We start from the raw sequence: 72089 nt of genomic DNA, 5'->3' as shown, positions 1-72089 counted from the left end.
ATTTTGTATATTAGAGTATATGATTCTATAAGCTAAAATATGAACAGCAAAATTATTTTTTCCATAAAAATTGTCCTGATAAATCTATTTCATAACTTGTATATACAGGGTGTCCCAGACCAACATTACTTTTTTTTAATGGTAGGTAGAACTCGTCGAAATAAGACGAAAAGTCTTATATCATTTTTCAAAATTTGCAACCGTTAACGAGATATCAATTAAAATGTAAACGTGTGCGAGCGACAAGGAACCGCAGACTGAGCGAGCGCGCGATAGACGGCGGCGAGTATCGCTTAAAGAGAATGGGCGGAACTAGCGCGTAGCGAGCGAGACAAGGAGACAACGCGCAAGCGAGACGATGCGACGACACGCGAGCAAAATAAAGCGACGTTGGTCTGGGACACCCTGTATATACAGGGTGTCCGGTTTGTTTTGTCACTCCCGAAATTTTGGGGTAGACAATAATAATTTAAGACGAAAGGTCCTGTACAATTTAGCCAAATTCGTCACCGTTGATTTTATAAAAATTAAAATGTCTCGGCGAATGAACGCTAAGAAATCTATGAGCTGGGCGCGGCGATGACATTGTTTAGCTTTCTGCAGACAGTAGCCGAATCGAATAATAATGATTGGCAAGCGGGTTCGGCGAATGAGCTCTAAGCAACTTAGAGGCCGGCCGCGGCGGCGACGGTGTTTATAAAGATGTAATCTGAGTCAACTCAGAAGGAGATAATCGCGAACGCATTCGTTTCATGTTTGCCGTAAAGATTTCGATACGTATTGAAATCTTTGTGGCAAAAATGAAACAAATGCGCTCGCGATTACCTCCTTCTGAGTTGACTCAGATAACATCTTTATAAACACCGTCGCCGCCGCGGCCGGCCTCTAAGTTGCTTAGAGCTCATTCGCCGAACCCGCTTGCCAATCATTATTATTCGATTCGGCTACTGTCTGCAGAAAGCTAAACAATGTCATCGCCGCGCCCAGCTCATAGATTTCTTAGCGTTCATTCGCCGAGACATTTTAATTTTTATAAAATCAACGGTGACCAATTTTGCTAAATTGTACAAGACTTTTCGTCTTGAATTATTATTGTTTACCCCAAAATTTCGAGAGTGACAAAACAAACCGGACACCCTGTATACAGGGTGTCTCAGCCCATATGTAAAGTCCTATACAGATAGGTGGGTCTTAGGGAGATAAATAAAAAAGTTCTTTAACATTTTGAAAAATTTTCAACCGTTATTGAGAAAAAAATTAATTTGTCTAGCGCAAGAGTGACAAGGAAGCTGCGGGCGAGTGAGCGCGACAGGCGAATGGCTAGGAATGGCGCCGTCGCCTATCGCGCTCACTCACGTGTAGCTTCCTTGTCGCTCTTGCGCTAGACAAATTAATTTTTTTCTCAATAAGTATTGAGAATTTTTCAAAACGTTAAAGAACTTTTTTACTTATTTCCCCAAGACCTACCTATCTGTATAGGATTTTACACATGGGCTGAGACACCCTGTATATATGTATATTGTATTATACGACTGTAAATCTTTAAAGAAATTTGCTCTAATTCCATAATGTGAAACCATAATGCATCCTAAACGAAAACGCATTATTATCTTGTATTTTTGTCATTTTACATTATTTTACTCTGAAAATGTGCCATGATTAATAATTATGTATTTATTTTATGAAAAACTTTAAAATAATGTGTAATATAAAAAATATATAATATAATCCAACTATTAACTTTAATTTTTCTATAAAACTTTGTAAAAGTTTTATTTAATAATGATAATTATTGTTATTAATAAATAAAATATTATGAATACTTTTATACACGATGTCCAGTTGTTCAATATTAACCTTTTTGTCGAGTGCAATGTTACATATTTTAAATTATTCATTAAACGTTGTAAATATTTACGCAGAATTTAGTTATAATTTAAGGTATGCTTTTTAATTTTTAAGTAAAATGCACTAAATTGTTTATTAAATTTAACAATAAACAAAGTTTTATGAAAAATAACATAACAATAAAAAATTTTTATTTTAATAATTTGTAAGTGTTTGAGATTGCAGTTATAATTTAAATAAACTGCCTAATTAAATGGTAGCACTTATCGATCGCACAGTCTGATTAATACGGCATATCGCTTAAATTTTGGCGTATTTGTCACAACTTCTTCCTGCCAATCCCTTCTTACTTCATTACATTTTTCTGTGTACTCAAGATGATTCAATAATTCACCACGTGCACTAGCGCCGTGGGTACATGGATTTTACGGTTCATGGGCATTACGGTTCTGTACGGATCAAAATAATGAAATATTCCGACAATCGACTTAATATACGACTACCAGCTCATTTACATTTCAAATTAAAAAAATTTTTCTCAAATTTTTATAATTATATTTTCACTAACACTAAAACTTTTTTTTTTTTTCTTTTAGTAAATAATGCCAATAATAAATTATAAATAAATAAATTAGTTTAAAACTTCGATAAAATTATTTGAAAAAAAAACTAACGCGACGGGGCGTGAACGCATAATTTTTACAGTGTGAGTCTAACGCGCTCACTGTATAATCAACCGATCGCTGTTCACCAACACTTTAAGTTTAGGGTAGATAACGCGCTCGTTTAATTTTAATCCTCGATTTCTCAAAAACTACTGCTTATCTATGGCTAATGTTGTACGCCTAATCTTATATTATCCTTATCTGATACCAAAATTCATTAAAAAACTTGATTGACAGTTGACAATATCTTCTTATGAGTTACAACCGTCATTAAGAACATTAACTCAACGTGCTTTTTTTCTTCCGCCTAAATTTTATAAAATATGATATTCCAGAATTTTTTAAGACACTGATTATAAATATAAGATTTAAGCATAGACGTTTAGAAAGTTTAAAAAGGTTGGACTTCACACAAATGTGAGTATTCTCGGTATCAGATTCGTATTTTTCTTTTTCTCCTCTCTTTTTTCCTCCTTTTGACCCTATCATTATACCCCTTTTTTGTTATGCGCTTGTGCAAACCGCGCATAACGTAATATTATACAACCTACAAGTATAATAATGAAACTTGTAAAACGGTATTCTTTTGCCCATTGTTTTCCCACGACTTGAACCCGCACAATAAAAAATATTTGCAAAGCTATTAAGAAAAAATAAGTTTAAAATATCTAGTTTTAATCTTAACATTAAAAAAGGTTAACAAATCGTTACGGAAAATAATTTGTCTATTTCTGATAAAGAATATCATGTTATAAATAAAATACAACATATTTACTATAATACAGGATGTCCACGGCACAATAGCAATAATTTTGCGGATAGGTAGGGCTTACCGAGACAAGTGAAAAAGTCCTATACCATTTTGTAAAATTCTGAATTGCTATTGAGTAAAAAAAATGTCTGGCATAAAAGAGACAAGGATGCTGCGGGTGAGTGAGTGCGATAAGCAAATGGCTACCAATAATCCGTTGCGTGTTGCGCTCATTCTCCGGAACTTTCTTGTCACTCTTACGCTAGACATTTTAATTTTTTTCTCAATAACGGTTGAGAATTTTACAAAATGGTATAAGACTTTTCTCTGTCTCGACAAGCCCTACTGTATAAAAATGAGATCTTTTACCAAATTTAACTGAGTTTTACTAACGCCGCGGGGATGTTACACGGTCGTGGCCGGTTTTAGATCGTACGAAAAGGCGGATGGAAGTCCTTCGATTTAGAGCCACGCGGCGACACGCGGTGAGCACGTGTTCGCCTGTTGAGATCCGCCACTGATGTTAATATGAGTTTCACTGAGTTTACTATGGAGTCAAGAGTTTGTAAGAGTTCGCACTGAGTGGTAACTGCAATCAAAATTATATTAATTCTAACGCTGAGACGCTGCGAAGTCTTTTGAGTAACTGAGCACGAGGTTCAACACGCCTCGTGCTGCAGGATGATGTTTGCCAGTCAATTCGTCGAATCTGCACACGGCGAAGATGCACTGGCTGAGTTGCACTTTAGACAATAGCTTGAGTCTTCCGGATGAGTCGTTCAATGAGTAATCTTCAGAGTTTCGAGAACTTCGTTGCACACGAGACAATGCTAGGCACGGCTGAGTGAACACTGAGATACTCGAGCCGGCAACGCCTTCGAGAATCGGAGGCAAAATATCGAACGACAGATCGATATCGATCTGTCGCCGGTGATCGGCCACGAGGTGCTGCCCCCGCCGCGGTGACAATTCTAATTATCATATTCAAATCTTTTAACACCTACCTATCTCCAAAATTATTTCTATTGTGTCGCGGACACCCTATACATATACAGGGTGTCTCAGCCCATGTGTAAAATCCTATACGGATAGGTAGGTCTTAAGGAAATAAGTAAAAAGTCCTTTACCGCTTTGAAAAATTCTCAATAGTTATTGAGAAAAATAATTAATTTGTCTAGCCTAAGCGCGACAAGGAAAAGACGAGCAAGCAAGGCAAGGCGACAACGCGTGAGGCGGAGTTAACAACGACACGCGAGCGAGACGAGACGAAGTAAAGAATGCCTCGTCTCGCTCGCGTGTCGTTGTTAACTCTGCCTCACGCGTTGTCGCCTCGCCTTGCTCGCTCGCCTCTGCCTTGTCGCGCTTAGGCTAGGCAAATTAATTATTTTTCTCTATAACTATTAAGAATTTTTTAAAACGGTAAGGGACTTTTTTACTTATCTCCCCAAGACTTACCTATCCGTATAGGATTTTACACATGAGCTGAGACACCCTGTATAAAAGAATTAAACTTACTTGTTGCTTTAGCCGTAATTTTTTTACAGGCGATAAATTGCTGTCGACGAAAGCGAATCGTTTCCTGTGGGTGCACTAATTTATACGTTTGTTTCTAACGTATCCGTACTCGTTATCTATGAGATTTTTGGGAATAAAATGGAGGGTTCTATTGAATACTAAATTCTTTTCGCGTTCACACGCGCCACGTATGTGGTTATTGTAATATAAATCCAAATTAGGACAGTTATTTTTTTAGTGCGTGTCACACCGCACACCACCCACATTAAACAAGGTTTGATACCCCAACTCAGGGCGCACTATATCAACAGGGTGCTCTGTATCAACGACGAGCTCTTTTCCATCACTTTTTCAGTTGCACATTTTACGATAAAGATACACATACGACTGGCAGGCTGTATCTACAAGCTCGCAGCAGACAATCAAAAGAAAAACAAAAGCACTTTTTATCAGCCGCAGTCCGAAGGTGCAATATATACTTGTGCAAATTTTTCTTTACAATGTCACATTATAAAGAAATGAGATCACCGGTTAAGCGTTTAAACATTAAAAGATGTTAACTTACAATGAGATCATCAGCCATACGTTTAAATAATTTTGTCAATTGTTATATAACTACAAAATTAAAAAAGTCTTGTAAGATCAACTGGCACGTGTTAAAACACGAAGTATGCAAAAATGCTGGTATATAAAGAGAAAGATTGTGAGATGTAAATTTATCAGTGGAATTTAGTCGAGAACGTTTAGAGTTTGATTTGAAACGACACATTTTTAACGCAAAAATGACTTTTTACGATATTTACGCCGATCACCACATAAAGAATTATATTATTGCACCGTAGCCGGGTGCACGGGATCCGTCTTCCAGGACCGTCCAAGATTATGGGTAATGGCGAAGTAAGAACGTCGTTAAATTGTATAAAATGTGTTTGTTTATTTTACCTAAGTTCCACTTCCGTCGCGTTACAAAAGTTTGTCGCGATTTGAGTTACGTATCGCTTGTTTTGTTGTGAACTGACTCACCCGAGCTATCAGCTCGTTCATTATAATGGCGGCTGTTGTTAGGAAAATCCTAACAGTTAGCCAAATTCGTGGAAGGCGATGATCGAAGATCAAACGCCTTTCGCTGACCGTGCAATGTTGCGAAAGCGCTGTTGCGGCTTCCACGTGGTCTGAGCAGATTCCTTGAGATTTGTCAATCTGCTGAGCTTCGGGCTTCTTATGTGGCACATAAGCTGTGCCAATACTTAGCCTAGAGGCTCGGGTTACAACAGTTGTAACCCGAATCCCATTAATAGCATTAAGCAATATAAACCAGCGTAAGATCTCGCAACAAAGATAAGGTGAGGCTGCATCAGCAACCCACTTAAAATAATAAGAAAGAAATATCGATAAAAAAAAAATAAGAACAGTTGTGAGACCTTACTGCCGAAACCGCTCAGGTTGCAGTGGCCGAGTAACCGAGCTACGGCCACGCAACCTGCTGACGCTGAAAAATCAGTGTCTCATTAAATACCGACGGGTTATCACTCAAACGAGTCGTTCTATTATCGCCCGTGACGCTTGTCCGAAAACCTTACGCGAACCGTGAGAGCAGTCGCGTGCGAAGTATAGGTTTCCTCGCTGAGACGAGGAACCACCGCGACGGCAATCTTAGCAAACACAATTACGCGAATGAAAAAGTGGTAGTGACACACTATATGTAAAATTGAATAAATAATTTATTGCTATCAACTTATAAAGACGAATAGTATTATTTGACTTCGACCCACACTCCATGGTCCGCGAAGGACGGACCTTGTGCACCGGCATCGGTGCAATACAACAGTTTTTAGGTAGTCTCATACGCGGCGTTTTATTTAAAACAAGCATCTTCCATTAAAATCGTCTCTGCACGTGTAGTTTCACAGTAATTTTTTTGCCGTGAAAATCAAGCAATCATCCGTTCTGATTTACATTTCTAATCGTCAAATCTGTAACGCGTCGTACGACGACTGAAAAGTCAATAATATGTGTCAGGGTTTCAGATATCTTATATCCAGGTGGAACGTTAGGTGAAAACTCATGTATTGTATGCACACGTTTGTCATTGCTGTATGCACCTCCAGTCATATTGCATTCAATGCGAATAACATTAATATTGATAATTTGTATCGGTGCGTTCGATTCATGCCAATGCAGCGGCTCGAGTATGCGATCTCGGTCTTCATCGTATTGTTATTAACTCAAATCGTCAAAGGGTAATCATTTTCATCATTACCATGCTGGATCACTTTTTTGCGTTTTAGTTACGCGGCGATGTCACTCAACTCATACGTCCCATCGGGAATGATAATATCTTTGTCATCATCGTCAAAATATAATTTATTATTTGAAGAGTTTACATTGGTAATCGTATAATACATTTTAAAATCAGTCAGTCAGAGTTCATAGTCACCATCGCTTAAATCTACAGCTAGAAAGTAGCTCACCGCGAGAATGGTACTCTTGCCCAATTACGTAAACGTTAGCAATATGTTTGATACTGATTTTACATGGTGTGATGTTTGTTCTTAAATTGCATATTGATCGTTTGTAGAAACTGTAGACACAAGTGTTTACAGTTGTTTTGTTTATAGCGTTGATATGGTAAGTGGTTATATTGAATTTGTGTTGCATTATTTTTTAGATATCGTGCGAGTTTCAGCGGTGGTTGAAAATAACCAAAGCTATCGAAATTTATGGCAAAATCTTCTTTTTTTGCATATGCTACCCAGAAAGTACCTAGTCTTTTAACTTTATCTAAAGTTTACAATGTTACTTTTGTTTCGATATACTCCCTCAATTTGTAAATGTGTTACGCATAAAAACGTCTGTTGTAACCTGAGCCTTCAGATCCGATATTGGCACATTTTACATGTGCCAGGCGAATGACCGGGGCACAACAAATTGCCAAATTCTTGGAATCTGCTACAGCCACGCGGAAGACGCGTTCGCTCGTTTTGCAAATCGCGTAGAGTCAGCACAAACCGTCCGGTCACCGATTATTGCCTCCCGTAAATTCGGCTGACTGTTAGATTAGTAACAACAACCGTTAATATAATGTACGAGCTAATAGTTCGTGCTGGTCAGTTTTAACGTTAGGCACACGGTACGTACTGACGTAACGTATACTGTGTAGTAAGTCCATGTTAACGTTTAAGCCGTGTAACAAGTGGGGATAAAACCCACGAAATACGTACAGGTAGTGGCTGGTGTCGTACAAATAAATTTCTTCTTTTTATATTTTATATATTTTATAAATCTCAGGATACTCGGAACTGCACAAATAAACGGGCATGCGGTCGTACCAAACTTTATCTTAAAACAACCTGACTATCTTGCGCAATCGAATATTGGACTGGCAAGCCTATACCCGGGGCGCTCATCGGGATAACAGGATTCGATTAGTGTAGGTCTGAGAAAGCACCGAGACTAGATTATAATTAGACGAATAAATATTTGTTTATTAACTTAATAAAATAACAACTGACGAACGTACGTAAAAGACGCAATCGAGACGAAGATAAAACAAAGATAATAAATTGATATAGAACGTGTGCGCGGTAACAACGTGAATGTATGGTAACAATAATTGACGTGGGGATAGTCGTGATTTACAGACACCACGTACTAGTAACGATGGGCGCGGTAATTGGTGAAAACGAGGCGTCGCTTACCTCTTCCTGTAATTGGCACAAAAGAGGCCACGGCTTTCGGGAACGCAGGTAAGTAACGGCGGGCGTGGCGATCGGTGAATTAGACGTCGCGGTAATTCGGTCGACGCGCGAGGAATTGGTACACGGTTCGATGAGCGCGGCGCGGATGATAAATCTCGGCGGTTGCGGCAGGTGAAGATAAAAGCACCGACAAGTTGTCATTTAACCGAGAGTGCTCGGCCGAGGCGGAGAACACTCAACCCTGTAGATTACAACGGTGCGATAAAAAATTCGGTAAATCGGTCGTGCTTGCCGCAGACGCAGGATCGAGAGCCCTCGAAGAAGACGGAGTGCACTCCACCCCACAAGCTGATTTTGCAATAGACACAACCTGGTATGGTTTGGAGCGAGCGTCAGGAGTTCGTGACCGAGGCGGAGTGCACTCCACTCGTTTGTATGCTCAATCGAAAAAGAAGCAGAAAAGCTCGGACGTTCGCGCTTAGACGAACGGAATGAGAACGGTCTCGTTTAAATCCGGCATTGCTTTTTATATCTACGAAGAGGTGATACCGGGGGTTCGCGGCTTAGCGGGGTTGATGACGTTTCCTGATCGTGGCGCCGAGACTCTCGGTACGGTGTCATCGGGAACGAGGAGCCTCGACGTCGTCGGCGCGTTCGGCGGCGTTCTGAGCGGCTCGGCTAAGTCCGCGCTTCGGACATAGCCGCGGAATGACGTTCGACGTACTGCTGTTATTGCTCGCGCTACTTTACGCTTGTTTAAAATATGTCGGGACGCCTCGCACCCCAAGTTTTTTACCGGACGGGTGTTTGGTTCGACGGCATCGGCTGGTGTTCGGTCGGAATGATGTACCACCGGGTGCATCGTTACAACCTCAAAACTCGCGATAAGACTAGTCACTGCACCGAGGGCACATAATAGTTATACAGGGTGTCCGTGTTGATGTAAAAAAGTTTTTACTAGTAGGTTGGGCTTCCGAAAATAAGTAGAAAAGTTCTATACTGATTTGTAAATTAGGTGTTAAGAACCGAAAAAACAATATTTAAAGATTTGACGCTTCCCGTGCGAGAAAGAACGCGTTGTTCAAAGCTATCGAAATTAGAGGTGTGGCTTATCTTACTCCATTTACAAAAATTTGGGTAATCTATGAATCTCTGTAAATAGAGTGATGGTGTAGCCCGTTCCACTCTATTTACAGAGATTCATAGATTATCTAAATCTTTGTAAATAAAGTAAGATAAACCACACCTCTAGGTCCACCAACGTCTCGGTAGCTTCGAACGGCGCGTTTTTATTTGCACAGGGGGCGTCAAATCTTTAAATATTGTTTTCTCGGTTATTAACGCTTTAATTTACAAATCCGTATAGAACTTTTCTACTTATTTTCGAAAGCCCAACTTACCATTAAAAACTTTTTTACATCAACACGGACACCCTGTATATATACTGGGTGTCCCAGATATAACAAAGGATACTGGGAGGATAGATAGAATTGATTGAGACAAGTAGAAAAGTCCCGTACCATTTTGTAAAATTCTCAACCGTTATTGAGAAAAAAATTAAAATGTATAAATTATATAGGCGTAAGAGCGACAAGGATGCTACGCGTGAGTGAGCGCGACAGGCGAATGGCTAGAAATGGCGCTGTCGCCTGTCACGCTCACTCACGTGCAGCATCCTTGTCGCTCTTGCGCCTATACAATTTATACATTTTAATTTTTTTCTCCATAACGGTTGAGAATTTTGCAAAATGGTACGGGACTTTTCTACTTGTCTCTATCAATTCTATCTATCCTTCCAGTATTTTTTGTTATGTCTAGGACACCCTGTATAACTACACGCAAAGCGATTTTGAACCACACGCAAAAGATACACGATCGAACGTAAAACAATGTTTGACCGCACGCAAAATAATATATGATCGCACGCAATTGAATATAACTGCACGCAGAGGTATACACGCACATGCAAAGGATACGATCGCACGTAAGTAGGGAATAAACACGGGTTCTAACCCAGGAGCGTTGAGGGAGGCGAGGGGACGGGGGAAAAATCCACGATGAGAGGAACGCGGGGAGAGGTAGCCGTAGGTGGGAAGAGACCTGGGGGGTATGAATGAATGATGACAGATAGCCCCTCCCCCCAAATCTCTTCCCATTTACGGCTACCTCTCCCCGCGCTCTTCTCATCGTGGATTTTTTCCCCCGTCCTCTCGCCTCCCTCAACACTCCTGAGTTAAAACCCGTGTTTATTCCTCCTCACAACACCCCGCGCTAGCAACCACCGTCAATATATATTATAAATAAATAAATAAATAAAACTTACGTTTTAATTTGAACGGAATTTTTTGACTGCCGGCAATTCGCTGTCCACGAAAGCGAATCGTTTCCCGTGAGTGCACAAGTTTATTCGCTTATTAATTACATATCCGCACTTGTCACCCACGGGATTTTCGGGAACTGAACGAGGAGTTCTGTCAAATGTTAATGTTTCGCCACGTTCGCACTCACCACGAATGCGATTGTCAAAATATAAGCTCAATTGAGCTGTACTGTTTTTTCGGTGTGTGCCACACCACACACCGCCTGCACTAAATGGGGTACGATCCCCCACTCGCGACGCGCAAGAATATGCAGTAGTGATGAACACTTTTCCATTTGAGAGAAATTAGACGTTGCACTTGAAAAAATCAACATACAACTGACAGGCGACAGCTACGAGTTCACTGCAGACAGTCAGAGAGAAAAACGAAAGCATTTTTTTATCAACAGCAGTCCCGAAGGTGTGATATATACTCGTGCGAATCTTTTTAAAGCGTTTAACACGTTTGAAACTTAAGATGCATTCTATCACGCAATGAGAGATTAAGAAATTATTTCATTTAAAAGACGTATCTCGAAAAATGTGACATATAATCACGCAAATCTTTCTTACATTTAATTCAGAGTTTTTAAAAAAATATGAATGAGATCAATCAGTAGTTCATGAAAATTGGGTAATAATGCAACAATAAAAAAAAATTTTTTTTAATGTAAACATTTAAAATATACAGGGTGTCCCAAAGTCATGTAGACTGGAACTAGGTAGATCTCGTTATTTTAAGACGAAAAGTCCTTTACCATTTTTTATTTTGAGTAATATTAAGCGAGATAAAAATTTTTGAAAATTATGTCTTTTGGGCGGAACTTACTGCCCCCCACACCGCACGGAGACGCTCTATCCGTTGGTAGTCCCCAATCCTTGCGTTCTCGATCATCGATAATTTTCTTTGTATTGTTACGCGTTGTCGCCTTTCTTTGATTCTTGGTTTAAACCAGTTTATCTAGGCAGGCCGATCGTAACCGCCTGTCTCGCCCCGCGCGCCTTCACTTTTTTCATCAATGATAGAGAACGCAAGGATTGGGGACTACCGATGGATAGAGCGTCTCCGCGCGGTGTGGGGGGCAGTAAGTTCCGCCCAAAAGACAGAATTTTCAATAATTATTATCTCGCTTAATATTACTCAGAATAAAAAATGATAAAGGACTTTTCGTCTTAAATTGACAAGATCTACCTAGTTCCAAAGTTTGTCTACATGACTTTGGGACACCCTGTATATTTATTATAAAGTATAACATTATTTGTATATTTGTGATGGCAATAAAATTTTTTTAATATAAGCATTAAAAATATAATAATATAATATAATATAATATAATATAATATAATATAATATAATATAATATAATATAATATAATATAATATGATATAATATAATATAATATGACATTGCACTACTGGCAGAAAATGAGGCAGGGATGAAAGGAATGATTAAAAACATGGAAGAATATGTAAAGGAAAAGGAATTGGAAGTGAATGTAAAGAAAACAAAGATAATGAGGTGTAGAAAGGGGGGAGGGAGATGGAAAAAAACTAAATGGGTATGGAAAGGGGAAGAAATAGAGAAAGTAAAAAGTTTCAAGTATTTGGAATACATAATCATGAGAAATAGAGAGCAGAAGGAGCATGTAAAGGACATAGTAAAAAAAAACGGCAAGAATAATGGGGCAGGTGTGGAGCATAGGTAAAAGAAAATTCGGAAAAGATTGGAGTAAAAGAATATGGCTATTTGATAAACTGGTATGATCGGTTATTAATTATGGCGTGGAAATATGGGGATGGAAGGAAAGAGAAGAGGTGGAGATATTACAGGAAAAATACTTGAGATGGGTGCTGGGAGTAAGAAGATATGTACCAGGATATATGGTGAGAGAAGAGCTACAGAGGGATAAATTGAAAGGTAGAGCAGGGATGAGAGCATGGAAATATGAAAAACGGCTAGAAGAAGGGAAAGGAGGAGATTTAGCAAAATGGTGCTGGCAAGAAATGAAGGGAAGAGCAAGGGAGGGAAGAAGCAAAGGAAAATGGGAAAAAGAAAGAGAGGAATTTTTTGAAAAATTTGGGTGGTCTGGAAAAGAGGTGGAAGATCTAAGAGAAAGAGGGGAAATAAGGGGGGAATATTTGGTGAAAAAGGATAAAGAATGGCAAAGAGAGGAAAGATGGAAAAAAATAAGAGAGTCAAGATTCAATAGGTATTATAAAAAAGTGAAAGAGGAAGGGATACCAGCATATTTGAAATTGGGGTGGAAAGAAGAAAAATGGCAAAGAGTGGCAAAATTTAGATTAGGGGAAGAAATGAGAGGAAATAAATATTGGGAGAGGGAGGAGAAAAGAAAATGTAGAATTTGTTTGAAGAAGGAAGAAACGTGGGAACATATATGGGAGGAATGTATAGACTGGGGAAACGAGAATAGTTGGGAGGAGATGGTGGAGGAAATTCTGGGAGGGGAAGGAAGGGGGGTTGATTGGTTAGAAACTTTGGAAAGAATAAGGGAGGGAAGTGGGAGTGAATGAAAGTATGAAAGAGGTTAAAAAAAAATAAAGAAATAAAATAAAGAGCGTCGGAAGCGGGGGTCCAAAGGTAGAATTTAAGGTAAAATAAGGCGGAATATAGTAAGGTATGAATGAAAGTGTGATCTCTGTCTCTCTCGACGCGCAAGCAATAGAATAGAAGCGTAAAAAGGCGTAGGATGTATGTTTTATTTTCAGGAATTGTTGCAGGAAGAAAGAAGATTATAAAAGTAAAAATAAGTTAGAGAAAAGACAAGTTGTAACACGTAGATATGTAAGGGGGTAATGATGATGGGAAGGAAAAGTGTAAAAGAAAAAGAGGAATTTGTTAAGAAAAGGAAAAGGATATAGAAAGGAACGAAAAAGTGGCGGAAAGTATTTTATTTTTGTTATATAAAAGTATGAAGTTTTAAGATATAGTTTATGGGAAAATGTAAAACAAATCTGTGGGATGCGAAAGTCCCGGTGTACCTCTAAGGAGATGAATAAACACCTTTATATATAATATAATATAATATAATATAATATAATATAATATAATATAATATAATATAATATAATATAATATAATATAATATAATATAATATAATATAATATAATATAATATAATATAATATAATATAATATAATATAATATAATATAATATAATATAATATAATATAATATAATATAATATAATATAATATAATATAATATAATATAATATAATATAATATAATATAATATAATATAATATAATATAATATAATATAATATAATATAATATAATATAATATAATATAATATAATATAATATAATATTGTTACGTATTAAAATTTTTTTTTAATTAATTTTTATTACCTCTTTTTTTCTTCCTCATTAAATAAAATAATAAAAAGGAGCAATGACGAGCTATGGAGCAGCGGCTCCGATTACGACAACTATTAGAGCGACAAAGACAGAAGTTCCCGCGGCGTCACAGAGATGGCCCTTTAATCGGCCGCGCAACCCCCGCGAAGTGACACCTGCGAGGGCTCGCGACCGACTGACCCCGCGCTTTCTCCCTCCATGCCCTCAAGAACCAATAGGAAAATTAGAATTAAATACCCCTTGTCCCGCCTACATCCCTTGCCTACACTTTTAGGATATAAAAAGGGCCCAAAAATTAGCAACAAACACTTCCGTTCCTCTTGCCGGAGTGAGACCTACATTGAAGCGCTTACCAAGGCGATCATGGAGAGTTCACAAAGGTGAGAAATTTCAAAACCTTATTATTTCATCTACTCATTATTTTTCTGCGCGCTATCCAGGGCGTCTCGCGGAAAAATCCCTTCTCTCGAAAGCGCGCTAACCACGGCAAAGCATCGGGTCTCTCTTCCTATTCCGCTCCCCTGCCAACGGAGCAAACCTATCCTAAGTTCTTGCGCGCTTACTCCAAGCGTTGCGGAACAATCCTACCCTGAGCTCTGCGCGCTCCGTAGAGCGAAACGCGGGCACTCTTCCTTAAAAAACCCCCAAACCGCGATTACGATTATACGAATACGATTATAATTCCGATGCGATTCTTAAATTGTTAAAAACCAAGCGAATACAATTATAATTCCGACGCGATTCTTTTCGAGCGAATACAATTATAAACGCGATTCTTTCCGAGCGAATACGATTATAATTCTAACGCGATTCTTACCCGAGCGAATATAATTATAATTCTAACGCGATTCTTTAATTGTTAAAACCGAGCGAAATACGATTATAATTCCGACGCAATTCTTTCTGAGCGAATACGATTATAATTCCGACGCGATTCTTTGATTGTTAAAAACCCGAGCGAAATTTAACGCAATTATTAAATACCGATAATTAAATTATTATTGTAATTAATCAGTAACAAAAAGCAAAAGCGTGCTAGAAGAAGTAAAAGAGGCGGACGACAGGCTTTCTTCAGAAAGCTACGGAAAAACTTCGAAGAAACGGGGATATTCGACCCTCGGGCGGCCGGAATAGAGGACCTTCCAAGACCTAAGCCGGTTCCAAAAATCCTCTGCATTAAACCTCTCCCGCAAAAGATCATTATAAAAAAGGAGAAGCCACCAACACGGACCCTACAGAGGCCACCTCCTTCTCCACAACCAAAACCACCAAAGCCTTCATTACCACCCAAAAAACCAAATATTGAGATTACAAAACTCCCTTCATCACCCAAAAATTTGGTAGGGGTAACAAAACAAAGGTCCGATTTATATTATCACAATAAAGCTCAATGGCTATTGAATTTGTAAATTAAATTATTAAATAAATTTTAAAATGTTCTATTATTATTTTTAAAAAACTTAAAACTTTCTTTTCTTATTTTATTTCCCTATCCATAAAAGAAAAATACTCGGACGTAACAATATAATATTACTTTCGCGCTCCGAATACTAGTGAGCTAGCAGCTCACAATCAACAGTTTGATTCCCATCATAGCAATCGCTAGCATGTATTGCGCTTACAACCTCGTCACGATTTTTAGCAGTGGAAGCGATGCTAGCAAATCGTACAAATTTTGAATCAATTAGTTTAAGAAAAGATGTTAACTTATTAAATGCCAATGTAATACACTTGTCAAGATCAATCATTTTAAGAAATGTTGATTCCATCATCATTAAGTATTTACCAGCTGATTCAAATCGCAAGACATCCATGCCATTAAAGTTGCAAAGTCTGGTTGTCAACGCACCGAGGTACACAAAGTCTTGAGGATTTTTCAAATCGTTGTGGAGCAAACTTAAAATGTTTGCACGATACTCGCAGAGTGATTTCCAAGCCTCGAGAGATAGCGGCATTTCCAATCCTCGATTATCGCCAATAATAATTTCCACATAACTTGGTGTTCCAACATTACCCGAGTAGAAAAATGATAGGGCCAACTTCATTAAGCATAAGGCCTCGATAAGGATTATATTAGGATGCCATAAAAAGGGATACCTTACTATTACCACATTAGGGCCTTACAAGGAAATTGTAAAAACGCTTTAACTATACGAATAAGTTTTTGATGAGGAAAAGCTGATGAGGGCCTTACAAAGAACTCGTAAGGACGCCTTAACTATGCAAAATAAGTTGTTGATAAGGAAAAGCTGATGAGGGCCTTACAAAGAACTCGTAAGGACGCCTTAACTATGCAAAATAAGTTGTTGATAAGGAAAAGCTGATGAGGGCCTTACAAGAAACTCGTAAAGACGCCTTAGATCTATGAAATATCGTATATCTAAGGCATCCTTACTAGTTCCTTGTAAGGTCTTAATTAGTTTTTCCATATCAATAGCTTATTTCGTATATCTAAGGCATTTTTACAAGTTCCTTGTAAGGTCCTCTTCAGCTTTTCCACAACAACAGCATATTTCGTATATCTGAGTCATATCCTTGCGAGTTCCTTGTAAGAATGTCTTAGATATGCGAAATAAATTGTTGATGTGGAAAAACTAATGAAGATTTGAGATTTAATAAAAGTTGTATGTAGTAGGCGAAAATTTATATATATATATATATGACTTTGGTATATTTCGAGAACAATTTTTCAAATAGATGATACATTTTGAGGACATTTGTCACTTTTGGGGTCCGACCTCAATATTTTTTTTGGAAATGGTACATTTTGAGGACCGTTCTCAAAATAACAAATTTTGCCGTTGGTAACTTTCAAAGACATAAAATGTCTCAGATTAATATGTTCCCAAAATAGACCAAAGACATATACATAATATTATGTCTTTGGTACATTTTGAGAACAGTTAATAAATAAATTAATTTCTTAACACATATTTAAAAAAAATGACTGTAAATTGTATTTGTTATATCCTGAGCCCTTAGCAACAGAGGCTCGGGAATAACGCCGGAATGTCGCACGCGCGCGACCATTTAGCTTGATCGGCAGAATACCGCCGATCAAGGTAACCCGGCATTTCCGGCCGGGACGCAAAGTCCGAGGACAGTCGCGGTTGCCACCCGCGATTCCGCTGATTGCTATGAATTTTGGCATAGCAACAGTAGGAGATATATAGGGGCAGCCGCGGCCCGGACAGGCAGTCGCTAACAAGTATCTCGCGTGGAATATATAATACCGAATATTTAGTGCAAGTGTAAGTCTGTAAAAAGAAGAAGGAAATAAAAGAAATTAATCAATATAACGAGAAGACGACTTTATTTCAAAAAAGACTACAATTCTCTCCGGAGAACGAACCCCACGGCACCCTCGCGGTGTAACATATTTTACCACTTTTAAATTATTACGACACAAAGAAATTAAAACAGTTTTCCGGCTTTTAATATTAATTTTACAATTAAAACTAATGTATTCAGTCCTCAAAATGTACCAAAGACATTTTAGTAGATATACGTTTTTGGTACATTTTGAGGACCAAAAACAATAAATCTAATAACTTAATATTTATAATAAAAAAAGCTAAGAAATAAAACTTTCAAATTTATAATTGTAATGGCACAGAAAATTAACATCAAAAAAATTATTCTGCAATTAAAACAATCGAGTCAGATAGACGTCATAATAATACAATATACGTAAATTTGTCAGATTATGTCATACATTCAACATGTGAATTTGAATTGTTTCTTAACTACATTTTCATCCCGTACATTGACAGATGTGCAAATTATGTTTTTCGTTAGGAATAATCGAAAACGTCAATTTTAGCAAAATGTCCCCAAAATATACCATTAGTGAAATCGTACGATTATTTTGTCTCCTCTGTTTGAAAAATTACAACGTTTTCGGATTATAATCTCTTCCCGTACACTGACGAATGTGCATATGTAGTTCGTAGATAAGAATCACCGATAACGTTTCATACTGCAAAATATCCCCATAATATATTATTCGTGAAATTGTAAAGTTACTTTAACCTCTCTGCTTATAAAATCCCATAGTTTTCGGATTATATTTTTTTCTCATACACTGACGGATGTACAAATGTTGCTTGTCTATAGAAATAAGTAGTAACGTTTATTTTGCAAAATGTCCTTAAAATATACCATTCGTGAAATCGTACAATTAATTAATGTTCAACTGCTTATAAGTCCTCGTAGGTTTTGGACAATATATTATCTCCGTACACTAAAAAAAATGTAAATGTGGCTCGTTGATAGAAATAACCGACAACGTTTATTTTAGCAAAATGTCCCCAAAATATACTATTCATAAAATCGTACAATTAATTATTCTTAAATACTTATAAATTCTTGTAGTTTTCGGAAAATATCTTATCTCCGTACACTAAAAAATATGTAAATGTGGCTCGTCGATAAAAATAACCAATAACGTTTATTTTAGCAAAATGTCCCGAAAATATACCATTCGTAAAATCGTACGTTTAATTAATCTCTAACTACTTATAAATTCTTGTTGTTTTCGGAAAATATTTTTTCTTCTTACACTGACGGATGTGCACATGTTGCTCGTCTATAGAAATAACCGATAACGTTTATTTTACAAAATGTCCCCAAAATATACCATACGTATTTTTTCACAACTATTTTGTTGTATTTTTTGTTTATTTATTCTTATTATCTTCTTATTACATTTATTTGCGTTATTCAAATTTTTTGAGTTGTAGAAAACAATCAATTAAAATTATTTTTTATAATTTATTAGTAATGCGCTATTTAAACATATATTATACGTATAATGTTTACATCATAATTTGGGCTTGAGAGAAGATATTGTCCGAAAAAGACCAGAATTTATTATAAGTTGTGGATTAATTAATTGTACGATTTCACGAATGGTATATTTTGGGGACATTTTACTAAAATAAACGTTATCAGTTATTTCTATTGACGAGCCACATTTACACATCTTTCAGTGTACGGAGAGAAGATATTATCCGAAAAAGACCAGAATTTATTAGTAGTTGTAAATTAATTAATTGTACGTTTTTACGAATGGTATATTTTGGGGACATTTTGCTAAAATAAACGTTATTGGTTATTTCTATCAACGAGCCACATTTAAACATCCTTCAGTGTACAAAGAGAAGATATTGTCCGGAAACAACAAGACTTTATAAGTATTTGGAGATTAATTAATTGTACGATTTCACGAATGGTATATTTTGGAGTCATTTTTATATAATATACGGTGTCCTCAAAATTCCCATCAAAAACAGTTATTTCTATGCAAAATGTTGTATATTTAGCAAATGTGTCTGTCAAGTGATGTTCCTGGATGTGAACTATACTGAAATATGCAAAAAAAATTTTTTATATATATCTGTCTCCAATATAACTATAAAAAATTATATATACAAGTTCTCAAAAGAACCCATTAACATATAGATATACCCATGTCCTCGAAATATACCATATATAGAAAATCGTTTATATCTTGTAGGAAAACGATGTAGATAGCTGTTCAACTATGCTATATGGATTCAGCAAAGTTCGCTGCATGTAACTATATCATTATATGTTCATATTTTTTAATGTCCCCAAAATGTATCAAAGACATATATATATATATATGTAACACGGTAATTTCGGGTCCAGAAAGCTCGTCGGAAGCCAGGGTGCGAGTGTAAAGAACCGAGACGTGGTTATCGTAAAATAAAAGATTTATTAAGAAAAGAAATAATGTAGAGACAAATAATACACTAGTCTAAGAATGAATGAAAGCAAGAGAACAAATAATATAATAGTCTAAGAATAAATGAAATAAAGGAACAAACAATATAATAATCTAAGAATGAATTGAACAAAAGCGAACATCCGCCGGGAATTGGATTTAATGTGGACGCTAGTTCGGGTCGCTTTGGGACGTATCCCACGTAACAAGTCCGCGGTCACGGGGTGGCCGTCCGGGCCGTATCGGTCGTACAGGCTCCGCGGTCGCGAGTCGGCGGCGTGGGTTACAGGATGGGCCGCTCGGGCCGTATTGGTCGGACAGTCTTCGCGTTCGCGAGTCGGCGGCGCGGATTACAAGCTAGGCCGTTCGGGCCGTATCGGTCGTACAGGTTCCGCGGTCGCGAGTCGGCAGCGCGGGTTACAGGATGGGCCGCTCGGGCCGTATCGGTCGTACAGGTTCCGCGGTCGCGAGTCGGCAGCGCGGGTTACAGGATGGGCCGCTCGGGCCGTACCGGTCGGACAGTCTTCGCGTTCGCGAGTCGGCGGCGCGGATTACAAGCTAGGCCGTTCGGGCCGTATCGGTCGTACAGGTTCCGCGGTCGCGAGTCGGCAGCGCGGGTTACAGGATGGGCCGCTCGGGCCGTATCGGTCGTACAGGTTCCACGGTCGCGAGTCGGCAGCGCGGGTTACAGGATGGGCCGCTCGGGCCGTATCGGTCGGACAGTCTTCGCGTTCGCGAGTCGGCGGCGCGGATTACAAGCTAGGCCGTTCGGGCCGTATCGGTCGTACGGGCTCCGTAGTCGCGAGTCAGCGGTGCCGCAACGTAATCCGCCTACGAGGCTGAATGCTAGGACCGTGTCGGTGCGAGAGAGAGAGCCGGGAGCGCCCGGTCGAAGGAAGGCTCGGGAGCGCCCGAGTCTCGGAGATGTCGGTGTCGAGGATGGCCGGGAGCGCCCGGTCAAAGGAAGGCTCGGGAGCGCCCGAGTCTCGGAGATGTCGGTGTCGAGGACGGCCGGGAGCGCCCGGACGAAGAAAGGCTCGGGAACGCCCGAGTCTCGGAGATGTCGGTGTCGAGGACGGCCGGGAGCGCCCGGACGAAGGAAGACTCGGGAGCGCCCGAGTCTCGTAGAGCGAAGTCGGTTTCGAAGGCCGGGTAAGCCCGGTCGAGGAAAACTTGGGAGCGCCCAAGTCCTGGAGGATCGGATGCTGGGGTGCTTCCCAGCGCGGAAAAGGTGCCTCGTCTGCGCTCAAGGCGGCTTATATACCCGTGGGCCCGGGAGTGGGGGCCCCCACTCCCGAGCGGTCGGGTGGCGGTGCGCGATGTGGGCGGTTGGGCGGCCCATGTTTCCTGTTGCGTAGATCCACGCTACTCGCCGCGGGCGGCTGGTCGGCCCGCGCGTAACTTAAAATATGATCGGGGCCGCGCGATTGTTTCGGGCGAACGGGGGTGGTCGCGGCGCGGGGTCTGAAGTTCGTGGCCTCAGGCCACATATATATATATATATATATATATATATATATATATATATATATATATATTTGGGAATCTCACTAACTCGCGGGATAGGGAACGCGCAGGATAGCGAAATAACCCAAGAATAAAAGTACCATTAATAAAGTATATTTCAACCAATATAAAACCAATGTAAAAAGGAAATAGACGATGACAAAGGAAATAAGAAATACGAAGACTCGATATAAAGTTAAATGAAAATCGTCGCGTGCGCGCGGAACGACTTCGAGTGCTGGACTGACGCTCCGAAGCGTCGCCAGCAAGGAAGCGCAAGAGGAAGTCTCTTTGTGGCTTATCAGCCCTTTGTTAAAGACGGGACTTCCCGATGCATCATGCGAGCTGATGCAATGCTGCGTCAGCGGAAGCTGACGAAAAAGCTTCCAGAAGGTATGAGGTCCAGGGTCCAGGGTCCCGTTGCCAAGCCGGGCTGTTGCTAGGCAAGGGAGAAGATAGTGCGCGGCACTATCAATTGCTTGCGCCGACGGCCGGCCGCAGGTGATACCGGTACCGTCATCTGTTGAGGTGCGGGCAAATCCGCACCCACATCCACTCCGCCCCTAGAGAGCTGCTCCGAGGGAGAAGCGAAAGTCACAGTCCTTGAAGGTGGTGAAGGAGCTGATGATGTCCTGTCCGGATCCGCGGAGGTTGATTCGTTTTCAGCGTCGCCGACATCAGAGAAGGCGGGCTTCAGGCAATCCGTTGAGACTGTTTTCTCAACGCCGTCCACAAGGATGACAAAAACCTTGGGGTTGAGGCGAGAGACGATCGGATGGGGTCCGGTGTAAGGAGGCTCGAGAGGTCGCCGGATGGTGTCCACTCTCTTGAAGACGTGAGAGCAGGTTTCCAAGTCTCGAAATTGGAATGGGCGTCTCGAAGAGTGGTCTGAGGCCGGAACCGGGCGAATGTTCTGCATGAGGTTCTGAAACTTATTGAGAAAGACACGGGGATTAGCAGAAAGAGAACGAGAGGTGAAAAATTCTCCTGGTAATCGCAGGGTTGTCCCAAAAAGCATCTCCGATGGAGAAGCCTGTAGGTCCCTCTTGATGGCAGTCCGCAAGCCAAGAAGTACGGTTGGGAGAACTTCTGGCCAAGGCCGCTGGTTGTTGCACATCAGGGCCGCCTTCAAGGTCCGATGAAAGCGTTCGATCATCCCGTTGGATTGCGGATGATAGGGCGTTGTCCTGATCCGTTTGGAGCCAGTGATCCGAGCGAGAGAGCTGAAGAGGGATGACTCGAACTGCGTCCCTTGATCCGAGGTAATGGTCAGCGGAGTTCCAAACTGGCAGATCCAATGGTTGAAGAAGGCATCCGCGACAGTATCAGCTGTCATATTCCTGAGCGGAATGGCCATGGGCCATCTCGTGAATCTGTCTATAATAGTAAGACAGTATTGAAAATCCTGGCACAGAGGAAGCTTGATGAGATCGACGTGCACGTGCTCGAATCGATTATCCGGGCAATCGAACTCTTCAAGAGCGGTACGGTTATGTTTTCCTATCTTCGAGCGTTGACAAGCCTCGCAGGAGCGCGCCCAGAGAGAGGCATCTCTCTTGATGTTGGGCCAGCAAAACTTGGAAACGAGCAATTTTGTGGTAGCTCGTATGCTCGGATGTGCCGGGTTGTGTAGCACTTCAAATGCCGTTCTTCGTAGAGGCTCAGGTAAGTAAGGGCGAACGATGCCGTTGAACACGTCACAAGCTATCTTGTGACCGTCGATGGTGAGATCTTGAAGCTTCAGTGAAGTAGTCTCTTCAATGGTGGGCAGCTCGTCGTCGCAGAATTGAGCTCGTTCAATGGTGCCAGCATCAATTCGAGTAGGCATAGAGATGGTACAAGTCCGTGACAGAGCGTCAGCGACAGGGTTGAGCTCTCCTTTGATGTGCGAAATTTCCGCATTGAACTGGAGAATGAAGTCCAGCTGTCTGACTTGCCGAGGCGAAGCCTTGTCCGAACGTTGCGCTGCTGCGTACACCAGAGGCTTGTGATCAGTCCTGATCGAGAATTTCCGTCCTTCCAGGAAGCGTTGGAAAAACTTGATCGAAGCAAAGATCGATAGGAGCTCACGATCGTAGGTGCTGTAATTGCGTTCTGTCGGGCTAAGCTTTCTGGAGAAGAATCCCAGCGGAGTCCAGGCGCCGTTGGAAAATTGTTCCAGAGAAGATCCAATCGCAGTTGTCGAAGCGTTTGTTGTTAGGCGAAGAGGTGCTTCGGGGTTGAAAAACGAAGGCCTGCACGCACGAGAAATGCTTTCCTTGCATTTCTGAAAAGCCTCGTCCAGAGCCGTAGACCAGACGATAGGCTTCTTGCACTTTTTAGGGGCTCCTTTGAGAAGCTCGGTGAGAGGTGCCTGATGATCCGCCGCATGCGGAATGCATTTCCTGTAGAAATTTAGAATTCCCAGGAATCTCCGGAGTTGCTCAAGTGACTCTGGCCGTGGAAAGTCTTTGATTGCCTGAACCTTGGCCTCTGGAGGCTCGTATCCGTTGCTGGATATGGTGAAACCGAGAAAATCGATTTTATTCCTCCCGAAGAGATACTTTTCCAAGTTAATTGCAAGCTTGGCAGAGCGGAGAATAGTGAACAGTTCCTTGAGGTGAACGAGATGCTGTTCATGAGTCTTGGAGAAAACCAAGACGTCGTCTAAGTAGCACTTGACGAAAGGCAGATGATCCAGCAGCCGGTTCATAAGGCGTTGAAAGGTTTGCGAAGAATTCCGCAGACCGAGTGGCATGCCCAGGAATTCAAACAGTCCGAAAGGCGTTGTCACCGCTGTTTTCGGGACGTCCTCCGGAGCCACAGGCACATGGTAGTAGGCCCGCTGCAAATCTACCTTGGAGAAGACAGTGCTGTTGTGACACTCCTGCAACAGGTCTTCTATGATGGGCAGCGGGTAGCTGTCTGGTATTGTGACGGAGTTAATCTTGCGATAGTCCCCGGTAGCTCTCCAATCTCCAGTCTTCTTGGGCACAAGGTGCAGCGGGCTCGCCCACGGGCTAGCCGAGGGACGGATAATGCCCCTGGCAAGGAGGGTGTTAAACTCCTTGCGAGCTGCGGCCAATTTCTCACCGATCAGACGGCGAGGTCGCTCTGAAATCGGGGGCCCCTGGGTGCAGATGTGATGCTGCACCGCTTCCTTGATGTCCACGAAGACGACGGAGGTAGGCGCCGTGAGATCAGTAAAACTGGAGATAAGCTTCTCGTAATCTCGCGCAATGGAACCGGTCGGCAGTTGTTCCCGAGAAATCGGCGAAATGTTGAAGAAGGAGGCCGGAAGCTGAGATCCCCTGACAGTCAGCGATGTCAGCGGATCCTGCAGAAGTTCCTTCCTCAAATCCACGATGAGTCCGTAATGGGAGAGAAAGTCTGCTCCCAGGATAGCCGTAGAGATGTCAGCTATCGTAAAATCCCACTCGAAATCGCGGCGAAGTCCGAGATTGAGATTCAAATGTCTCTGTCCGAAGGTGTCGATGCGCGACGCGTTTGCCGCAAAGAGTTTGAGTCCGCACGGGCGCGAGTCTTCACAAGACGAGCGCGGCAGAAGAGAAATGGCGGAACCGGAATCCACCAGAAAGAATAAACGCGAACGACGATCGCGCACATGAAGGCGGTTTTCAGAGTTCAGCTTGCCAACGTGGACCGCCTGCGACGTTGGAAAGCTTAGTTTCCCGAGGGTGCCGGAGACGAGGCAGCCTGAAAATCGCAAGGCTGCTGACAGTTTTTCGCGGCCTTTCCCCAGCGCCGATGATAATAGCACACTTTGTCCACACGCGTGCTGGGAGGCGTCGACAAAGATGATAATGATCGCGATCGCGGACGTTCGCGCGAGCGAGAGCGGCGCTCGGCAGGAGGATCGGCCTTCATTAGGTCGAACATATTTCGGTTCAAGGTGATTAGCTTCGCGAGCGAAACGCGACAGGCGTGAATCGCGTCGGCCAGATCGGCGGCAGAGGAGGGCGAATCCTCGGATCGCTCGCGGTTGCGTTCGGACGAGGGAGACGGAGTTTCGGAGAACGTAGAAACAGGCGTCGCTGACGCTTCGGTTTTAATCTTCTTCGGAGGCTGGGAGATGGCCATGACTTGAGAGCCATTGTCCATCATCTCGTCGGCCGCGGTCGCGAGTTCGTCGAGCGTAGACGCGTGAAAGATACGCAAAAGTCTCTGCGAGCTAGCCGGAAGTAAATCGAGCCACTTGACGCGTAGAACGGCCTCGGTGGCCCTGTCGCCAGCCAGAGTTCGCATATGGCGAAGCAATTGGGACGGCTTTCTGTCACCCAGCTCTAGCTGAGTGAGAAGCTTTCGTAACTGGCGATCCGCGGAATCGCTTAAGCGTTCAAGAATTGATGCCTTAAGGCGATTGTACTTGCCGGAGGCAGGAGGCTTCTTGATGATGTCGGCCACCTCCTGGAGGCTGTCGACGTCGAGCTTGGCAACCACCATGTTGAATTTGCTGCTATCGGCGGTTATGCGGTGGATTTGAAAGGTGGCTTCCACCTGGAAGAACCACAACTCCGGGTTGTCCTTCCAAAAGGCCGGAAGTCGGCAGCTGGCTGCCAGCTCCGAAGTTTCCTCCGGATGAGTGCCAGGCACGCGCGGCGGCGGAGGCGCCGCGTGAGGCGTTGATTGAGCCGCACGAGGGGAAGCCGTTGGCCCGTCGTTGCGAGTCAGGTCGACGTAATCGGCTGAGGCCGCCTCGCCTGTCGCAGGCTGGTCCGATTCAGCGGAGGACATCTCCTTCGACGGGGTGAGCATGTTGGCCATGTTCACAATAACTCGCGCACAAATAACTTGAAGTCAAGTCAAGAAACAAGTAGTCACTTGGGCGACGGAACACTCAGATCACGTCGGGGTCACCAATTTGGGAATCTCACTAACTCGCGGGATAGGGAACGCGCAGGATAGCGAAATAACCCAAGAATAAAAGTACCATTAATAAAGTATATTTCAACCAATATAAAACCAATGTAAAAAGGAAATAAACAATGACAAAGGAAATAAGAAATACGAAGACTCGATATAAAGTTAAATGAAAATCGTCGCGTGCGCGCGGAACGACTTCGAGTGCTGGACTGACGCTCCGAAGCGTCGCCAGCAAGGAAGCGCAAGAGGAAGTCTCTTTGTGGCTTATCAGCCCTTTGTTAAAGACGGGACTTCCCGATGCATCATGCGAGCTGATGCAATGCTGCGTCAGCGGAAGCTGACGAAAAAGCTTCCAGAAGGTATGAGGTCCAGGGTCCAGGGTCCCGTTGCCAAGCCTGTTGCTAGGCAAGGGAGAAGATAGTGCGCGGCACTATCAATTGCTTGCGCCGACGGCCGGCCGCAGGTGATACCGGTACCGTCATCTGTTGAGGTGCAGGCAAATCCGCACCCACATATATATATATATATATATATATATATAAAAACTTAGAAGCTACGCCATACATGTGGCACTCGTGCGTGCAAACTTACTCAATACGTTAGTAAAAGTATATTTTAATCTCTACATATAAGTATTTCGGCGGGAAAAACCGGATTACCACCATGCGGCCCGCAGCGCCGAAACCGTCAAGCCCCACTTAAGGAACTTCCATCATCATGCGGCCCGCAGCGCCGAATGCCGCTACTCCCACCACCTACCCAGGCGCAAGGTGGGAGGCAGCACCAGTGAAGCCCATGCCTCAGTCGCACCGAGGCGTCAGTTCCGTACTCGCTTCCAACTCATACACATCTCTCTTAGGAGAGTCCATCCCGCGTTCGGGTCTAACTAAAAAACTTGTAGCTTAGAATAAATTAGCATAACTAAATTTTGTATCAACTTATTATGTAACTTACTTAGAATATATAGATATTTACTTAAACTTAATTTGTAGAATCAGTGAACCTTTTCTCCACACTTAATCCTCAGTGGTTCCGATTCTGATAATTACTAAAGCCTGTGTGATCGAAGATAGATTCCGGTGCAGTCGCCCTGCACGTTGTCCAGGTTCGATTTAACAGGACGCTCTTGAGTGAGAAGTGGTGCAGCCGCACTGCACGCTCCTTGCCTTGGGCATTTTTTCTTTAAAGTCACGTTCTACTCTAAAAGGAACCTTCTATGTCCAAAAGTAAAGTACGACGCGGCGGACGCAAATTCTAAATTCGCAAAATTACGGCTTATTACCACGCGTTAAATCGACGATCGCGCGGCAATCCCAGAATCATCAATTACCGGCAATACCGCCTGACACCGATCACCATGGTCCTGAGGAAGCCCAGCTTAGACGACATCCTTAACAACGATCCCCGCAGGCAGGCGTACGGAAGCCGTCCACGAGAGAACGCTATATCCTGCGACGCCGACTTCATCAAAGAACAAAAGAGACAACACCGCGAAGCACAGTCGAGATGCCAGCAGTGGGTGAGCCAAATCAATAGTCGTATTTAATTCCTTTCGCATCTGCCCCGCAAGTCACATCCAACTAGACCAGCTCATTCCTGTTCAGACTTGTTCAACTTTCCCTAACTTTCACTCTACCCTATTGTTCTGTTATTTTTCCTAACTTTCACTTTTCTACCCTTTTGGTCCCTTTGTCAACACCCGGATCCTGCACCCCGCAGTGAGGGTTATCTCCAACTTTCTCTCCTGGCTTGTAGGAATTCAGTTAAGACCTTGTGCATGAATATTCTGTATATTATTTGCATCAGAGAAACCTCGACCTTCGTCATTATGTATAATGTGCCCGTCCTGTCGATCTATACCACAGCACACTTGTTCGGAAAGCAAATTAATTAACGTCGCGGTCACCGCTTAGCGAGTTGTTGTCGCGTGGACCACGCTGCGTCCGCGTGCCGAACAGCTGGCTTCAATGCCAGCCTCGGCAACAATACGTTTGACACGCCGTGGTGAGCACCGTGTTACCTCACCTTTAAGTTGTTTATGCCGTAGTCACGCCGGTAAACTCACCTGAAGCGATCGAGATCACTTCATAATAGCGTGTTATCGGCGCCGGCACTTTCCCGAAATTTCTGGGCCTTTTCCGAGTATAAAAGGTGAGGCTTCGCTCGTCGCCGCACAGTCGTTTAGAAACAAAGTGCGGAATCCCCGTTTTTATACGAGTTGTCATTTCTCGACGCGTCGAGTATTGTAAGACCAGGGTCTGAATTTAATCGCGTGCTGCACGTGCAGAGTTTTTGCGACGCCGTCGCGCATACCAAACTTTTTGTAAAGAACTAAATATAAGCAAATTTAAAGCCGAATTTGTTTGAACCCGTTATTTCACACATTTTATGGTCCTTCGAGCCGGATTTTAAAGAACAACGGTACGGTACGGTAATAAGTGCATCGACAGCAGACAATTGCAAGGATGGAGGCGCTTATTGAGGATCAACGGGAGCTTCAGGGTCGCATGAGTCGCACCGTGGCTAACGTTAAAAAGGTCGGCGCCGCCAGAAGAACCGGCCCAATGCTGGCCTCTGCAATTGTGGCCTTGGACAAGAAGTGGGACCGTTTCGAGGAGCGTCACGACCAGCTTCGACGATCGCATTGGGAAGCGTTGAAGGTACACGATTATCATCTTTCAAGCGTTATAGACGTCGCGGAAGGCGTGTATCTTGACCAGCGCGCAGAGTTGCTCAAGATGCAAGAAGATTTGACTGCGGATCGAGTGGTCGATCGACCGCCGAGAACGGTGGTCCCCGCGCCTCCGCGAACGACTCTTCCCAAGATCGAGATACCGAAATTCTCGGGGCGATTCGAAGAATGGCCGTCCTTTCGCGATCTATTTCAAACGCTGATCGTTGAGGATATTGCCTTAGCAAACGTGACAAAATTGCACTATCTTAAGGTCGGTGTCAAGGGGGAAGCCGCGTCGCTCATTAACGAATTTTCCACCACGGAAGACAATTTTGCCAGGGCGTGGGACGCGTTGTCCGGCTTCTACGATAATCAGCGCTTGCTGGTGCGGTCGGCGTATGCGGCGTATACCTCGCTGCCAAAGTTGAGGACGGAATCGGCGGAGGGACTGAGGAAACTTTTCCTCTCGATGACGAGCACGGTCGGGTCATTAGCCAGCATCGGACGGCCCATTCATTCGAGCGAGGATCTTTTCGTTTTTACTACCGTAGAGATGCTCGACCCGATCTCAAGGCGGGAGTGGGAAGCGAGTATTGGCGACTCGTCCGACACTCCGTCGTACGCTACGCTCAAGAAGTTTCTGGAGAAGCAGCTGCATACGCTGGAGGCGGTCAAGGTGGAAAGAGCGCGGCCTGAGACCAAGAGCGGAGACCGCTCTTCCAAGCCCGTGCGATCTCACCTCGCGAGGACGGCGCAGACGAAGGCCGAGCGTGACAGATGCGCGCTGTGTCACCGGGACCATTTCGTCATGCTGTGCGAGGCTTTCAAGAAGAAGACGCCGAAAGAGAGGAGGACTTTCGTCGTGCAGGCTGGCCTCTGCTGGAATTGCCTGGGGCGTCACAGGGTGGCCGACTGCCTCTCTACCCGCACGTGTACGGTGTGCAGCGGCAAGCACCACACGGCTCTCCATGAGTCGACGGAGCCGGGGACGGGCGCGAGTGCGGTTGTCGCGGAAAGAACTGATGCGACCGCTTCGTGTCATTTTGCGGAGGGGAGGAGAACCGTTCTCCTTGCCACGGCGCGGATCGCCTTGCGCGATCATTTCGGTAACGAGCACCACGTTAGAGCGCTCATTGACCAAGGCTCGGACGCGTCGATGGTCACCGAGGCGCTGGTGCAACGATTGCGTTTGCCGCGCGAACGATCAAGTACCGCGATCTTCGGAGTTGGCGGGCGGCAGTGCGACACGGCGAGGGGCGTGGTGACGTTACGGATGGCACCCCGGTGCGGGGGATCCGAGATTTCGTGTCGGGCGATCGTTCTTCCACGAATTACAGTTTACGCTGGACTGGCCAGCACGGTGGCGCGCGACTGGCCGCATCTTCGGGGGATACCGTTGGCGGACCCGGACTTCATGTCCGCCGATCCCACGGACATTCTGCTTGGTGCGGACGCGTACGCTACGATCCTGCGCTCGGGAGTGCGACGCGGTTCTCTGCGAGATCCCATCGCGCAGGAAACGATCTTCGGGTGGATCGTGTCAGGCCTGGTGGGCAGTGCAATTGCGCCCTCGACGGCAGTGGCCTTGCACTGTGGGACAGACGACTCGCTCGCGGCCTTGATCCGCGGATTTTGGGAACAGGCGGAGACGACGCCTGCAGCCGGGGCAGCGTCCCCGGAAGATCTTGAATGTGAAGAACATTACGCGCGAACGCACCGACGGAAAGCGAACGGTCGCTATTCGGTACGGTTACCCTGCGCGGACGATCTGTTAAATCTGGAGCCCACCAGGGCGCTCGCGCTCCGAATGCTGTACTGCATGGAGCGACGCTTCGGCCGGGATGCATCCTTGAGCGCGAAGTATTCCGCTTTCATGCGGGAATACGAAGAGTTGGGTCACATGACCCGCGTGTGCGAGGCCGAGGCTCCTGCTGCGGTCTGCTACCTGCCTCATCATGGGGTGCTGAAGGGGGAGGGTCCGGACGCCAAACTAAGAGTCGTCTTCAACGGCTCGGCGGCTTTGAGCGGCGGGGAATCGCTCAATAAAAAACTGTTTACGGGACCGAATTTGCTGCCCGCGCTTTCTGACGTTCTTCTTCGCTGGCGTCGGCATCGCGTGGTGTTTACGGCCGACATCGAAAAGATGTATCGGCAAATTGAAGTGCATCGCGCGGATCGCGATTTACAGAGAATTTTGTGGCGCGCTGACCGTGACTCTCCGGTGGTCACTTTTCGTCTAAATACTGTCACATACGGCCTCGCGTGTGCCCCGTTTTTAGCTATTCGCACGCTGCAACAACTGGCGGAGGACGAGGAACGGCGCTATCCCTTGGGCGCGGCGGTTCTGAGGCGCGACACATACGTCGACGATGTTCTGGCCGGCGGAGATTCGGTGAACGAGGCGGCAGCGGCGCTCAGGGACGTACGAGCTCTGTGCATGGCGGGCGGGTTCCCGCTGAAGAAGTGGGCGGCCAGCAACGAGGAGTTGTTGCGTGAGGTGCCGGTGGGCGACTTGTCACGGCCAGGAGTTCGCTCATGGTCTCCGCAGGACTGCCACACTGCGTTGGGCCTGCAGTGGCATCCCGCGCCAGATGTCTTTTCGTTTCGGGTGCGCACTCTGCCCACGGATGTCGTGACAAAACGCACCGTTGTATCGCAGTCAGCTCGACTGTTCGATCCCATGGGCTGGCTGGCGCCTGCCACAATTCGTGCGAAGACGTTTATTCAAGGCCTCTGGCTGCGTGGCCTTGATTGGGATTTTCCGCTCGCGGACAATGACCGAGATCGCTGGTGCAGCTTCGTGCGTGATCTCGGCGCGCTTGAGGAGGTGCGGGTGCCGCGGTGGATGCGGCTGTCTGGATTGAGGGAGGTAGAAATTCACGGTTTCGCCGACGCTTCGGAGCGGGCGTACGCAGCCGTGGTTTATTTCCGGACGCGGGGCAGCGGTGAGTCTAGCTGGACGGTGGCCTTGGTGGCCGCCAAGACCAAGGTATCCCCCCTCAAGCAGGTTTCCCTGCCGAGGCTGGAGCTCTGCGCCGCGGTGCTGCTCGTGAGATTGGTGGCTCATGTGAAGGGACTGCTCGCCCTTCAACCCAGATCCATCATCCTTCGGTCGGACTCTACGGTGACGCTCGGCTGGATCCGGCGTCATCCTTCGCGGTGGACAACGTACGTGGCCAACCGTGTGTCGGAGATCCAGCTCACGCTGCCCGAGGCGAGGTGGCTCCATGTGGCTGGCGCCGAGAATCCCGCGGATTGCGCCTCCAGAGGGGTGTCTCCCTCCGAGCTGGTGCACTCTTCCCTGTGGTGGCGAGGCCCGGCGTGGCTGTCCACGGATGCAAGCTTGGGAGCGGGGGATGAGGAGGCTGTGGCGGAGGAGGATCTTCCCGAGGCTCGGAAGGCGGTGCATGCCGCTGTCGCTGGTTCGGAGGTGGAGGAGCCCGAGTGGATCACCAAGTTTTCCTCCCTTTCACGGCTGACTCGCGTCGTGGCTTGGTGTCTCCGATGGCGCCGAGGGGACAGAGTTCGCGCGGCATCGCTGGGCCTTTCGGCTGAGGAGTTGCGCGGGGCGATGCTGGTCGTGGTGCGCTGCGTTCAGGCCGCCCTCCTCCCGAGAGAGGTGCAGCTTGTGGCGTCTGGCGCTGCGCTCTCCAGATCTCACTGGGGTCACAGACTCTCACCCTTCTTGGATTCTCAGGGTGTGCTACGAGTGGGCGGTCGTCTGAGGCACTCTCTTCTATCGTACGACGAGAAGCACCCTGCCATTCTGCCACGGAGCTCGCACCTGGGGACATTGCTGATTTCTTCCTGCCACACGCGCGCTCTTCATGGTGGAGTTCAACAGACCTTGGGCCTTCTGCGACAGCAATTTTGGTTGCCCGGCGCTCGAGCCGCGGTGAAAAAGGCAATCCATCGCTGTGTGACATGCGTGCGATGGCGGGCGGCGGCCCCGGCCCCTCTCATGGCGGATCTTCCTTCGGCCAGGGTGAGGCCATCTCGGGCCTTTCAGCACACGGGCGTGGATTACGCTGGGCCGTTGATGCTGCGGGCCGGCAGGGGCCGTGGGCGGAAGGCTCACAAGGCCTTCGTGGCCGTGTTCGTTTGCCTGTGCACCCGTGCGGTGCACCTGGAAGTGGTATCGGACTATACGGCTGAGGCCTTTTTGGCCACGCTGCGACGCTTCGTGTCCAGGCGTGGCCTCCCGCAAGTCGTTTACAGCGACTGCGGGACGAATTTTGCAGGTGCAGAGGCAGAGTTGCGTGAGATGTTCCGAGCCAGCAGTCGTGAGGCCCAGCGCATTCACCGAGCACTGGCTGAAGAACACATTTCTTGGCGCTTCAACCCCCCCGCTGCCCCCCACTTCGGAGGTCTCTGGGAGGCGGCCGTCAAGTCAGCGAAACACCACCTTCGACGGGTGGTCGGCTCCGCCACGCTCACCTTCGAGGAGATGACCACGCTGGTAGCCGGCATCGAGGCGTGCTTGAATTCGCGCCCCCTCGCCCCCCCTGAGCGACGATCCGGACGATATCTCGGCCCTGACTCCGGGCCACTTCCTGGTGGGATCTGCTCCGCTGGCGGTTCCGGAGCCCACTCTACTGGACGTCCCTTCGGGCCGTCTGTCACGCTGGCAGCTGGTCGTGCAAATGCGCGACCATTTTTGGCGTCGGTGGTCAGGCGAGTACCTGCACGGACTCGCTTCAAGGCCAAAATGGGCGACTCCCGTCCCCCCGCCCCAGGTGGGACAATTGTGCCTCGTGAGATGCGAGAACTCCCCCCCTGCGCGCTGGCCGCTCGCAAGGATTACCCAGGTGCATCCGGGCGACGACGGCCACATCCGCGTGGTAACTGTCCGCACCGCGGCCTCTTCTTTGGTGCGGCCCGTCGTGAAAATCGTGCTGCTGCCCGTGGGCGACGAACCGCCTTCGGACCGCCCGTTAAATTAAAATTTCGAAGTGCGATTACTTTTGTCAATCATTTTCTTGTATTCTTTTCTCTTTCGCGTGAATTTTGTATTCTTTCGCGTGAATTTTGTATTTTTTTTGCGTGAATTTTGTAAATTTTGTGTTCTGCTCATAACCGCATTGTTCAGGCTGCTCCGCGATGCAGCATCATTGTGACGTGACTTCATTGTAGTTCACTTTTCTCGCGTGCATCGCTTCTCTGCTTTGAGAGGCGTCGTTCGCTCATGGCGCAATACACAGGACGTGTAAATCGCGAATTAATTCCCGTAGATTCATTCCGGCGATGCGTTTTATCTTTATTTAATTCGCGAGGCGGGCGGGATGTTTGGAAAGCAAATTAATTAACGTCGCGGTCACCGCTTAGCGAGTTGTTGTCGCGTGGACCACGCTGCGTCCGCGTGCCGAACAGCTGGCTTCAATGCCAGCCTCGGCAACAATACGTTTGACACGCCGTGGTGAGCACCGTGTTACCTCACCTTTAAGTTGTTTATGCCGTAGTCACGCCGGTAAACTCACCTGAAGCGATCGAGATCACTTCATAATAGCGTGTTATCGGCGCCGGCACTTTCCCGAAATTTCTGGGCCTTTTCCGAGTATAAAAGGTGAGGCTTCGCTCGTCGCCGCACAGTCGTTTAGAAACAAAGTGCGGAATCCCCGTTTTTATACGAGTTGTCATTTCTCGACGCGTCGAGTATTGTAAGACCAGGGTCTGAATTTAATCGCGTGCTGCACGTGCAGAGTTTTTGCGACGCCGTCGCGCATACCAAACTTTTTGTAAAGAACTAAATATAAGCAAATTTAAAGCCGAATTCGTTTGAACCCGTTATTTCACACAACACTAATAATACTCGCGACACTGCCCTACTAAACTCGACTCATACGCTTACTGAATGGTTAGACACAGGCCGCTGTGTCCATAAAGTATATAGACGGCACCGCGAAACTTGCGATAATTATTGTTTAACCTGCGCACTCGACGCTGATAGACTTAAAAGTAATTTTGTTCTTGTTATCGGACATTATCTTTGTTTGGGACCCTCTCATGATCCTCCAAGGTGCCATAACTGCAGAATAGTCCTAGAGATCTCTGAGTCGTATCAAGATTGTGATTACTGTTGATTTGTACGTCGCGATTTTTCTCGTTACTTAACTTTGAGTGAAGATAGGATATTTTTACAAAACAACCCCGTTGAAATTTTTATAAAAACTTTAACTACGGTTTAGTTTACATTAATAAATGTTTTCACGGCGACCTCGCGCGCGTGCACCCACTTTTAGAATCCCGTTGGATTTAACTAGAGTAATTATTAACTGGTTAGCTCACGCGACTTGCGAAACCAGGTATCGGTTATATGAGCAAAAGGTGACGCGTCTCCCTTCTTGCCGGAGGTGTATGCTTAGATCTGGGCAACCCTCTTCGAAATTTTACTACGTACCATCACATCGAATCAACTTTGGCTTGAGTCAAGGGGAATACGAATGCAGTAACTGCGGTGTGCTAGTTGCCGATTCGCGAAATATTAGACATTGCCCACAGTGTCAAGAGGCGATACTGATATTCTTAACTTACCTTAAACGAAACCCACAGGATCAACCTTAGTTAAATAGCGAAGCGACCATTATTTGTATCGAATATCAGAGTCGCTCTAACGTAAACTAATTTTATTCCGTTAAATTATCGTTACTCCCATAATTGCCTAGGCCCGTAGTCCGAATTCGCCTTTGGCGCCTGCGACTACCGAAACGTAACACTATATTCTTAAATTTACGTTACACTACAGAGTTACAAAAGTAAAGTATTGGATATAGAAGTTAAACTTATTTCGTTAGACTTATGTCGTTAGACTCGCACGCGGGATGGACTCTCTTAGAAGAGAGATGTTAAGAGTTTTGAGTCAGGATTAGAACTGACGCTTCGGTGAGACTGGGCTCCGGGCTTCACCGGCGCTGCTTTTTACCTAGCGCTTGGGTAGGTAGTAGGGATAGCGGCGTTCGACGCTGCCGGCCGTCTGGAGGTGGAACGGTGGTGATGGGAATAGCGGCGTTTGGCGCTGCAAGCCGCCTGGAAGTGGAAGCCTTTGTTGGCGGGAATAAAGCTAAACTACTGATTCCTTGCGTTGGCGTGAATAATGCTAAGCTACTGAATATAACGTCGGCGCAACTAATGCTATACTACGCATGAGTAAAGTGATATAAATTTATATATGTCTTACTTCCTACGCGTTACATGAATGAATATTAGATTATACTTAAATGTACTTGCAAAAATATTCCTATAAAATACCTATTATTTGGCGGGACGTAACAATGGTCAGTTATGCTTTCGGCAATTTCTCTGTATAAAAGACTATATCCTCGAAGATTGCAAGTCGCCTGGCTGAGGTTCTCAGAAGGTATTTACTTTCTCCATGTCGGTGCAACGCGTTGCTTTTAATTTGCATACAACTCCAGATCTTAATAACACTTGATTAGTATTTAATCGAATATTTGCAGAATAATCTTGTAAAGTGAATACGATGACTTGCTTCCAGGTTTCGTAGGGGTCTGAGTAGGCAGCTTCGGAACAAGCTACGTCGTCCACACTTCCGGCCAAAACCGGAACTCTTTCTCTTTCAAATTTACCTCTTTTTTCCTTCTCTTATTTTCCACTCTCTAAACTCTTTTTTTCTCTCCTCCCATATCCACAGTTTATCCATAATGGATCTTCTATCCATATTTTCATATATCCTACTCTTACTTTCTTTCCTTCTCTTCTTAATCTGTCTGCTTTCTTCCTGATTCTCCATTCAATCATCTTCTCATTTTCCGTTAAGTCATCTGCTATCCATTCTTTCCTCCCCTTAATTTTCCTTTTCCCCTCATGACCACAAACTTTTTTTTTAAACTTTTAAGCTTTACCCATACCATACCCACCCCCTCCTTGTTTACCGCCTCTATCTTTTTCACTTCTTCTATCTTTACCTCCGCCCCTGTCACTTTGACTATTTCTTCTACTTGCTTTTTCACCTCATCTAACCCCCTTTCCTTTATTTCCACCTCCCTTATTATTATATTATTTTTTCTTTTTTCCCTTTTTATTCTCTTTCTCCATTTTCAAAGTCTTTATTCTTTCCTCTAATCTTTTTGCCTCTCCTAAATTTTCATTTTTTACTTGCTTCCCCATTTTTTTCCTTTTTTCTTTTCTTTCTTTTTCTATACCTATTTTTTCTCTTCTACTTTCACATCCTTTCACTCTCCGCTTTTATTGGTCTTCTTCTTTTTCTCTTTTCTTTATTATCTCCTTCCTCAATCTTCTCTTCTTTCTCCTTATTTCGATCCTCTTCCCGATCTTATCGCTTCCTTCCTTATCTTCCTACTATATCTTTCTATCCGCTCGTTCTTTTAATCTACCTTCCGTTTCTGCCTCCACACGGCGCCACTAATCTCTATTTCTCTTCTCTAATTACTCTCTGCGTCGTCACTCTTAATTTCACTAATCTAGTTTCTATTATTAGGGTTTGGTAAGAGGCGCGTGAAGGTGAACACGTAAGTCGAGAGGTCGGAAATAATCTACAAGTGTTTGTTAAGAATAGAGTCGTTTTATTGTTAGACTATAGTCAGATTGTCAATCAAGCAGTTACAGAGATTGGAGAGTCTTCTCAAGAATCCCCGCCTGTGGCAGGGTTACCCGATAATCAAGAATCACGTGAAAGTGAAGTTAAAGAAACACAATAAAGCGCATTTCCATGTGCAAAATGCGAGCTTGAAGAAAAAGTTGAATCATATCAAGAAAAAAAAAATATTAAAGAACATTAATCTTTCTCAGCTAGAAAAGACCTTTACAGTAAACAAAGAAAAGGATACAGTGGAAATTTTGGAAAGGATCCACAAACAGATTAATAATAGTGAAGCTGTAGACGAGACGATGAAAAAGAAAATAAACGCAGAAAAGATAAAGAAGGATACCTTAAACCTAGAGAGTGAAGAAAAGGATACCACAAGAGAATCAAAGACGATGGCCTAAGCAAAGACTGCAACAAATGAAGAAAATCAAGATATGCTGATAGTCAGGAAGATACAGTTATTCAAGAAACAGCATCAAGCATGCATCAAGAACCGTTCCGTGATTCAAAAAGAGAATCCATTACTTTCAAAAACAATAAAGTTGTTTTAGCGGACTATAGATCTGAGACCGATAGGGAATCAAAAAATACTAAATTTAGATGTGATATCTCCCAGCTAGATTTTGTAATATCTGTCACGTTAAATGACGATGTTTGTACATTCAGAGGGTAATCTAACTTTATAAAAATTATAGATTTAATTATAGATATAAATTTAATTATAAACCAAAAAAAAATCAATAAAACAGGCTTCAAATTTGTCGACCTGTTTTTTGATAGTATAAACAGCGCAAATCGAATTTTATCAGATGGTAAGCTAAAAAGTAAAATCAGTTGCCAGATAACTAATAAAAATATTTGCTCACGAGGAGTTATCTCCGACTGAGATAATGATATTTCTAAATTGGGAGAAGCTATTGATCACAAAAAATATTTTAAATATTGAACAAATGCTCAGATGTAGATTTAACCAGACTAAAAAAAATTCTATTTATACAAAACAAATAATTTATAGTAATCTTTAAAGGTAGGGACCATCCGGAGAATATTACGTTATTCGACGGTCTAGTCAGAATTAAAGTTAGAGCCTATATTCCTGCAGTCAAACAATGTTTTAAATGCTACAAATTTGGTCACACTAAAGCACTCTGTAAAAATAAGAATAAAATTTGTTTAGTATGTGGTGACATATATCACGGATTCTGTGATCGACCAACCAAATGCGCGAATTGTCATGGTAGTCATAAAGCAAACGATAAGAAATGTGATAACTATATATTTAACAAGAATATTCTTAGATTAAATGCGGAAAAGAATATCTCTTTCTATGAAGCTAAGAATCTAATTAAAAACACACAGAATGGCTCTATAGCTTACAGAAACACATGGGTCAATCTGTATGAATGGCCAAAAATAAATGACAGACGTCGGAGAGAAAACATAGACTGTGATACAAAAAACCTATACTCTAATAAAGTTAGTGGCAAGAACAGTAGTAACAAATATAAAAAACTTTATTCATGAGTCAAATTTACTTTTGAAAAAAATAACTATCAAAAAAGAATATGAAAATGACTTTAGAGATCTTATAACAAATATGCTGCAAAAACTTAAGGAATTAATTGGGTCACACAAAAAAGTACTAACAGAAATTTTAGAGTCTCAAATGAGCAATAAAGAATTAAAACAAAATAAATACAAAAATCAGACTGAATTTGTTAGCTCGGATATTAAGGGGATCCTAAAGCTCCCTGTTTTACCACCTACTACGAAAATTGACTAATCTTTGAATCAGTTTTACGGAATTAAAAATCGCTTTACACGAATAATGTACATACTTCAATGTGTTGGAGACTGGTCAGATTAAGACCAAAAATAAAAAAAAAATTTTCGTATTATATTCACCTGCACAACATTCGTTTAGTATACAGGTTATGTTGTTAAAATGCACAATCAGACACCAGTCTCCAATGCAGTCAACATCGAGAAAGACGATAACACTGTTTATATTACGATTAAAAGCTTACAAAAAAAGATTAGTCTTTTCTACGATTTAGATTTCCGTGCATGTGTTAGCATGTGCCATAATGATATTTTATGGTAAAGATGTAAAGAATTATGTCTAAGATTAATTGTCACATGTTCTGACAGATGGCACGGACGAACAACAGTAAAAAAATTATCAAATTATTTTTTTGCGTGTGCAAAGAGCAATTATATTTTACACAAATACACCGTTATTACTTAGCGAAGGAAAACGATGTATTAGTGTAAAATATAATTGCTCGCACGCAAAAATTAAAAAAATAAAATTAAAAATGTACCCGACAGGATTCGATCCAGCAATCTTAGCGGGGCAGATTACGATCCCGCGTCTAGTCGCCACACCGATCTTTTGTTAACCTACTTACGTTACGGGTACTTATGTCGCAATACAGTATCAACCGACAAGAGGAACAGAAGGAAGAAGAGACGAATTGACGGATGGCTGGATGTAACATCGTTGGAAAAAATGTATTTTTAAGTTCATTTTCAATTATAGTTGCGGGCGGGTATGGGATCGTCACCGGCGGGTACGGGATCGTCGCCGACGAGTACGTCGTCTTCGTGGGCGATGATCCCGTACCCACCGACAACTATGAAAGAGAATTAATTAAAAAATACATTTTTTTTCAACGATGTTACAACCATTCATCCGTCAAATCGTCTCTTCTTCCTTCTGTTCCTCTTGTCGGTTCATACTATATTGAGACATAAGTACCCATAACGTAAGTAGGTTAACAAAAAGATCGGTGTGGCGCAGCGACAAGACGCGGGATCGGTAATCTCGCCCCGCTAAGATTGCTGGATCGAATCCTGTCGGGTACATTTTTAATTTTATTTTTTTTTTTAATTTTTTTTTTTTGCGTGTGCAGAGAGCAATTATATTTTACACTAATACATCGTTTTCCTTCGCTAAGTAATAACGGTGTATTTGTGTTGTGACGTGGCGGCTTCGGCTGCTTCGTCGCAGCTCCCCGCGGCCGTCACAAGCGCAGCGGCGCTGGACGAGCCCAATAGCGTAGAAAGAAAAGAGGGGCGCGGGAATCTTCGGAGGATTTGTATTTGATTTTGAGGCGATAATTAACGATCGCGGTACTGGATTCTGTTGCTATCGTATGTTAACGAGAATATCGGCCGTCCGCACCGCGAGAGGGGCAAGGAGGGCGGACCATGGGTGGAGGCGCGAGAATCCGGAAGAAAGGGTGACCGAATACGGGCCCGGGATGGGAGGCCACCCATCCCGAGGGCCTTGGAGGAAACCTACCGCCTACGCGTCTCGACGCGGGAATGGGACCGGCGAGGAGAGTGGCACAACCGCGGGCTATCCAAAGCTCGCGCCAACCTACTAGTACCGATAGGGCTATGTGAGGGCAGCGGCTCCCGCGGAAAATCGGCAGCGTGGCGCGCGGAAAAATCCGCGAGACGCGAGAGTGGGGATGCGCCGGGCCTCGTGCCGAAAATTCGCGCGGTCCTCGCTCTCTTCCGTATAGACCGGCGGTATAGACGGACGATCGACCGGGCCTAGCGAGCGATAGCCGAAGTGAGAGCGAACGATTCGAGCGAGAGCGAGAGCGAGAGAGAAGGCTAGCGTGCGGAGGAAAGCGAGGACGCCTGAGGAAATCCGGGAGCGATTATTCGGTGAGATTTTCCACCCGCACTGCGGAATTATTGTATTGTACAGCCCTTCGCCTCCCGGGGAGGCCGACGCGGACTTGGACGAGACCCGGCCACATAACACGGGCCCGTGGACCCGTTAGACTATTTTGGCGGATCCTTGTCGTGGGACAAGGACGTAACGTTAGTGAGTGGCAGCCGACGGGCGTCCAAGGGCCGGTGACTGGGCCCCGCGAGACCTACCGGGACAATTCGCTTGCGTTGATTGCTTTGATCGTATGTAAAGTTGTCGTCCGTCGCGTCCGTACGGAGAGCCCTCGGCAGCGGCCGAGGTCGGAAAAGTGATCACGCGGTCTCGTTTGCGACAGGCGAATTTTCGCGTCAATTCTTTCGTGCCGCGGTGTCCCGTGGAGGCACGTCGCGTGCAGGGGAGACGCGTGGCCGGCATCACCACATCCAGGGCCGACGCAAGAAGATTTCACTCTCGTGCGCTTATTCTAATTTTTGTTATTTTTTTTATATAATTGTTGGTTCCGTTGAACCTAATAAACGGATCCTCTGTTTATGGTCGTGTTCGCGTACGTCTTATTTTGTGTCGTCGTTCCCGTTTGTCCGAGAATTCCGCGTGCTATACCCCGCCCCTCTCCGTTCGAATGGGCTAGCCCCCGCGCGTGACGGCGATTCAAATTAGGTCGGAATTATCGAGGACCGGATAACTAGTCCGAGATAAAAATCGGCACGGCGAGGCCCGTGCCTGGCGCCCAAAATTCGTGTTCGTGCAAGATTCCGCCGTCCCGCGCCGGAATACGGCCGAGGTACCGCGACCCCTCCTCCCTCCCTACCCCTCGTGGCACGTCGGTGCACGGATTTTTCGTCCGTGCACGGTCGTCCCTTTTTGATCACGACTCTCTCCTCCGGGAGGAGAGAATAATAAGAGATATCGTGACAGTGTAAAATATAATTGCTCTTTGCACACGGCGAAGCAATTTTATACACAATTGAGGAAATTATATTTCTTTATCTGTTATGTCAAGTTTTATGTTGGCCGTTATATATATAAATTAATGATAAATATCGCACACGAAACGAAAGCGCGGTTCGCGACAAAGTAAAAGCGCAGAAAAAGATAGTGACAACCGTTGCTATGGTCCTTCACAAACGTAACGCTATCGTGCAACGTTTAGTGTACGGACTCCGTATATATTTTTTTACGTAAGTTCAACGCGTGTCACAATTTTTCGAGTGTGTGTGTGTGAACTACACGCGTAAAACAAATATATACGTAATACATATATACAAGATGAAGGAAAATCGAAGACCAAAATTATTTGGTTGGCGACTGTCTTGCAGGAAGGGATATAGAAAAAGGTAAGAAAAATATTTAAATTTTTCTATGCAAAATAACAGTTTTTGCAAAAAAAAAAAAATTAGTTAAAAATATAATAAAACCAGAATTTACTTACGTATGAATAAGTTTTGAAAAGTAACATAATAATGTTCATTTTTTTAAATTAAATATTAAGTAACAAAAAATGTGATACTATTCTTTAATCTTTTATGTTACGTTTTACTTTTATTTCAATAATTATATTTAAATAAATTTGTAAGTTTTAAAAATATTGTTATAACAATTATTGCAAAAACTGTTATATTGCTATGATAAAATATGTAATACACATAACAGCAGAAACATGTACTACACATAACATATATTACAAACAGTAAAAATAAGATAGACCCTTTCCAAATAATAACAGAAAAAAATGTATTTCCTATGACGGAACTGACTGTACAAGTCTGATGCGTCAAGAGTGATGACAGTAAATGTCAGATGCACCAAACCTGAGAGTACTGACAATTAAAATATAAAATGTATCCTCTTGTTACGGAACTGACTGTACAAGTCTGATGCGTCAAGAGTGATGACAGTAAATGTCAGATGCTCCAAACTTGAAAATACTGAAGATATAAGTCTGCTGGGTCAAACAAAAAGAAGAAGAATTATGACGTTACACACACACACACACACACACACACTAAATATCAATAATTATATGTTTTAAAGTTGTCATTCTTAATGTAAATTGTAAATATTTTTCAGGCGGCAAATATTAATGGCGCTTAAAGAAGAAAAGGATGCCACAAAGGGAAGAAATGAATCTATGACTAGTCAATCATCAGTGATATCACTGATGAATGACGACATCATAGATTCTGAATTCAACGCCGAAGCTGCAAGTACTACAATAAATTCGTCGCAAAGTGAGGGTAAAGTACAACATTTTGAATATAGTAAAGATGACGACAGTCATTTAACCATTGAAAAAGGCCTGGATGTAAATAAAATCCAAGAACATGAGCCTGATGGTATTTATATTATAAATATGTCCCATTTTCTTAAAGAAATGCACAGGACATTTGATAAGCATGCGCATGGAATAGAGTGCCTGTTTAAAGACTGGTTGCTCATAAATTCTCATCGCTTTGGCTTATTGACTGAATTTATATTTCAATGTCAGATGTGTAACTACAAAGCAAGCATCTGGTCTGAACCAAAAAATTCAGACAAATTAAATATTCATACAGCTACAGTAGCTGGGAGTATTACTGCTGGAATAGGCTATGCTCAGTTGCAAGAACTGCAAGCAGCTCAAAATATTTCCAGCATGTCGGAACCAACCTACATAAAGTATAGGGAGAACTTGGTCGATGATTTTACAGAAACAGCTATGAAAAATATGAGACAAGCTGGCGAAGTTGAAAAGCAATTAGCTATTGAAAGAAACGACTTAGTAAACGGTATCCCATACATAACCGTTGTAGCAGACGGTAGCTGGATGAAGAGATCGTATGGCAATAAATATAATTCTCTTTCCGGCGTTGGAGCTATAATTGGTTATCACACGAGAAAAGTTCTGTTTGTCGGTGTGCGAAATAAATATTGCGCAATATGCGATATGGCTAAGCGTAAAGATACACACGCAAAAGCCCACAAATGTTATAAAAATTTTGATCGAAACAGAAGCTCTACTAGCATGGAGAGCGATGCAATTGCGGAAGGATTTAATTGTAGTTTACAAATGCATGGTTTGATATATAAAACTGTTATTGCGGATGGTGACAGCAGTGTATATCAAACTATTCTTGATAACGCACCTTACCGTAAAGAAATGGTGACAGTTAAAAAAATAGAATGTGTTAATCACTTGCTACGTAATTTATGCAAGAAATTAAAGACTGTAGCAGAAATAACTCAGCCAAAAGAGCGAAGACAGCGTGGTTTTGTACAAGTTCGAAATATTGTAAAAACCAATATTTTAAACATTCGAAGAGAAATAGAAAGCCTAGCAACATTACGGCGAAAAGAATGTAAACCTCAGCATTGCAAGGCTATGGAATTACAGAAAGATATACTGAACATTCCAAGCCATATTTTTGGCGAACACAAGCGATGTGAGGCACTTAGCCGAGTGTGCAAAAGGAATAAAATGGAAAAAAATTACGTACCATATTTAAAAGTATATGGTTTATATCATAAAATAGAAAGTGCTATTATATATATAAGCGGGTATTCCGACAGTTTATTGTTGAACTGCACCAACAATCCTGCGGAATCATTTAATTCCATTATCTGCAAAGAGATTGGTGGTAAACGCATTAATTTCGGAAAAAGAGGCTCTTATAATGCAAGAATTGCGGGAGCAGTTGTGCAGTTTAACACACAACAAGTGTTGACCGAACTATATCGAAATAAATGTGACAATGTTCCGCCTATTATTGAAAATATGGAAAAACAACGTAAAATAAAAATTGCAAAAAATAGAGAATATCGTCAAACTGAGGGAAGAGTAAAAAAAACCGAAAAAGAGCAAGGTACTGATGGTGCTTATGGTCCCCAATCGCAGAAACCAGACCTCCCTTATGATGTTTTCGAACAACTTCGTCTGCATCATATTGAAGAGTTGTTCGAAAACGCTAAAAAGTGGAAAAAAATAGAAAGTGAAACCAGGAGTCAAAGTAAATCTGAATTATGGTTATCACTCAGACGGAAAATGTTAACGGCGTCTAATTTTGGAACTGTCTGTCGCATGAGACCGACAACGTCTTGCGCAGGAACAGTCAAAACCATATTATACCCTTCATTTCTTGACAGCGAAGCCGTGAAATATGGTCTTGCCATGGAGGAAGAAGCGAGAAAAGAATTGTCAATAAATCTGAATAAAGAGGTGAAACCTTGCGGATTATTTATTGATACGGAAAATCCATGCTTAGGTGCCTATCCGGATGGCCTGATTGATGATAATGGTATCGTTGAAATCAAATGTCCGTTATCGGCTGAAAGTTTAACAGCAGAATCAGCCATAGAAACATTACCTGCCCTAAAGGGTGTATTTGATAGAAAAAATCGAAATAAATTAAACCAAAACCATCGATTCTTTTATCAAATTCAAGGACAATTAAATATAACGCAACGAAAATATTGCGTTTTTACTGTATGGACGCCAAAAAGCATGAAAATAACATATGTTAACAGAGATCTTGATTTTTGGAAAAACAAAATGCTTCCTTACTTAAAAAAATTTTATTATGACTGTATGCTACCGGAAATCTTAGACAGTCGTTATAACAGACATATGCCTATTAGAGATCCGGAATATATAATAGAAGCGAAAAAAAAAGCGACTAAAGACAGTAATCGCAAAAGCATTAGAAAACATGCAGAAGCACTTACAAATACGGAAAATGACGATAAAGAAACTTTATCGTGTTTAAAAGCAGACATTGCTTCTAATACGATTAATTTAAGTATAGAGCAAGATGATGAATGTACATATATTGGTACAATGTCTAAACAAATTATATCTGACAAGGATAAAACAAGACGTAAAATAAATTTAGATAAAATTGTAATTCCTGCTTCTGTAGTAAGAAAGAACGTCTTGTCCAACAACATGTTAAACGATGAATCGTTAGATTCATTTCTACGTGTTGTGAGAGAAAGCTCTGACTTTGAGACTCAAAGTGTGCAATATCAGTCGTATTCCGATATTATTGAAGCTAGTCAGAGCAACAAAAGCATACAAATTATTGGTGGAAAAAGTGGTTGTCCTGAATTGTACAATGAATTCGAAGAAATAATGCACTGGCGATGCATATTTTTTAATGGCACAAAAATTCATGTTTATGATAGTATGCCTAACGGTACATATGACACTTTGTCTGGAAAAGAAAAAAATTATATACAATTACGGTATCCTACAATCAGACAATGTGATATTATTTTTGAAAAAGTAACTACACAACCTGATGGTGAAAGTTGTGGTATATATGCAGCAGCCTTCGCTGCAACTGTTGCCCTTGGAAATAATCCTTGCAATATAAAATATTCCAATAACGTATGGATAATGAGACAACATTTTATGAAAATAATAGAAGAAAATAAATTATTGCATTTTCCCAAAACGAATTAAATAAAATGTCTCAATAAATAAAACAGACACAATAATTGCACTAAAAATCAGAAGCGTGTGTTACAATTATTCTTTACTTGTCTGTAAAATATTAGTATGTTAAAAAAATTAGTGTAACGCTTGAAGAAAGATGAAGGGATGAGAATGATAAGAGTCTGCATTATGATAGCAGAGTTTTTTATTTCTTTTCCTGCTACTTTTAGTTCCTGGCTAAAACGCATAATGCAGCGGTCATCTAATCGATCTGTTACATGAATCAAATGCATTAGCTTCGCATATTATAGCTGTATGTAATTTGATCAATTCTTCTACAGTATTTCTATTCGCGTTGCAACTACGCATATGTTTTATCGCGGACAGGAACTATCGCATACTTGTGTCGACATCGTCAGTTCGAGAATTATCATTTTTCGATGTGATGTCGACGCGAACATTATTTTCGAGTCAGTGAACGTTGAGTATACGCGTAAAAGTGTTAAGTGCGTGTTTGACATATTGCGACTCGATTTACTCGTTGTCCGTTCGCAAGCTCCCGGTGTCCGCCGAATCCGTCGACGGGAGTCGGAAGCCACAACGTGACGCTCTGATTTCTCTCGCGTTTACATCGTCGCCGGTTCTTTTCCCGAGGTCAAATACGATTCGAGTGAAGACCCGTCGGAAGAAAAATAGTGCAACGAATATCGGAAGTGCGAGGGTTATGTTGCTGTCAAAACGCACGAAGCTTCCGAAGTGATGTTCGCCGCAATCATTATTTTCGAGTCAGTGAATGTAACAAAAATCAGAAGCATCTAGTACGATGGTACTGATTGTAAGAAAAATCAGAGGCATCTAGTATGATGGTACTGATTGTAAGAAAAATCAGAGGCATCTAGTATGATGGTACTGATTATAATAAGAATCAGAAGCATCTATTTAGATGGTACTGATTGTAAGAAAAATCAGAGGCATCTAGTATGATGGTACTGATTATAATAAGAATCAGTGGCATTTAGCATGATGGTACTGATTATAATAAGAATCAGAGGCATCTAGTATGATGGTACTGATTATAATAAGAATCAGAAGCATCTATTTAGATGGTACTGATTGTAAGAAAAATCAGAGGCATGTAGTATGATGGTACTGATTGTAAGAAAAATCAGAGGCATCTAGTATGATGGTACTGATTGTAAGAAAAATCAGAGGCATTTAGTATGATGATACTGATTATAATAAGAATCAGAAGCATCTATTTAGATGGTACTGATTGTAAGAAAAATCAGTGGCATTTAGCATGATGGTACTGATTATAATAAGAATCAGAGGCATTTAGTATGATGGTACTGATTCTAACAAGAATCAGAAGCATTTAATGCTTTATACGCTTGTACATCTATGTATGTACGTATGCATAATATGCGGTAATAATATAATTACAAATATCGATATTACCGACTTTGTCGATAATATCGACATTTGTAATTTCTTTATTACCATCCCCGTTTGAGTTCGCTATCTACTTTAGGATCCCCTTAATCATAAAAATATCTTTGAATCTAATGAATTTTCTCAACTGGAATGTCGAAGGGCTTAAGGACAAACGCTCAGAATTTCTAAAAATTATTAGTGATTATGACCTTTTTTATGTGACAAAGACAAAACTTAAATCAATTGATATTTTTAATCTTTCAGAGTATAATACCATTAGAAGTGATAGAAACAGATACCATGGTAATGCTTCGAAAGATGTTTTAATGTGCCTGAAAAAAAAATTTAACTTTAAGCTAATTGAGAATTTATTTTTTCCACCTAATATAGAGGGGGTAGGAATAAAAATTTTTCATAAAAGATAAAGAACTCAACTTCGTCACTATATATATAGAAGTCCAGTTGACGGTCTAATAATTAAAGAGAATATTTAGAAGAAATTCTTTCAACAATTAAACAAAAAAAACACAGTAGTACTTGGCGACTTTAATATGCATAATACTATTTGGAACTGTAAAACTGTCGATCAAAATGTCGATAAAATGCACACTATTTGTAGCAACAATGGTTTTTTTAATATCAATAATGACACCTTGACTAGATTCGGTGAAGCGAATCAACAACCGTCAAATATTGATTTGGTATTTTGTACGGCAGATATTTTATTAAGGACATAACATATACCCAATTAGATGACACATGGGAATTGGATCACTATCCAGTATTGTACAAAATAGATGGCTCCATGAAAATTTACCAAAAAAATCAAACAGATTAACGAATAAGAAAACGGACTGGGATAAGTATAAAGCAGTTATGAAACAGAAATTCCAGGTTTTCAAATATAGTATAGATGAGACTAAGTGTGCATTACATAAATATAAGATACATTAACTATATTAAAACATCTATATGTGAAGCCACTCCTAGGAAAAGATGGGATGAATTCTACGAACAAATAATCAATAAAGAAAAGAATCAGAATCCAAGGCTAAGATCAACAGAAATCCAAAAGAATGGTGAGACAAAGAGTGTGAAGACATGATATGTCACCATAAAGAAATATTAAATAAATTCTAACAATCAAGAAATATGTAAGATTATATCAACTTTAAAAGAGCGAGAGCTTTGGCAAGGAAAACCATCAATCTTAAAAAAAAACTAAGCTTCCTCAACTTTATTCAAGGGATAAACAGGTTATGCAATATTAAATATGTCTGAAACAAAACCAAAGTTTTGAAACATGCTTTCAAAATGGTGGAATAGAACACTTGAAAAAACAAAAACAGACAAGAAGTGGTGATGAATACCATATCGGAGATCAATCCTCCGTGGGTTCAAGAAGATCAAATCAGTATAAAAGTTTTGGACGACCACACATAAAACAAAGATTTCGTCACAGAGGAATTAAGTAGAGCCATAAACTGTATAAGAAAGGACTCAGCACCGGGTCTAGATGGGATTAAATACAACATGATAATATCTATTCCTAACGCATACTGGCAACCCATTATTGACATATTCAACAAAATTTTTAATTCTTCAAAAATTCCAGAAAATTGGAGAAAGTATCAAGTTATATTTATTGACAAATCAGATAAGAATAAAGTACGTCCTATCTCATTATCGTCGTGCTTTGGCAAATCATATAAGAGACTTATCAACAAAAGATTAAACTGGTGGGCAGAAAACTTAGAAATTTATGATAAATGCCAGAACGGATTTAGGAGAGGCAAGTCTTGTATCGAGAATCTTGTTAAACTTACGACAAACATCAGGTCAGGAAAATTGAACTGTAATGACACTTTAGCTGGATTCCTAAACGTGTGAAAAACGTACGACAACGTTCAGTATGGTACCCTTATCAGAAAACTATGTAAACTAAAATGCCTCTCTAAAATTATAAATGCCATTAGTAATTGGATGTATTACAGAGAAGTATCCTAAGTAATAGAAGATGAAAAAATATTTAAGGGTATAGCCCACAAAAGCCTTCCGCAAGGAGCAATTTTAAGTTCTCTTTTTTATAACTTATACACTAATGAAATATCAAAATTTATACACAAAGAGGTTTTGTATGCATAGTTTGCTAATGATATTGCGATCTGGTGCACAAATAACAATCCGGATAAAAGAAAAAACTTTATAAAAAAAACTATTGATATTCTACACAATGAATTAAGTGATTTAGAACTCAGTCTACAATCATCCAAAACAAACGTTGTGGAATTTACTTATGAGGTTTACAACATATTGTATTTCCATTCTCCTCTTATAAAACCATACAGTAAAATCAGGTGTGTAAACGAACAGATCCTTTTAAAAAAAAAAGCAAAATTCCTTGGGATAACTTTCGCCACAAACTCAGTTTCAACCAACATTGTAAAATATAAAACAAAAAGTTATTAACATCAATAACTTATTTAAATATATAAACAAGATTTCATGGGGAATGAAAATTAACACTTCACCGATGCTGTATAAAAGCATAGTCAGAGTAATAATGGATTATGGCTCATTGATATTCATACCAAACAACAATAACAAAAACAGGCAAGAAATAGAGAAGACGCAATACGCAGGATTGAAAACAGCATTAAGATATAAAAATTCTACTCCGACGAATGTAATGCTAGCTGAGGCTATAGTCATCACCATGAAAGAAAAAGCTAAACTTCTAGCCAAAAACATTATTATTAAAAACATAGCACAAGGAGACCCGGAATTTTTAAAAGAGCTATCGGACGGTGTTAGATTGGAGATTATAAAAAATACACAAACGCCTTGGAGAAAACTTACAATCCTAGCTGAAGCCTTCACAAAGTGTATAAGTGTGACGTCCTAACGTTCGTCTCTACCATATAGAATACTTACGATATTTTTTTTAATTTTTACTAACAAATTATTCATTAATATTTTTCTTTCGAGTTTATACTAATCCTTTAATACTTAAGAATGATTATTTATTATATTAACGTCCCAGCCATTTTAAAACACTTTATTAACAATCAATTTTTTTGTTGATAAATTATCTGAAGTCGGTAATCGATAACTTACCTTTTTATTAAAAATCCAATAAACGAAAAAACTATTTTACCGACTGATGGTAATCGATAAAAGTTTTCTAATGATAAGTCAGTAAACGGAAAAATTACTTTACCGACCAATGGTAATTAATAAAATAATTTTTACTAATAAGTCAGTAAACGGAAAAACTATTTTACCGACTAATGGTAATTGATAAAACAATTTCTTAATAATAAATCAATAAACGGAAAACCTACCTTACCGACCGTGGTAAGTAATAAAACAGCGTAATCAATAAGTAAAAAACCTACCTTACCGACATGGCATATGGTAAGTTACCAGCTATACCTTCATGTTTTCTTGATACCTCCTGAATATAAAATTTGCCAAAAATCGTACTTCCTGTGGTCCTAACGCTATAATACCACTATTAATATTCTTTTAATACTATTCTGCATATCTTCTATTACTTTTTACATCTCTGCTGCATAAAAACGTTTATTTATTATAATACACCTTCATAATAAATCCTTGATTGCTTCTTTATGCTTTCTATACCCCTGCTGCATGAAGATTTATAAATTTCTACTATACCTTGTCTAACAAAGACTGCAAGAAACCTTTTCATGCTTTTTACTTCCCTATTGCAGAGAGACTGTCTAAAACCAATTTGCGCATTATTTAACAATGTTAATAATTTTTAAGCAGTCTCATATGAAAGCTATACCCAATGCCATGCCGAAGTATAAACGTAGCAAACTTTAAAGAGCGCCATATTGTCGGACTTATTAAAACTTTCCCATACTATATACCATAAAGAGGCCTCTCTTTTCAATTTATAGGAAAAAATTTTTTTGCATATTAATTTACCGGAAAACTAAGTCGCAACAAGTAAGATAATTTTTTCGTACGAAGAATTCTGTCTGGAAGCTAAGTCCCAACATCCACAAGAATTTTGCAAAATACATTCCAGGCTGCCGATAGTAGAAATTATCTTATCGACCAAATTCAACATCTTTCGCTTTGAAAATGAACGATGCCGACACCATGCGCAAACCTTTGTCGAGACAATCGTATATAAGCTCGAGCGGTGCCCCACCCCGGTGCCAATCGGATTCAATCAGTCATACAGTGCACATCGTTCGTGCCAGTCTATTCTTTATACCTGTCATTAAGACTTAGTTTTGTGAGAGCGTTAGCAATACACTTGTTACTCCATTCAGTTCTACTGTTCTACTTCAAGGATTTATTTTGTGAAACATTCGACGCCTGGAACTACATTCACAGGCCGGTGGCTACATTTAAGACTTAATGACACTTCAGGATATTAATTTCTTCTGACAATTAACAACGTAAGTTTTATTCATTTTTAAACCTGAGGGATTACACTTAAATTAGCTACCGTGGTCAATTCTATTCTAAATTTAAGTCACTTTCGTAAGCCATTGCAATTCAAATTCAAATTTAATTAAGACTAATATTATAACTCTACGACAACTTACCTCAAACGCGAATCGATTACCAATCATATTGTACTCTTTTTTATGGCATTCAATATTATATTCAGTAATCGAGTCAACGGTTACACTATTTGATCTCTACCCCGTTCAATTTCAATCTTAAATTCAGCGTTAGCATGTCGGTGTGACTCCGCCCCATTAGCACGAACTCTGTGTGATTTATTTTTTTTTAATTTGTGACATTGATGCGCTACTACTTGCTCCATTGACACTTAACGTTGATGCGCTACTAGTCAGTTTGAGCGTACGCGAATTCGCTCTATACGACTCAGCGTCCATGCGTTTTGTCGACAGGCGACAGCGTCCATGTGTTATCATTTTAAAAGGTCAATACACTTTAATTCTATTTGCTTAATAGGCGCATACATCTAATTGCTACTCCGCTGATCCATTCTATTTCTATTTTCTTCCTTTAATCCGGGTTTGTGAAGTGAAACAGGCGTGTGAGACCCGCCAAGCAAAAGAGTGTTCCGAAGTGTTACTCCGCTCCATTTGCGACGGTACTGAAGCGCTGGACCGCCCCATAAGCGTTAGCGTTTAAATTGCTACATTGCTTGACAGGCGAAAGCGTCCATGTACTGTCAGCAAGACAAGCGATAGCATCCACGAGCGTCTCTCTAGCCCGGCGAATCATACAAATCTTTATTTTACGAACTTATCCAATTCTGAAGAGCTACTCCGCTTCGTTCCGTAACTCAAAGAATCGAGCACTTCGCCACAAGCAATTGCTTCGATGATCAAGTCCTTTCTATAATTACCATTTTTCTTCCTCATTCTATTACACTGACACAAGCGGCCATACCGCTTTACATAAACACAAATCACACTTACGTTACACTACACTTACACCAGTCAAAGCTAGCAATAGCTATTCCGCAATCAGGCTAAGGCGTTAGCATTCATCTGCTACACCGCTTTCACAACACTCCAGAACATTATCTACAAGCGTGAGCATTTTAATTGCTGAAATCGCTTATCATGTCATTTTCCCTTTTAACTTAGATGGTCTGGAATCCAAAGCACAGAGTCGGCAAACGTAAACGCGCCCGGATAGAAGTTTTGAAAAGAAAAGCAGCGGCAGAAAAGGCGAAACCAGAAATAATCTCTATTGAAAGCGGAATATTCCTAACACCTTTGCAAATACGACAATTTCGGCAAACTTTGCGACCACCGACTCCGCCAGTAATAGACACAATAGATTTAACTTTAGACGAATCTCCTATTCCAGACACTCCTAAAACTCCTCCTATCCTAGACACCCCAAGGTCTCCGACACCAGAAGTCGAAGAAATCTTCGAATTTATGAAAATAAGTGAAAACTCTAACAGTTCATCATCAATTACCTCTAAATCCTCTTTTGAGATTGAACACAAAAAGCAAATAGACTCACTGTTTAATCAATTAATTAAATTACAAGAAAACTTTGTCTGTAAAAAGTACAATAAATAAACAATTATTTTAATGTAATTCAGTTTCAATTTTATTTGCTATAACCCTGATTCCATCCCGAATAAAATCAGTGACGTTCTCGCCAATTCCCGAGCTATTGCCGGTGTATGCAGGTAGGCTCAAAAATAAATAAGAAGAACGGCTTGCGTCGAAGAACCGAGGTATCTGCGGCGAGAGTAAAACAACGCGTGGTGCTTCCCGAGACGCAGCACGACGTGACACTGTTCAAAGAAGAACTGTTACACACCTGCGTGTAGCAAAACAGAAAGGTTAATTGCAAGTATGTTATAAAAAATAGTGGGAGCGGTTACAATGTCTGGAAATCAGAATGGGAATAAAAGAACTATCAAATGTGATATAAATGTTATATATATTTTAAAAAAGGAATTATATTATAATGGTTAATATATATATATATATATTAGTTTAATCTCTCCACAATGGCTAGTATATAGTAAAAAATAATAATATATGTTAGTATGTAGTAAAAAACAATAATATATGTTAGTAGCTATGTAACTTATGCAACTCTCTCTGACGCTGTGACCACCAATTGTACAGTTTAAATACATTTTGCATCGCACAATGTGTAACATGTTGGTCACACCGTACTGTGTCAATACTATCTAAAACGGTTAAAGATTCAATGTCATCGTAATCAGCGTCTATGGTTTCAATTGTGTAGTTTCTGTTAAAATCAGAGTCGAGCAGATCCATTAACCATCTACGTTTTTCATGTCCTTTGACGTATATCTGATGTGATAACGCATTACAGCTATCATTGTCATCGCTCCACGTATCAGTTATGGCTGTTGTAATTAGAGTCTTCGCAAGGTGATATGGGACGATTCCATCCTTCCAAGACAACCCATGATGACTTTTCATTAGCCACAAAATGCATAATTTATCAGATTTCGTGAAAAGCTTCCACGGTACAGGACTCTCAAAAATGTAGTGAGCAAGAATAGTACCTCTTCTTAGCACAGCTACTTCTTTCACAACAAATTTCTGTTCAACATGGAATCCTTGCAGATCAACAAACGTTGGTACAATCATGATGAATGTGAGCTTGAAACGCGTATAAACGTGAGCTAGAAACGCGTATGAACGTGAGCGGGAAACGCGTATAAACGATACTGATGAAATTCTCACTCTTTATACCACAATAACTGCTGACTGATATATTTTACATTATCTTGCGCACAACGTTGGACAGAGGGCAATATTCGACAACACGATAATGTAAAATGAGACAGTATGCGGTAGTATTCGCAGGCACATTTTCTTTACACTCAAATTCTAGTCGCACATCCACAGTGGCACTTTTTATTGACTCATTTTGTCGAGAGCAATCAATAACAACAAATGGTCCATAAGATAGAAACGTTGTTACACTGCAAAATGCCTCATAACAATTGCATCCATAATAAGCTTTGCGAAAACGTGTATACATATCATACAGAATTGCATATCTGTTTTTGTTAAAATCTAAGTTTAAGTCATCATATGGATAAAATTCAGAATTGAGATACAGTTTCACGTTCGTTAGTGTACAGTCATCGAAGATAGATGATCCTTTTGACATAACATTTATACGACCAGTCTGCAAAGCAAAGATAACATATCGAGGCTTCTCAAGTTGCGTTGCAGCTTTAACTGCCCATGAATGTTTTGTTGTACTCTGCAAAAGAGGATATTCATACAAGTCCCACGAGCTGAAACTCATACTTAAATATTGTCCACGGTCCAAAGCTCGCAGTAACGATAGTTTATTGACATCATTTAATGTAACATGAGGCATCCGCCACTGTACTTTATGTAACTCAATTACAGGCTCAAGCTCAGAATTTCCTTTTATTGAATTATTGTCATTGCGGGTACGTATCAAAATTAATTCGTGGCAAGCGTTGATAACCACACGTTTATAATCTTCACAGAAGCCCAATAATGCGCGAAGGGGTACGCAAAAATTAAAAAATCCAGATTTAGGTGTTGGGCCATCCCATCCAGCATTTTGCATCAGCATAGCACTATCAGACGTAAGTGATACATAATTCTTCAGAGAGCTTGTAATTCCAACATTTCTGTTGCGATCAATTTTAACACCATTGATTTCGTAACGAAGTTCATCGAACATAAACGCCACACAATTATTTCCAAGTGTAGCCGTAAATGTATTATTAGGTTTTTTTATCTGCAATTGTCCTTCAACGTAAATATAGCTCTCACATGGCAATGTGTATAAATCTTGATGTTGTATAGGTATTCTTATCTTAAAATTCAATGTTTGATGCTGTAAGTTTCTTTTTTGGTAAATGAGTTTCTCTGTTGTAAACTATATTACTAGGCTGCTTCACTCGCGGAGTTTCATGCAAATCAAGCATTTTTGACTACACTCGTTTTCGCACATGTAGTCTCACAGTAATTTCTTCACCACGAAAATTTAGCAAGTGTCCGTACTGATCCACAATGCGAATCATCAAGTCCGTAATGCTTTGTACAACGATCGGAAGGTAAATGATATGTGTTGGTGTTTCCGATATTTTATGTCCTGGTGGAACGTTGGGTAAAAACTCATGAATTGCGTGTACACGTGTGGCGTTGCTATACGCACCTCCAGTCACATTACATTCTATGCGAATAATGTTAGTATTGATAATATTTATCGGAGCATCAGACTCATGCCAACGATGAGGTTCGAGTATACTGTTACGTCCTCGGACTCCACATCTCCTTTTTTCCGACACGCGGTCAATAAATTAGATAAAGGGAGTAAACCGTGACTATTCGGTGACGAGAGAGAACTTCCAAGCTTTCAGAAGAAAATAATTTACACTCTGAAACTCTTATCGCCGGATGCTTAAACGAAATTTAGAACAATCACAGCATAGATACCAACGGGAAATATAAACAGAAGACTCTTTAAAGAATATTAGAAGGAACCTAAAACAATTTGGAATCAATATCGAATATCTGGCGATAAGTGAAGCACTTGAAACCGCGACTACGAAACGTAAATAAAGAGAGTGAAAGCTCCACAGTCATAAGAATATGACACGCGACCGGATCCCATAAACAAACGCGACCCGGTGATAACGAAAAGGGGGTCCTTAAGAATTTTTCCCCGACTATTAGTGACAATATTCTGGAAGGTTGGAAGGGGAAGCCATGCGGGCGGAGTTTCGTACAACCAAGTTTCTTCTCTCGAGCCAATAGATATCGGGAACTCCACACCACTAATTAAAAAAGCTAAGGACGAAAACTAGAGCTTAAGCAAATCAGAGAAAGAATAAGATCGAAGGACCAATAATTAAGAAAAAGGAAAAGTGGAGGGACATGGCCGCCAAATCAGAGCACTGACTTTTCCAAAAATGGAAATCCGGCGCTAGCCCACCCCTTTTCCGAGGTTATTAAAACGCGTGTTCCAGCAGGACTCGCTCTCATTCAGTCTCTGAATTTCATCTCGTTTAAACCATTGATTTGTGTGTGACTTGTGCCGAATCAAGATTAATAAAGAAGTTGCAAGGGACTTGTCCAAGAAGCAACCGAAGACAGCAAAAAGTAAGTTTCATCATTTATTATACCTTCTCACCTCCGGCCGTTTGAAATGATTCCACTAAGATTTTAAAATTAATATATTTGAAAATGAACGACGTGGGTTTTGCCAGGGTGCCGTTTGCATTCTCCAAAATAGGCATCTCTCAAAAGTCCCTCGAATTCTCCGGTAACTCGACTTGGTTAATGGGCCTCCTCGTGTCAGGGGTTGCGATATGCCGCCAGTAAATGGTGACTATCGAAACCTTAGCTCGAGTAAGGGTCCATCCTGTCAGAGGAACCGAAAGAATCTTTGAGGTGGCGTAAAAGGGGGATCCGGAAGGAGTGATGCGGCGTGTTGCCCTGACATTTCTCCCGCAGAAATCATTTTGTTAAATTAAAAATCAAATCAACACCTTTTAGTGGAATCAAGGAACCTTCGGTCAATTAAGAAAAGCCGCGCCCGGAGAAATCGCAAGATCCGCGAGTTAAGAGAATTGGTCAGAAGCTTCTTCGTCCAATTCTTGTTCGCGGCAGCACCAAGGGAGCTCACACCTGAACCTCCGAGGGCGAAAACAGAGCGTTCATGGTCTCCTCTGCCTTCTGCACCTCCCAATTCGCCGAGTAACCATGAAGAGTTAGAAACGGAGGAGAATACTCCGCGGCGATCACCATCGCCGTCGCGTCCGAAATCGACCTCGCCCCCTCAACCTGAGCCGGAGCTGTTCCGCCCCACAACTCCTTCCTATACTCCGGACGTTTCTTTGAACTCGTCCACACCTTCTCCTGGAGTTGCCCCTCAGGCATGCTCCTCTCCCGTCCGCTCACCGACTCCTTACCCTGGGGAACCCGAGGAGGTCGACTCCTTTGCTGAAGACGAGACCGTCTCTTGGCATGAGCCTGACAGCCCGGAACGTTCCCCTTCCCCCGTCCCGAGCGTAGAGTTCGTGGAGGAGCAAGAGGAACAGAGTGAGGTCGTAGATCCTCTCCTCGAACTCCTCCGGAGCACCTGCACTCCGTGGACGGATCCCGTCCCCGAGAGGGCCTATACAATAGGCCCGGATTCCTTCGATCCCGAGGAAATCAGGAGGGAAGCCAGGAGGGCGACTCCTGACCATAATATCCTCATTTATTATCCTGGAGTAGAATATCCCTTCCTGGCTCCGATCAGGTTGATCGACAGGGTGTTCCCGAGGTCGACGGCCCGAATTACCGAGATTATAGAAATTAATTTAGAATAATGATTATCTATTGCTATTATTATTGTTAGTTTTTTAATTATTTAATTCATTATTCATTTTCTTCCATTCTTTATTTTTATATATATATATATATATATATATATATATATATATTTTTAATATGTTCAGATTATATCTTTTATTAAGCCCTCTTCCTCTTTCTTTTTACCTTATAATCACTTTAAATTCATTAAATCTATTTTTCTATGCTAAATTTGTATTTTAATTAAGATTAAAATTACGCATTTCAATTTCTGAATCAGTTATTTATTTTTACCCTGGTACCCGTGTTGCGAAAATCACCTCTGGTTCTATCCCTGGGAATAAGAATTAAATTTCTTTCCCTAAAAAGAACAAATATTACGCACTCAACCTACTCGAACCCATTCCTAGTGCGTTCACGCGTGGCCCTTTAAATACGCGCCACGCAAGGATCGGCTGTTACGTCGCTCTCCAAGCTATTCCCTCCTCTTTACCTACTCCTGTGCCTTTTTCCTAAGCATCCGAGTAACGGTGAATGAACCCATTAAAAATTTCCTAACTCTGACGTAACATACAGCTGATTTTTGGGGGCTCGTCCGGGATGTTGAGCGTGTTTTTCGCAAATGGAGACCAGAGCAAAATCCGATAAGGAGGAAGTAGATAAAAACTATAAAGCTGCGGTAGAACAATCGTCTAAACCAAAACAGACGCAACCTCAGATACACACCTCAACACCTACTGTGGCCAAAAATCCACAACCTAAACAACCTACTCCTTTACAAACCATCACTGAATGCGTATCTACTCCCTTGCCTGATATATCCGAGGTAACGGAGGGATCTACAATTAAATTAGACGACACACGAGTTCCCTTGGTGCCAAAGCGATTACAAGCGTATTATAGTAAACCCGAACCTGTAGTAGAACCTAAGAAAATGGCGAATATAAACCCGTTCGCCACATTAAAATATGCAGTGGAGGCGGTTCCCTTCTTTGATGGCAAAAACATCTCCATAAATTATTTTGTGGAAGGATGTGAGGAGGCAAAGAATATGTTGCCCCCCGAAGCCGAGGAACAATTCGCGAAAGTAATTCGAACGCGGATAACAGGCGAAGCTCGACGTACGATCCAGGGGAGAGAATTTGATACCGTGGCCCAATTAACTAAATTTTTAGAGAACATTTTTGGACAAGATAAAAATGTTTATCAACTACAGGGGGAATTGGGTAGAGTATATCAAAAAAACGAAGAAGATGTAATCACGTATGCTAACAGAGTGAGACTTCTGGGAAACAGAATAATGGACGTGCACAAAAGAATGACTGACGATTACGAGCAATTAGCTGAAATCAGAAATACCTTAGAAAAAGACGTGTGCAAATGTTTTATACGAGGATTAAAAGCGGAAATAGAGCAAAGGGTAAAAAGGGATTTAGATGTGCACGAAACTGTTAACGATGCCTTGAATATAGAGAGAGAGCTACGTGAAATTACTGAAATACGACACGGTAAAATCTCAGCCATCCCCAAATCATCAAATACGGATCGTTCTCGGGAATCTTGCCAGTTATGCCTCAAAGAAGGGCACGTTGCCTCGAACTGCAGGAAGTTAACGATACAAACCGGGAACCATTTTAATGCTCCAAATGAAATTTTAATTTGTCAGATTTGTAAGAAACGCGGACATAGTGCCGAAAAATGTCGGTTACGTGAAACTAATAACCGTCGGTTTATAAATTTAATTCAAGAAAATAAATTTAATTGTCAAATCTGTAATAAACCCGGTCACAATGCAAGAAATTGCAGATTTAATAACAGTAACGGTAATAATAATAACCAAGTTAGGACAACACTAATCTGTCAGTGGTGTGAAAAGTCGGGACACACCGCAAACACTTGCTGGAAAAAACAGCAAGAATCAAGAATGGCCGAGCCTAGAACACGAGTAGCGTGTCAAATATGCGACGGGTTCGGTCATTCTGCAAAGGAATGCCGTAGTAATGTGAGGCAGAATAACTCCAAAGGAGTAGAGAACTGCCGCTACTGCAAGAAAGATGGCCATGTGTTAGACAATTGCGAGCTGAGAATTGCTAACAATAAGAGGCGTGAAGCGATGAGTGCGGGAAACGCCAGTGGCCCCTCCAAGATGGGTGTGCAGCAGGGGTCCGGACGGATCTCACACCCAGTGGTAACTTCCCGGAAATGAGACAAAGAATGGAGCCAGAAATTCGGCCGGTCACCGTAAATTTAGATAGGCATAGCCATGTACCCACGATACAGGTGAATTTAAATAATCGGAATCAAAACGCGACTTTTATGTTAGATACAGGTTCAGGCCCGAATATAATTAAAGAAAATTTAATTTCAGATAAATTAAAAATCGATTACGGAAATATTTTGAGACTGAACGGAATAAATGATTATCCGGTGTATACTCTTGGAAGAGTAATAATGCCGTTATTCAAAAAACAAGTAATTTTTCACATTGTATCAAAAGATTTTCCAATTTCTCAAGCCGGAATATTAGGTAATGATTTCTTCAAACAAACAAATTCGCGAATTGACTATGCCGAAGGACATTTAGAAATATCGGGGGAAAAAATTTCATTCTCCACTCCCGAGACAATTACCGTTCCACCACAGGCCGAATCTCTATTCTTTGTACGAATCTCAAATCCGGAAATTGAAGTCGGATATGTACCGCGAATGAAAGTCGTTCACGGTATTTATCTGGGAGATACCGTCGCTACCAACGAAGACGGAAAAGCTTACCTAAACATAATTAGTACACTGAACGAACCTATCGAAGTTCAGGTACCTACCATACAACTGCTACCGTTAAGCGAGATGCAGGAAGGAAACATCGAGAAGAGTAATAAAGAATGGCAGACCGTTGAAAAGTCACGAGACTCCTATGACGGAGGAAATCATGATAGCAACGATCTCTGCCATCAAGACTTCAACGATGAAAAATTTCTTGAAGACAAAATCCAGAAGAAAATTAAAAGGAGAGAGGAAAATAAAATAAAGATTACACAGGAGAAGGATGCGAAGACATCGCCTGGTAACAGCCTTAACGAAATCAATAATGGGGGAAATTTCCAAACCCCGTTCCAAGAAGAAAAATATATAAATTTAATTGCCCAGGAGAAGGATGCCAGGACATCGCCGGGAAATATAATAAATAAAGAGGTAAATCTCCAAGCCTCACAAGTAGAATCTAAAATTTCCAAAGATTCGATTCCTGTCAATCACGAGGAGGGAAATTTCCAAACCTCACTACGTGATATGACCCCCTCCAGTAATTCCAGAATGGATCCATTAAAAATGATAAAAGAATTAAAATTTCCGCGAGTCAGAGAACCCGGAAATAATGAAATTATTCCCTCTCACATTACCTTCGAAGAATTAACGGAGAAGTTACATTTATACGATAAATGTAAAATTAATAATAATAAAAATAAAACTACAATTAACAAACCGTCTTCAAGAATCTCAACCTCCATGGAAAAACAATCACGACAAATAATAGAAGAATCTATGACTTATCGTCCAAGCCAAGGAAAAAGAAAGGATAAAATTAGTGCGCAATGCCTGGCCATAATAAACGAGCAGGAAAATAAGCGCCTCTCTGAAATAATAGAATTATTGCGTTTAGAGCATATAAGCGCTGACGAAAAGGAAAATGTAACAGATCTCATTAAAAAGAGCCAAGACAGATTTCACATACCCGGAGAAAAACTGACCTGCACTCAGGTACTGCAGCATCAGATACCCACAACGGATGACCAACCGATTAACACCCGGCAGTATCGATTTCCACAAAAACATAAGGAGGAAATAAATAAACAAGTGGACGAACTGTTGAAAGGAGGGATAGTAAAACCTTCACAGTCACCGTATAATACACCCATATGGATCGTGCCAAAGAAAGACGATTCACAGGGAAATAAACGATGGAGAATGGTGTTGGATTTCAGAAGCCTCAATGAAAAAACAATTGGAGACGCTTATCCGTTACCTAACATCGTTGATATACTGGATCAGTTAGGCGGTGCTAAATATTTCTCCGTCTGTGATCTAGCTTCCGGATTTCATCAGATAAAAATGGATCCGAAGGATAGCCATAAAACGGCTTTCACAACTCCGTTCGGGCACTATGAATTTGAAAGAATGCCCTTCGGACTAAAAAACGCGCCTGCAACTTTCCAAAGGTTAATGGATCTTGTACTAACAGGATTACAGGGGCGCGAATTATTTGTGTATATGGATGACATAGTCATATATGCAAAAACATTAGAAGAACATGAAAGAAAATTCAATTTATTAATACAGCGGTTACGAGAAGCGAACCTGAAATTACAACCAGATAAGTGTGAATTTTTAAAATCAAAGGTAACTTATCTCGGCCATGTAATCAGTAAAGACGGCGTAACTCCAGACCCGAAGAAACTGGAGGCTGTCAAATTATTTCCACGACCAAAAACGCCTAAAAATATTAAACAATTTTTAGGCCTGGCTGGATACTACCGAAGGTTTATTCCAAGCTTCTCAAAATTAGCTAAACCACTAACCGCATTATTAAAAAATGACACAGCATTCGAATGGACTCCAAGTCAGGAAGAAGCATTTGAATCACTAAAACAAAAATTATGTGAAGAGCCTGTATTGCAATATCCAGATTTCTCACAACCATTTATACTAACCACGGATGCCTCAGGAATAGCCGTAGGAGGAATTTTGTCACAGGGAATAGTAAACAAAGATCAACCTGTAGCATACGCATCACGAACATTGACAGAAAATGAAGTAAAATATGACACATACGAGAAAGAGGCATTAGCAATAGTTTATTGTGTGAAACATTTCCGACCATACCTATACGGTCGAAAGTTCACTTTAGTCACGGACCATAAACCATTGCTTTGGTTTAAAAATGCGCAAGATGCAAATATGCGCATATTACGATGGCGATTAAAATTAGCCGAGTATGACTACGATGTAGTATATAAAGCCGGGAAAACGAATGTAAACGCAGATGCATTATCAAGAAATCCGGTGGAAGAAAACCAATGCAACATAATTAAACCAATGAAAAAATTAAATCCGAATGATCCTAAGGATGCAGAATTAATCGCGCAAATGCTGGAGGAATCTGATAATGACAGTGAAGAAGACGACGATTATAAATTATACTTATCTGATGAGGAAGAAATAGAAAAGGAAATAAATAAAAATGGAATAAGCAAAAATGATTCAATACCATTTACAGAACAAGAATTAAACGAATCGTCACAGGAAATTGTGGAAAAAGCGTTAATTCATGAACCACCGGAAGAGCATCGAATTCAAACACGAAGCCAAACAGCTAAGAAAGAAAGAATGGAACAGTTAAAGGAAAATATAATTAAAAAGAAAAACGAACAAATAAAAGAACTTGAAATTCAAAAGGAGGACCTCGACAAGGAAAAAGAGAGCGATGATGGAAGTGATAGCGAAAGTGAGACAGAGGAAAATAGAAATTTACCTGTTGTTACAGATATTCAGGACATACCTAACAATATAATCGAAACCCGTGACTTACTCTTCTTACGAAAAGATAACATCACATACTTCACCGACACTAAAGGAAACCCTTTAGATTCTGGTTCACAAAAACTATTTGAGAGAAATGAACTTCCACAAATTAAAGCACTTACTTTAGGAGAAGCGCAACCGATAAAATATAAAAAACATTATCATGTAATTTTACCAATCAGCGAAGGAGTCCGAGAAGGACCAACTTTAACCTTACAATACATAACCACAGCAATAAAAAATTTACGAGCAATCACCGACGAACTAAATTTACAAACGATTAGTATTGCAAAAACCGACTTAATAAATAATGTACCATGGCGCGAAATTAAAAACCTACTACATATAATCTTTCTAAAATCACCGACAAAATTAATAATCTGTAATGGGTCAATAAAATATCCTCCTAGAGATCTCCGATCGTCAATAATCGGAGAAATGCATTGTTCTCCAACAGGAGGACATCGTGGTGTGAATAAAACATATAACAGGATTAAACATAAATATTATTGGGAAAATCTAAAACAAGAAGTACAATTATATATTCAACAATGCCTACAATGTCAGCTGAAGAAATTAGTAAGAGTAAAAACGAAACAACCCATGTTAATAACAGACACACCGGGAACGTCCTTCGATAAAATTGCCATGGATATTGTGGGACCTCTGCCGAAAACTGACAGAGGAAATGAGTATATCTTGACCATGCAAGATCAATTAACAAAATTCTGCATGGGTATACCGTTACCAAACCAAACATCCGAAACAATAGCCGAAGCATTCGTAGACAGATTCATCTGCGTATTAGGGGCTCCCAAAGCAATCTTAACCGATCAAGGAAGGAATTTTATAAGTGAACTAATCAAAAAAGTTGCAAAAATATTCAGGATTCGAAAATTCAGAACTACAGCATTTCACCCGCAATCAAACGGATCTTTAGAAAGGTCTCACCACGCTCTTGGCGAATATTTAAAACAATACGCCAACGAACAGAAAGAATGGGATAAATGGGTCGGACTTGCCATGTTTAATTACAATACATGTGTACACGAAGCGACAAAACATACGCCGTATGAGCTGGTATTCGGAAAAATAGCTAGGGTACCGACGGACGAACCTCTCGGTCCGGAAGAAAAGCTAGCAAGTTACGACGATTATTTAATAGGGCTCGCCACACAATTACATAGTCTGCAGACAAACGCTTTCAAAAACGTAACCGAAGCAAAAGAAAAATCTAAAAAACATTATGATAAAAAGATTAACCCGAAAATCTTCAAGCCTGGAGATTATGTATTCTTACTAAAGGGGCCGAAACCAGGAAAATTCGGTAATCAATACACCGGACCACACGAAGTTTTAGAAATTTTAAATAGAAACAATGTGAGAATAAAAATTAAGAAAAACACAAAAGTAGTACACCCGAATAGACTACGTGTATCATATATTAAAACGAACGAATGAAAAATAAAATTATAATTTCAGATGGATTCAAGATTAAAATGGATTATGGGCGTCCTCGTCCTCGCGAATATAACCACCGTGAACGGAATAATTGGCTACGATTGCGGATCTGCTAATTTAAATGTCACAACTTTATCGTTATTAGACGTCGAAAATTGCAATATACCCCTAACACAACCCCAAATAGACCGAACTTATATACAATTGTTACAATTGTCTAAATTCGAAGCATTACAAGTAACGCAGTGCAAAATATCTATAAACCGACACGTATATCATTGCGGCATGCATTCACATATTTCAACCGTAGCTAACGGACAAGCAGAATATGTTTTTGAAACCACGGCAGACCAATGCAAAAAGATGCACGCAACCGGGTCATTTTCATTCTCAACTTACAACCATATTTATGGACTGAAAATAAATCAAACCATAATGCGACCGGTTACGCTCGCAGGATCTGCCAGTACTGACGGACATTGTACCGGCAGTTATTATTCGGATCCTTACGGCAGCTGGGATAATGTTGTTGTACAAGCCGTAATAACGATCACACTAATTACACATCAAGCCACTGTTAATTTAGAAGCTAATCAAATCCGACTACGATCGGGAACTGTATGCACTTATACCGATAATACTTGTATCGATATCGACGGAGGATATACCTTTTGGCAGACACTACCGACCGATTATTGTAAATTTAACAATTATGACATCCTGTATGACGGATATGCGAACCGAATGCTCGACACGATGTACGAAAAGCCACAAATAGTATACTCCCTATCCACTAAAGATATAACGTTTGCATTAACAAAAACAGGGGAGGAGCCGTTATGCGGATATACTCTAACGAAAACCGAACATCCAAAATTACTTATTCTGGAAACAACAAAGGGCGATTCATTTGCACAGAAAAGACCATTATCGGTCGAAAATTTAGATATATTCACTTATGTAAATTCGAAATTTGTATATGTTGAAAAACATATTCGGTCACAGATGAACTCACTATATCGAGACGTATTAAAGCAACGCTGTAATTTAGAACAACAAGTATTAAAAAACGCCTTAAGTATCGCAGTTAATTCACCTGACGAATTCGCATACCAAATTATGAAGGGGCCCGGTTATATGGCTGTAATCTCTGGAGAGGTTGTACATATAATAAAATGTACACCGGTAGATGTAAAAATTCAACACGTTAAAGAATGTTATTCTGAATTACCGGTATTGAAAAATAACGAAACATATTTCTTATCTCCACGAACACACATATTAACAAAAACCGGAACACAAATCTCATGCAATCGAGTAATTCCAACTATGTATTATCTAAACGATGAATGGTATCGAATGATACCTACTCCTGAACGAACTTTGCCCCCCACCACCATCAAACCAATGACTAAACCAACGTGGCACTATACGAATCCAGGATCGCTTGCAGCAAGCGGAATTTACAGCGAAAAAGACCTCGAACATTTAAGAGATCACATAATGTTCCCCGCGGAACGACCCGCGTTACTAAATACGGTAGCGAGGGGAGTAATGGGGGAGCCTACAACCGTCCACGGGGGCCTGATTTCAAATTTAATGGACGAAGCATCAATAGAAAAGGTAGCAACCTCTGCATGGAATAAAATGTGGAGCAAATTTTTGATTTTTGGAAATATTAGTGCCGGAATGTTAGGAATATTCTTATGCATTCGCGGAGTCAAATTAATCCTCGACACTTTAGTTCATGGATATGCTTTACATACTGTATATGGATGGTCATTGTACCTAATCGGAGCCATCTGGGATTCTTTAACACAACTCTTATTACATTTGGGAGAAAAGAGACGCAGGTACGAAAAACCCAGCGCACCCAAAATGCCCGAAACAGAAAACGAAAAACAGATGCAAAATGAACCACCTACCGACGAGGGATCCGAAACAAAACTCAATGCAGAACCAGAACGACACTATCCACTTTTACCCGACCGGGAAAACGCATCCTACTCTCTTCAATTGCGGCATTAGGAAAAGAAAAAAAATAATAATTCAACTATATCACCACGTGTATTTCCATACACGCAACAATTTCCCTTCATTACCACGTGTATTTCCATACACGCAACAGTTTCCCTTCATTATAACTACATTTACCTCGTGTATTTCCGTACACGCAACATTAATTTTTATTATATATATATAAATATATAGGCATATATGTATATATATATATATCTTAAACAGTTTATTAACTAAAATCTCTTTTCACTCTTATAAGAAAAACCATTTGATTTTAGAAAAGAAGAAAGAAGTTAAGAAGAGAAGAGTTTGGTTTTAAATTTTTTTAAAAAAAAAAAGAGAAGGAAAAAGAAGATGGCCACCATCGAAAGCATTAATACCCACCAGCTGACCCGGTCACCGCTGGAGGCCCAGGTTCTGGAGGTAGAGTCGCCGACCCTCTTTTGGGTCAAGCTCAAGAACGGAGAGGGAGAAATTAATGAGATGCTCCAATTCCTGACGATCCGGATGAACAGGATCGGGAAAAACTTGAGCCTGGCGCCGGACCAGGTAGAAGTCGGGACCTTGGTGGCGGTCAAAGAGAAGAGGCGGTGGCAAAGGGGGATCGTGGAAGAGGTGACATCGAACACCGACGTCACGATTCACCTACGCGACTGGGGGCGAAAAATTCACCGCCGCAAATTTGACTGTTACCACCTGGAGGAACGATTCATGGAGGAAAGATGGCAAGCAATCCCGTGCGGGACGTATAACATCAAGCCCATCGAGTCGTCAGGATGGCAAGAAAGGGACATTGCCCTCGCGAAAGCCCTCATTGAAAAACAATGGGGGCAAATTTCAATTCGCCGACCCTCCTGTGGGGAATTCGCCGAGGTGGATTTTTCCATCCGGAGGAAAGGCGACCAGCAGCGAAGCTTGGCGAACGCCCTAGAGTCAACGGGAGCAGCACTCAAGAGCACTGGGGTGGTAGTGAACTATAAGGCAGGGCCCAACAATGTGGAGCAGTGGGTCAGCCTAGACCAGCTGCGCCAACCAGGGCGAAAATAATTATAATCTCTAGAAAATAAGCCTTCTATCATATAAACATGTATGCATATTATTATATACATGTAATTATTTTTTTTCTTTTATATATATATCGAGATATGTTTTTATTTTTTTTTCTATATTAGCATTATATTATAAACATACTTATACATTTAACCAATTGATTTTAAGTATATATATACATACGGCATTTATAAACATATCATTATCAAATATATATACCTTAATACACTATACAAAATTTTGTAATAACCATCCTTTAGAATAAGATAACCTCGAAACCGAATAATCTAAATAAGGCCTAAAATAGTTGAATTAGAATAAAAAAAAAAAAAAAAAAAAAAAAAAAAAAATAAAAAAAAAAAAAAAAAAAAAAAACACACTAAAAATGCACATATATACACGAGTGCAAATAAATGGATAGATAGAACTTAGAATTATCACATAATAAGTAACTGCAGGAAAAATAAACAGTATCACCATTCAAGGAGAATGGTGGAAATAAGCACGTGGTAGAATGGCACTACAAGAGGAATGTGAATGAACTATGCTCACTAAATGCTCAGCAAAACAAACCCGAAATATCTGCCTATTAGGAGCAGGTCAAAAAAAAAACGGGACTCAATTGTGTAAGCAATAAAATTGCCGCATGGCCCCACTCAATTTCGAACGGACTGTTTAGCAGGCCGCTCGCTAGGAAAAACGTTTCACCTTTCGAGCCATAGACAATTCCTTAAACATGTGCAAGAAATAAAAATAAACTAAAAGTGACCTGCAGTCAATTTATGAATGTGGAAATATTTTTTTTTTATATATACACATATATATATATATATATATACATATATATATTCAAAGATTTAAATTAGAAAAATATTGCACTCATGCATATATGTACAAAATAATCCCTAGTGGAAATAATAATAAAAAAAAAAAAAAAAAAAAAAAATGTGTAGAATACTAAAATTAAGAGGTGTCAGAAAAACGGAGATATTCTTGTTTATGCAAATGTTGTGAATTACTCCCCAACATTTGTCTAAGTCGGGGGGTGTTACGTCCTCGGACTCCACATCTCCTTTTTTCCGACACGCGGTCAATAAATTAGATAAAGGGAGTAAACCGTGACTATTCGGTGACGAGAGAGAACTTCCAAGCTTTCAGAAGAAAATAATTTACACTCTGAAACTCTTATCGCCGGATGCTTAAACGAAATTTAGAACAATCACAGCATAGATACCAACGGGAAATATAAACAGAAGACTCTTTAAAGAATATTAGAAGGAACCTAAAACAATTTGGAATCAATATCGAATATCTGGCGATAAGTGAAGCACTTGAAACCGCGACTACGAAACGTAAATAAAGAGAGTGAAAGCTCCACAGTCATAAGAATATGACACGCGACCGGATCCCATAAACAAACGCGACCCGGTGATAACGAAAAGGGGTCCTTAAGAATTTTCCCCGACTATTAGTGACAATATTCTGGAAGGTTGGAAGGGGAAGCCATGCGGGCGGAGTTTCGTACAACCAAGTTTCTTCTCTCGAGCCAATAGATATCGGGAACTCCACACCACTAATTAAAAAGCTAAGGACGAAAACTAGAGCTTAAGCAAATCAGAGAAAGAATAAGATCGAAGGACCAATAATTAAGAAAAAGGAAAAGTGGAGGGACATGGCCGCCAAATCAGAGCACTGACTTTTCCAAAAATGGAAATCCGGCGCTAGCCCACCCCTTTTCCGAGGTTATTAAAACGCGTGTTCCAGCAGGACTCGCTCTCATTCAGTCTCTGAATTTCATCTCGTTTAAACCATTGATTTGTGTGTGACTTGTGCCGAATCAAGATTAATAAAGAAGTTGCAAGGGACTTGTCCAAGAAGCAACCGAAGACAGCAAAAAGTAAGTTTCATCATTTATTATACCTTCTCACCTCCGGCCGTTTGAAATGATTCCACTAAGATTTTAAAATTAATATATTTGAAAATGAACGACGTGGGTTTTGCCAGGGTGCCGTTTGCATTCTCCAAAATAGGCATCTCTCAAAAGTCCCTCGAATTCTCCGGTAACTCGACTTGGTTAATGGGCCTCCTCGTGTCAGGGGTTGCGATATGCCGCCAGTAAATGGTGACTATCGAAACCTTAGCTCGAGTAAGGGTCCATCCTGTCAGAGGAACCGAAAGAATCTTTGAGGTGGCGTAAAAGGGGGATCCGGAAGGAGTGATGCGGCGTGTTGCCCTGACATTTCTCCCGCAGAAATCATTTTGTTAAATTAAAAATCAAATCAACACCTTTTAGTGGAATCAAGGAACCTTCGGTCAATTAAGAAAAGCCGCGCCCGGAGAAATCGCAAGATCCGCGAGTTAAGAGAATTGGTCAGAAGCTTCTTCGTCCAATTCTTGTTCGCGGCAGCACCAAGGGAGCTCACACCTGAACCTCCGAGGGCGAAAACAGAGCGTTCATGGTCTCCTCTGCCTTCTGCACCTCCCAATTCGCCGAGTAACCATGAAGAGTTAGAAACGGAGGAGAATACTCCGCGGCGATCACCATCGCCGTCGCGTCCGAAATCGACCTCGCCCCCTCAACCTGAGCCGGAGCTGTTCCGCCCCACAACTCCTTCCTATACTCCGGACGTTTCTTTGAACTCGTCCACACCTTCTCCTGGAGTTGCCCCTCAGGCATGCTCCTCTCCCGTCCGCTCACCGACTCCTTACCCTGGGGAACCCGAGGAGGTCGACTCCTTTGCTGAAGACGAGACCGTCTCTTGGCATGAGCCTGACAGCCCGGAACGTTCCCCTTCCCCCGTCCCGAGCGTAGAGTTCGTGGAGGAGCAAGAGGAACAGAGTGAGGTCGTAGATCCTCTCCTCGAACTCCTCCGGAGCACCTGCACTCCGTGGACGGATCCCGTCCCCGAGAGGGCCTATACAATAGGCCCGGATTCCTTCGATCCCGAGGAAATCAGGAGGGAAGCCAGGAGGGCGACTCCTGACCATAATATCCTCATTTATTATCCTGGAGTAGAATATCCCTTCCTGGCTCCGATCAGGTTGATCGACAGGGTGTTC

The 72089-nt window shown here is 41.5% G+C and overlaps 3 protein-coding genes across 3 annotated transcripts; 2 read left to right on the top strand and 1 right to left on the bottom strand.

The window, feature by feature from the left end:
• Positions 1–28801: 28801 nt before the first annotated feature.
• LOC139112686 (uncharacterized) lies at positions 28802–37974 on the top strand. Its single transcript, XM_070673758.1, has 2 exons — positions 28802–33469; positions 37561–37974. Exons 1-2 carry the CDS (start codon positions 28802–28804, stop codon positions 37972–37974), a joined length of 5082 nt encoding a protein of 1693 aa, XP_070529859.1.
• A 17376-nt stretch (positions 37975–55350) lies between these two features.
• On the bottom strand, positions 55351–57862 carry LOC139112684 (uncharacterized). The gene is made up of 3 exons (XM_070673757.1): positions 57757–57862; positions 56585–56796; positions 55351–56436 (listed from the first exon to the last, which is right to left on the bottom strand). The coding sequence occupies exons 1-3, from the start codon at positions 57860–57862 to the stop codon at positions 55351–55353; spliced, it is 1404 nt and encodes a 467-aa protein (XP_070529858.1).
• An 8119-nt stretch (positions 57863–65981) lies between these two features.
• Positions 65982–67994, top strand: LOC139112695 (uncharacterized). The gene has a single exon (XM_070673767.1). The coding sequence runs from the start codon at positions 65982–65984 to the stop codon at positions 67986–67988; it is 2007 nt and encodes a 668-aa protein (XP_070529868.1). The 3' UTR covers positions 67989–67994.
• The last annotated feature ends 4095 nt before the right edge of the window (positions 67995–72089 follow it).

This window comes from Cardiocondyla obscurior, unplaced genomic scaffold, assembly GCF_019399895.1.
Source record: "Cardiocondyla obscurior isolate alpha-2009 unplaced genomic scaffold, Cobs3.1 scaffold41_0_353218, whole genome shotgun sequence".
Taxonomy (NCBI): domain Eukaryota; kingdom Metazoa; phylum Arthropoda; class Insecta; order Hymenoptera; family Formicidae; genus Cardiocondyla; species Cardiocondyla obscurior.
Note: the sequence above shows the minus strand (reverse complement) of the source record. Positions and strands in the feature narration are given on the sequence as shown.

Bases quoted from the DNA above. Each gene is read 5' to 3' on its own strand.
- LOC139112684 (XM_070673757.1), bottom strand. From the start codon at position 57,862: ATGCCTATTTTGGAGAATGCAAACGGCACCCTGGCAAAACCCACGTCG. The intron at 56,797-57,756 runs GTGAGAAGGTAT...TTATTCGCATAG, and splicing joins ATCATTTCAAACGGCCGGAG to AATGTAATGTGACTGGAGGT. The intron at 56,437-56,584 runs GTGAGACTACAT...TTGAATTTTAAG, and splicing joins TTCGTGGTGAAGAAATTACT to ATAAGAATACCTATACAACA.
- LOC139112686 (XM_070673758.1), top strand. From the start codon at position 28,802: ATGGAGGCGCTTATTGAGGATCAACGGGAGCTTCAGGGTCGCATGAGT. The intron at 33,470-37,560 runs GTAGCCGGCATC...TTTTATTGTTAG, and splicing joins TCGAGGAGATGACCACGCTG to ACTATAGTCAGATTGTCAAT.
- LOC139112695 (XM_070673767.1), top strand. From the start codon at position 65,982: ATGGATTCAAGATTAAAATGGATTATGGGCGTCCTCGTCCTCGCGAAT.